At 40.1% G+C, this 66,171-nt stretch overlaps 2 protein-coding genes and 2 long non-coding RNA genes across 5 annotated transcripts; 3 read left to right on the top strand and 1 right to left on the bottom strand.

The window, feature by feature from the left end:
* Nucleotides 1-13,162: 13,162 nt before the first annotated feature.
* LOC140578730 (uncharacterized) lies at nucleotides 13,163-13,945 on the top strand. Its single transcript, XR_011983003.1, has 2 exons — nucleotides 13,163-13,400; nucleotides 13,500-13,945. It is a non-coding gene; the product is annotated as an uncharacterized lncRNA (long non-coding RNA).
* A 6,626-nt stretch (nucleotides 13,946-20,571) lies between these two features.
* On the top strand, nucleotides 20,572-22,264 carry LOC111839476 (uncharacterized). The gene is made up of 2 exons (XM_023803424.2): nucleotides 20,572-20,924; nucleotides 21,362-22,264. Exons 1-2 carry the CDS (start codon nucleotides 20,719-20,721, stop codon nucleotides 22,251-22,253), a joined length of 1,098 nt encoding a protein of 365 aa, XP_023659192.2. The 5' UTR covers nucleotides 20,572-20,718; the 3' UTR covers nucleotides 22,254-22,264.
* Nucleotides 22,265-22,341: 77 nt separating this feature from the next.
* On the bottom strand, nucleotides 22,342-25,675 carry LOC140592533 (uncharacterized). Of its 2 annotated transcripts, XM_072715939.1 has the most exons (5): nucleotides 25,430-25,675; nucleotides 25,007-25,062; nucleotides 24,398-24,592; nucleotides 24,230-24,309; nucleotides 22,342-23,636 (listed from the first exon to the last, which is right to left on the bottom strand). In XM_072715939.1, the coding sequence occupies exons 2-5, from the start codon at nucleotides 25,022-25,024 to the stop codon at nucleotides 22,676-22,678; spliced, it is 1,254 nt and encodes a 417-aa protein (XP_072572040.1). In that variant the 5' UTR covers nucleotides 25,025-25,062; nucleotides 25,430-25,675; the 3' UTR covers nucleotides 22,342-22,675. The 2 variants fall into 2 exon arrangements, with proteins under 2 accessions (XP_072572040.1, XP_072572041.1); XM_072715940.1 differs by lacking the exon at nucleotides 25,007-25,062.
* A 1,245-nt stretch (nucleotides 25,676-26,920) lies between these two features.
* LOC140578731 (uncharacterized) lies at nucleotides 26,921-31,128 on the top strand. The gene is made up of 3 exons (XR_011983007.1): nucleotides 26,921-27,028; nucleotides 30,302-30,386; nucleotides 30,802-31,128. It is a non-coding gene; the product is annotated as an uncharacterized lncRNA (long non-coding RNA).
* Nucleotides 31,129-66,171: the final 35,043 nt, after the last annotated feature.

Raw genomic sequence — 66,171 nt, 5'->3', positions numbered from 1 at the left:
AACTCAAAAAACTGGTTAGAGGGCCTTGCAATCCTTTGACTCAGGTGATGCGTATATTGTCAGAGATAGAAAATAGCAACTACAGTTGTGATGTTGAAGAGGAAATTCAAAAATTGGATAAAGAACATACAGATGGGCCAGTACCAGAGTGCTTCTCGCAACAAGCTCGTCAATTTAAAGTTCTTGCAATTGATGGTATAGTTGTGAAGCTCAATGAGAGAGATTCTTGTGTCAAAATCGACAATAAGTTGGTTTTAGTCCAAAACATTGTTGAGGACAAAGGTGCAGTATACCTTGTGGGCAATTAATATAAACAGGTGGAACACTTCTTTAAATATCCTATTGATTCAAAAGAATTGGGAATTTATGTGGTTTCCAACCTCTCCACAAATGTTAAGTGTTTCATGACTGGAAAGAAACTGCAGAAGTATGTGAGATTGCCATTCCGAAACAGATTTGTTGTTGTTGTTCCACTCTTGCATCAAGAGAAATAACTCTGAAGTTGCTTTTGTATAATACTTGGCTGAAGAATATAATTCTTGTCGTCTCTTTAGATGTTTCATATTGTTGTCTTTGACAAGACAAATGAGGTTGAAGTTGTGCCATCAGTCTGGATTAAAAATAGAGAGTGCATGTGGCCTCCAAATAAAGGTGATATAACAAAAACTGTAAAATCGCAGGAGACCCCTGTAGATGACTGTAAGGCCAGAATTATTTTCACATCATGTGAGTTATGTTTTGTCACAATTTCCTTCAAACTGAAGTAATAGTAATATTTAAAATCACTGTTTTACTTTTTACATTTCTTCTTCTTGTTGTGATGCTACTTTTCCAGATGACTACAAGGAAGCTAGACGTAAACTAGCTCTAGCTGTTGATCACACTGACGTTGATCAGACCAATGGAGGGAACTCACCGATTACATTTCAAAGAAAAAGAAAGTAGGGTTTTGGTTTGTTTGTTTACATTCATGTTTTGCACCACATTTACAAATAAAAGTATATCTTGAAATTGATAAATGTGTTAGATCCAAGAACATTCTTTTTCCTGGTGAAGACGATGATAATGAGATGGAAGAACACCTGAAAGAACCAAAGTCAAAAAAAGGGTAAGAAGCTTGTTTATGATGATAATGTATTTTATCACAGCAGATAAATGACTAAGACATTTTGAATGTTTTAGCAGAAAACAGTCCATACCTGATGCTCCAAAAATTGCTAGACAGCACAACAGATTATATCCAGGAAAGCCAAGCTGCCCTAAGCTCTGCCACAGTACTCCTGACCTCCCCAATGATGAGATGGAAGGCATTAAAGGAACAAAATCAAGAAAAAAGTAAGCATCACCCTTTTAAAATTACAGATCATTTGATCACAGCTGTTAAAGGACTAAGGTATTTTGTACTTTGCAGGAGGTATGCCTTACCTAATGCTCCAGCGATCACTAGGGAACAGATTTCTCCTGCAGTAGACAACCTCCACCCAAGTGGCCAAGGCAGTAGTGACCTTCGTCGACACAGCCAAAGCAGTCCTGACCTTCACTCACATGGCCATAGCAGTCCTGATGTTAGCCCACATGGCCAAAGCAGTCCTGACCTTCACCCAAGTTGCTACTACAGTCCTAAATTGTATGCAGATGGCCACAGCACTCCTGAGATCTACTCATGTAAAACTATGATTAATTGTTGTATGGGGCACACAGCATGGCTCCGTTTTATTTTATAGGTTTAATGGTATATAAAAGATATAATAAAAGTGTTACAGTGATCTGGATTTTGTTGGATTTGTAGCATATATATATATATATATATATATATATATATATATATATATATATATATATATACACATACACTCACCTAAAGGATTATTAGGAACACCTGTTCAATTTCTCATTAATGCAATTATCTAATCAACCAATCACATGGCAGTTGCTTCAATGCATTTAGGGGTGTGGTCCTGATCAAGACAATCTCTTGAACTCCAAACTGAATGTCAAAATGGGAAAGAAAGGTGATTTAAGCAATTTTGAGCGTGGCATGGTTGTTGGTACCAGACGGGCCGGTCTGAGTATTTCACAATCTGCTCAATTACTGGGATTATCACGCACAACCAAGAGAAAGAATGGTGTGCAAAGGGAAAAACATCCAGTATGCGGCAGTCCCGTGGGCGAAAATGCCTTGTTGATGCTAGAGGTCAGAGGAGAATGGGCCGACTGATTCAAGCTGATAGAAGAGCAACTTTGACTGAAATAACCACTCGTTACAACCGAGGTATGCAGCAAAGCATTTATGAAGCCACAACACGCACAACCTTAAGGCGGATGGGCTACAACAGCAGAAGACCCCACCGGGTACCACTCATCTCCACTACAAATAGGAAAAAGAGGCTACAATTTGCACGAGCTCACCAAAAATGGACAGTTGAAGACTGGAAAAATGTTGCCTGGTCTGATGAGTCTCGATTTCTGTTGAGACATTCAAATGGTAGAGTCAGAATTTGGCGTAAACAGAATGAGAACATGGATCCATCATGCCTTGTTACCACTGTGCAGGCTGCTGGTGGTGTAATGGTGTGGGGGATGTTTTCTTGGCACACTTTAGGCCCCTTAGTGCCAATTGGGCATCGTTTAAACGCCACGGCTTACCTGAGCATTGTTTCTGACCATGTTCATCCCTTTATGACCACCATGTACCCATCCTCTGATGGCTACTTCCAGCAAGATAATGCACCATGTCACAAAGCTCGAATCATTTCAAATTGGTTTCTTGAACATGACAATGAGTTCACTGTACTAAAATGGCCCCCACAGTCACCAGATCTCAACCCAATAGAGCATCTTTGGGATGTGGTGGAACAGGAGCTTCGTGCCCTGGATGTGCATCCCACAAATCTCCATCAACTGCAAGATGCTATCCTATCAATATGGGCCAACATTTCTAAAGAATGCTTTCAGCACCTTGTTGAATCAATGCCACATAGAATTAAGGCAGTTCTGAAGGCGAAAGGGGGTCAAACACCGTATTAGTATGGTGTTCCTAATAATCCTTTAGGTGAGTGTATAGCCAGTATTAAAACTATAGAAGTGTCGACGGTTTCTTGTGAGCACACAAGTTTCTTAAGTGTACACAAAAGTTGTTTTTTTTTTTTTTGAGAAAGTTGTTTGACCATTTTAATCTATAATAATCTTAGTATTTAGTGATTGCACTTAAATCTTATACCACTGCTTAAAACTAATTACTAAATGATTTCAGGTAAACACACTGGCTCTTAAAGGTGGGATGGATGTTCAGGAGTGTGTTTGGAGAATCATGCATGGACTGTTTACGAACTCCTTGGTGAGGAAAGTTAATATGAGAGGAGTGAATGGAAAGATTGGCTTCCTACACCTACAGATACGAGATGTTGTGATTGGTAAGTTGTCATTTATGCCCAATATATACTGTCATTCATACTTTTCTTATTCAAAGTTATTAGACGGGAAAAGACAAACCAGAATGTTTGTCCAAAGGTCCTGGGTTCAGTTTTTGCTGTATTTGTCCAATATTATATTGTATTTTATCCAATAGCCACATTACCTGTTGATGCAAAAGTTAATATCATGTGTGCTTGTGTTTTTCAGCGGCTGTGAGGCGTATCCGTATAACATCTGAGGCCACAGATAAAGAAATTGATGCCACCATTAAAAGATGGCTATATCTGGCCCCAGACAGAGATGGTGGCCAAAAAGAGAGGATGAAGAACAAAGTGCGTGAGGAGAGTATGACTGGTTAGGAATGGATGTTCAGAAGCTCTGTCCAGAGTCCAACTTGTTCAGCCAAGTTAATTACCAGATGATCTGGCCCTAAGTTGGTTGGTTGTCTGGTTTCCAGACAAGGGCCACACATGGGCCATAACTGGCCCAAGTCTCAGCCAAGTTAATTACTAGATGATCTGGCCCAACTTAGGGCCAGTTATGGCCCATGTGTGGCCCTTGTCTGGAAACCAGACCTGGCCCACACTAGGACCGTAATTCATTGCGGTATGTGGGCCAAGCAAAAGCAGGTTGTGTGGGCCGGAGCTGGGCCAGATAAAATTTGCTATGGGGGTTGTGGCTAGATGGCCTGGCTCAACCCATGATTCGTTCATTCTCAGAAACAGTAGTGTTGGAAACAAACTTGAAAATGAGGTTTTTCCCATTTTATAATTTGACCCAATACTATAAGCTTTGTCTGATTTAACCATTTGACAACTCCTTAGGGGACAATGGGTACCCACTGAAGTCGTGGCTTCTCAAGCCGCTCGCAAACCCACAGAATGAACAGGAGCGGCATTATAATGCTGCCCCCCATTCTCGGGCTCGGCCGGTGCTGGAGCGCACTGTAGGGCAGCTTAAAGGCTGCTGGCGCTGCCTGGACAAGACCGGTGGGGTGCTGCTATACATGCAATGCACAAAAAGTGTGTCGCATTGTACACGCATGTAGCGTGCTGCATAATCTGGCACAAAATCGCGGCTATCTGAAGAGCTTAGGCAAGATGACCCTAAGCCACCAAATTTTCCGCCAAATGGAACAGCGTTACAACTTCAGTATCACACAGCGTATCATTTAGATGTTTTAATTTATTGGCAACATCTTACAGCATTCACAATTTCTTTTTGTGACTGCAGCACAGCTTCAGTCAACACACGGCCGGATGGTCGCCCCCCGGTTTCTGAGTGTGTGCAGCCAGCGCCCAAAGATGTGCTCGGCACCGCAGCACCATCACCATCTGTTTCGTCCTCGGCACCGGGGGCACCTGCTGTATTATTGTCTGTAAGAATAAGCAAACAGAATAAACGAAAGTAACACCCTACGTGTTATTCATGAACATGCAAGTAATTCAAACAAGTATGGTACGAGAAAAACTCACCCACGCTGACATCGGCGTCCCCCTCCACCCTTTATAAGTGTCCCCAATCATCGCAGCAACTCGTCGCTCAAAGGGGGTGAGACCGGGAATTCCATGGCCTCTGTCTCTGCTGTTAAGACTCTTACGGTGAGCAGCCGCTCGTTTTTTCACATCAATTTTAATGTCCGACCACTTCTTTTTAATTTCGGCCACCGTGCGAATTTCGGAACCAACACTTTTAACTGACTCCGCCATGCTTTGCCACTCCATCAACTTTTGTTTATTGCTGATGACACTACTTAAACCACCAAATAATATCTCTTTTCTTTTCTCGATTTCTGTTAACATGACCTCCACTTCGCACTCGCTGAAATACTTATTTTTCCCATGTAGTTTATCCATTGTTGTTTAAGAAAAACATAGAACAAACCAGGTATTTATACATATTTACATATGCAAATATACATAATTATTGGCGGGTGGCTGTGGGCTCGTTCACGTACGTAAAATTTCACGCTCATTGGGATTTATAAAGGGAATGTCATTGTATGCATATCGTTATACATGAGGCCCCTGGTCCGGAGCAGACTTGTTCACTCGCCTAAGTTACCCTGAGAAAGACCTCGGTGTATATGTCGATGCTTCCATGTCCCAATCTCGCCAATGTGGGGAAGCAATTAAAAGGCCAATAACCCAGATAGCAAAATTCTTCTGGGCCAGATCTGGCCCACACTATTCATTTTCCTCTGGCCCAGATACCTCAAAGAATGACGGCCCTGTTTTCTGATTTGGGCCATAACAGGCCCAGGGACGGCCCAGACATGGATTTTCTGATTTGGGCCCTAACAGGTGCAGTGACGGCCCAGACATGGTTCTACCTGATTTGGGCCATAACAGGCCCAGTGACGGCCCAGACATGGTTCTACCTGATTTGGGCCATAACAGGCCCAGTGACATCATAAACCACAATGGCTACACAATTGTTATCAATAAAGTTTATTTTTACTTTCACAATAAACAACATATAAATGATTTTCAAAAAACTACTGATTTATATTTAATTACACTTTACTTTGTAACTTCAACAGACAGATGAGGCATTTAAAGCACTTTACAACATACAAAATATCTAAGAACATGGCCCTGTAAAACTGGTTAATAAAATGTGAAATTTGGGTGGTCAAAAACACACACTAAAAAATCCAAATACAAAACAAGCAAATACATTGCAAAAAATGTAACTAAGTGTCATTTGCCCTTTTTGCATGTTCCTTCATTCCTCTATCCTTGTCAGATACCAACTGAAGCCATCTTTGAATGTTTTTTTCTGCCTCCTGGTCCGTTGCACTCCTAGTTAAGGAATTTCGTCTTACAGCAGCTACAACACACAACACAAAACTATTAATGCCACCTGCTTCTAAGGCACAGAACATAAAGAATACCTTCAAGATCAAGACAGCACCCGACATTTATAGGATAAAACAATTTCAAAACACATACAGTAGTACACAAATAAGAAGATATGAATCATTATGTCCATGACAGAATATCATGAACAAGTAAACAATATTTAAACAGGGTTGTTAATTTCACCATTTTATTCACAACACAAGTCAAAGTTGTATGCATGTATGTATGCAATCTGAAATGTAATATCTGTTCTGATCTGACATAAAAAACACTCATTACTGAACTGTAACTGTCCAGAAGGCTGCTATATCCAATACTGCACAGAATATATGCCCCTGATTTTTCCATATGAATTTCATCCCTGTTTTTTTGCTGTGACTTTAATATGACACACAACTTGACCAACTTATGATCATGCATAACTGATAAATCTGTCGATTGATCAATTAGATGCATATACACTCACCTAAAGGATTATTAGGAACACCTGTTCAATTTCTCATTAATGCAATTATCTAATCAACCAATCACATGGCAGTTGCTTCAATGCATTTAGGGGTGTGGTCCTGGTCAAGACAATCTCCTGAACTCCAAACTGAATGTCAGAATGGGAAAGAAAGGTGATTTAAGCAATTTTGAGCGTGGCATGGTTGTTGGTGCCAGACGGGCCGGTCTGAGTATTTCACAATCTGCTCAGTTACTGGGATTTTCACGCACAACCATTTCTAGGGTTTACAAAGAATGGTGTGCAAAGGGAAAAACATCCAGTATGCGGCAGTCCTGTGGGCGAAAATGCCTTGTTGATGCTAGAGGTCAGAGGAGAATGGGCCGACTGATTCAAGCTGATAGAAGAGCAACTTTGACTGAAATAACCACTCGTTACAACCGAGGCATGCAGCAAAGCATTTGTGAAGCCACAACACGCACAACCTTGAGGCGGATGGGCTACAACAGCAGATGACCCCACCGGGTACCACTCATCTCCACTACAAATAGGAAAAAGAGGCTACAATTTGCACGAGCTCACCAAAATTGGACAGTTGAAGACTGGAAAAATGTTGCCTGGTCTGATGAGTCTCGATTTCTGTTGAGACATTCAAATGGTAGAGTCAGAATTTGGCGTAAACAGAATGAGAACATGGATCCATCATGCCTTGTTACCACTGTGCAGGCTGATGGTGGTGGTGTAATGGTGTGGGGGATGTTTTCTTGGCACACTTTAGGCCCCTTAGTGCCAATTGGGCATCGTTTAAATGCCACGGCCTACCTGAGCATTGTTTCTGACCATGTCCATCCCTTTATGACCACCATGTACCCATCCTCTGATGGCTACTTCCAGCAGGATAATGCACCATGTCACAAAGCTCGAATCATTTCAAATTGGTTTCTTGAACATGACAATGAGTTCACTGTACTAAAATGGCCCCCACAGTCACCAGATCTCAACCCAATAGAGCATCTTTGGGATGTGGTTGAACGGGAGCTTCGTGCCCTGGATGTGCATCCCACAAATCTCCATCAACTGCAAGATGCTATCCTATCAATATGGGCCAACATTTCTAAAGAATGCTTTCAGCACCTTGTTGAATCAATGCCACGTAGAATTAAGGCAGTTCTGAAGGCGAAAGGGGGTCAAACACTGTATTAGTATGGTGTTCCTAATAATCCTTTAGGTGAGTGTATCTTCTAGACCTGTATGCTTAACAAAGTCTAAATATTTTCCAATAGGAAGACAATGGAAAGAATTGAATAATTACTTTCTTATTTTGGGGGGGAGGGGGTAGTTTTAATGATGGAAAAATAGAGCTGCTGTTGGAAATTGTGTATAGTGTATACAGCCTGCAGATATTTCCCATGAAATAAATGTTTAAATCTGTAGCATTGGCAAAAGACTAGACTGCAGCTATATCTTCAGTCATGACATGACTTACATGACTATAACACTCACTTTTTATGAATTGCCCATCTCACAGACTGTTTTGGGTTCTTCAGATATTTAAATGCCAAAAGTACATCGTAATGTACCTGAACAATGGAAACATTACCAATAGACCGCATACATAAAATGATGTTCACTATATGTGTGTAATATAGCAACAAATATTGTGTTTAATTAGAAGGAACACAAATGCATTATGCTTCATCATTTTCAGTACTTCTCCAGTTATTTCTTTATATTTTAGACCTTTTGTAATAATTCAGAGTCCAATATTGTACCATGTATTATGCATAGTAGGCTGCGAATACTGTAATGGTCATTGCAAAGCAGTTTTATTTTGTTTAAATAAACTTCTTCTGAAAGCAGTGAAATTAAAAATGTCCTAAATCAGAGCATTAATTAATGACATTGCTACCTTCAGCAGAGCTCTGTCCCTGTTGCTATCATGATGATATAACAACAGCAATCAACAAACTGATACTGCAGACAAGTAACAGTGCAATGAGCTTAGAGTGGAGTAAGAGTGCCCACTAGTGTTTGTTTTTTAATACAGAGGTATTATTGAAAAGGTAATCTCTGGAAATGTTATGGTATGTGGTGTATGTTGTATCTTTTACAAGTAAAAGTATGTTTATATGTATGTGAATGTGCATGTTTGTATGTATATATACACATACACATACAGTATGTGTACTGTATGTATGCATGTCTACATTCACACACATCTGAAGGAGTGTCATCAAAATTCTGACATGACCTATTTATTTATTTGTTTGTGTGTTTCTTTGTTTGCTTGATTATGGATAGAGTGATAAGTTGTCCAGTTATAAGTAACTTTTGTCCTTCTTTCAGAAGCAGACAAGATATCTTGACAAAATAACTCTTGATGATGCTGGCTAGCCTTGGAGTTTCTAGCCATAAGCAAAGATCAGTTGTGTTGGATTGCCTGCTTCTCTTCTAATTGACAGTAGACCCTTTCAAGTGTCTGCATAGTTAGCAGTACATTTTGCCTAGAAAGGAAGCAGTCAGCTAGTGCTTCCGTCTGAGGCCTGATGTCTTTACCTGACTTGCTACTGTGGAAAGCCACAGATTGCAATTTCAATAATTGCAATGTGACATTTGCATTACAGTCAATGCTGATTGAGTGACTGCTCCCTGACACCTGATGGCTGGTGTGGCTCCGTGAATTTAATATCACATACTTTATACAAAAAAGTGTTGTGTATTCTGAAGAGCTACTGTATATATATAGGCATCCACTCCCCTTCAAATAAGCAATGGCTGTGTGAATCCTTCTGAAACCTTCTGCACCCTTCGAATTTATCTGGATTTCTGCCGGAATGGCTGCTACAGTGTGGTCTGATTTTCATAAGTCATAATAATAAATGCAGTATAAATAAAAAAAACGCACAAACGCATTTTCATATCTTTATAGATATGATTTCAAGGTCATTGATGGGTAGAGGGTATGTATGAACCTAGAGGATGATTATTTCTTGAAAAGAGCGTAATTGAAGCCAGGTATTTCATTCCATTTAGGTCTGGGTTTGATATGTCCTATTCTTCACAACAGAATCCTGTTGAATCTGGGGATTCTGTTATTTAAAGGTAAGTAGTTTTCCTTGCCTACAGTAAATGGTGTTCTACTGTTCTTTTATGGCATCACATATGAATCTAGCTACTAATGTAAAACTTTGCTTTCTTAAATCCCATATGTTGGGAGTACAGAGTCTTAGGGAAGGAGCTGGGGCTGGGGGAGGATTTTTTTCTCCCTCAAATTTCTTGACATAATATCTGTGATTGACTTGATTTATCAGCAACAGAGCTCCCACAGGTGCACAGCATGACAAGTTATTTGACATATTGGAGGGAATAATTTACCAAACAAAGAAAAAAAATGTACCAGAAATATAAGCAATATTAAAAATAAGGGAAATCTGAGTTTATTTACTTTTGTGTTTATACATCTTTTCTTACATAATGCAAACGACAAACCTTTACTTCTAACTGGATGGGATTTTTCCTGATGATGTTAAATTGATGAAACAATTTAACACTGTTTAACCTGAATTACCATCAATATTTCAAATACCCTTGATTGCTGTGCGCATGGTAATTTCTATGGAATTATGCATGGTTAAATGACACATGATAAAAATATCATGTTTTAATAGAGGCAATTGCAGTTGAAGAGAGAGAAGTCTAGAAGTCCTGCTTCTGTCAAGACAATGCTACACATGCCGCTGAATTTATGATGGTTATTTAATGGGTCATACTATTGTTTGTTGATGGTTTCCAACTGACTGAAAAATAGCTCAACAAGTAACGCATTTTTAAGTCAATTACTTTGTGTTATATTTAAGTTTCACTTTGCCATTTTTTTTAGAAAAGAAAACTATGTTATGCATGATGATGATGACGATTAGTATTATTATTAATAATGATAATAATAATGTAAACATTGCTAATACCTTTTCTAAGAAATGTGTTCCATTTTATGTTCTCTATCACAGTTGTATATCTAAGGTATGTACTGTACGGTCTTTCACCATAAGTAGACAAAGTGACCTTCTTAGTGACCTTCTCACGTGGTGACCCTTTTGTAGTGAACTTCTGACTATCTACTTACAATGCCACATGACATGATTTCTGGTTCCTTGTCTGTGGAGTCAGCTGACAGAATTATTCAAATACTGCTGCAATGACAGCAAGGGCTTTTGAACAAGAATTGCATGTAAGCAGGGGTGAAAGTAGTTTTCATTTCTTGCCGGTACTACAATCTTTTAATCACTTTATCGTTTTATATCTCTCTTCAGTCGCTCCTGAAAAAAAACTTTAATATTTAAGTGGGCTTACGTGACATGACAAAAATGTTTTACTTGCAATCACTAAAAAAATATATTTTTTAATAATATTCGGGTCGCGGTCGGTCAGGTCGTTTGAAATAAAGATGCCAATTAAACAATTGTATAATTTACACATTTTTTTTATAAAAGACAAAGACTTTATTGGCTGAATAACTGCGGAAGATGCAGCGCAAGCTCGAGACTTTAGAGAGGTGACGACTGGGGAGTTCCAAAAACGCACCGACAGAAAGAGCAAAGTAGACATTTGCAGAAATTATTAAAAGCTATTGATCATAGTGCTGGCTTTGTCAACCTTTTAAAAAACAATTGGTACCTTTTAGCCTTCTTTTTAAGCCCAGGCCCTACTGTAATAAAATTTGTAGTGTGAAATCCTCGTATAATGAATTCGAGCGTCCCTGCAGCGCACCCCTTCAAAGTAGCCTAATATGCGCGCATAGGAAACATTTAAGTCATGACAATAGTTTGTCTGACAGAAAACACCTGTGCAGCGCTCTGTGATGTCGGAATAAACACAAATCACCACAAAAGAGGAACACATTTTTATCGAGGGGATTCTTCACACCAAACGCCCTGCCAAAATCCGACAGAGCGCAAATAAAAGACCTGTCTGCAGCAGACGCGTGCAAGTGCACCACAGACTAATAGCTATTTCGAGTAGCTTAAACGCTATTCTCTTCATGGAATGCATGTCTCAAATTACATTTTGTGGGTAGATGTGTTTTCAACTTAAACTCATTGTAAATGTGTTTTTTAGACCGCATAGACCCTCTACTCTTACCAGTACTACGTACCGGCTGTAAATCTTATAACGGTACGTCGTACCAGAGCGTACCGGCTTACTTTCACCAAGGCATGTAAGTCATTCTGCTTTTAATTATGTATGTGAGTATGTTGTATAGTATTATTACTATAATGTATTACTTTTTTTTTTTTTAGTAATCTTTATCTTCTGTAGCCCGAGTGTTAAAATTGAATCAATGAATTAGGACATGTACTATAATAAGCTGCTTATCAATGTTCCTGCAACCTGCATGCAAGCTTTTGTTCTAAAAAGTGGACCCCAGTGAATTTAAAAGACATTTTAAAAAAACATAAACATAAAAATGCTTCTAATGATCAAGAGATTATCACAAGTGGTTAGAATTTAAATATAAAATAAAATATAAATTAAATTCTTAATGGTGTCTTACACAAAAATCCATCTTATGATTTGTACTTTCACTCATTATTTATACCGTATGCAGTATACAGTTGCCTATAAGATCACAGATATTACAAATAATAATAGAAATAATGCTGCTAAGTAAGAGACTGTACATCAGCAGTAAGAATTGCCTAATTAATGCTTACCTGTGAGAGATATAATCACTTGCATTAATGCTAAGTAAAGCAATTGTTTAGATAAATCGGTTGTGGCATTTTGGGGTTCACAGGTCTTAACAGTGTTTGTCTACTTTCTCTGCAAGCTTGTAGTCACTTTAAAAAATAACCTTGGGGGAAGAAAATCATTCAATGTATTGAATTCCCTTTTAAGAGATCTGTAAAGAGAAAGTGTAATGTGATTATCACAATTACTTTAAATGCACTCTAGGCATCCTTCTGCTGAGATGATATTTATATATGCCCATGATTTAAATTACATTCAGCTCTATTTTAAAAATCTCATGTGAAATAGATGAACAAACCTCAGATATGAATAAGGGTGGAATTCTTGGTCAGATTAATATTCATCATCTTGAGTCAGTACTTTGTAATCTACAGTAATTGTGGCTGTAAATCTGTAAGACTTGGCATAATGCAGCTTTGAACATCTGGATAGTTCAAAATTGGAGTGTTTTTGGCAAAAACATTCAACCCCTGTCAAGCTGTAATGGAGATAGCAGCTGACTAGCAGTCTTCATTTAGTTTTGCTACAAATTTACAGTTGGCTTAAAGTCAGGTCTCTGAGACTCTAATAGCCCTTTCACACCAGGGTCGGTGCCCACGGCGAGTCTAAATTCCAGTTGTTGCATTCACACCAAAAATAACAGTGGTGTGGGGGCAATATATACAGGCCGGAGCTCATTTTTCTGGCCCTGAAAGACTGCTGGAGCATGTGACATAGGTGGTATTAGAGTCGCCCGAGTGGAAAACAAAAGTTTACGAAGCAAGTAGGAGTGAATTTCAGAAGGCAAGGGATATCAGAATAGCGGAGCAAATAATGAACAAGATTTAAAAACTGAAAAAGTCGAAAAGAGAGCTAAATAAAAGTGGTGCTGGCTGCCTTAAAAACAAAATATCATGGATTCCATGTTTGGAAACAGACCTGCTAACCAGGTGACTGGAGCATTGATCTCCATGACCACTTTGGAGTTATTATTTTTATGTTTACTTGTAATGTTACTATGAACTTTAATTACATGTGGTGTATGCCAGATGCCTTCCAAGGATCCGTCAAAGAAAATAGCATATCGTTAAACATTCGGTTGTGTTTTGTGTGTTTGATGTATTTTGTGACTAGGGCTGCTTCATTTTTTAGCGTTTTTATTAAAGCCAATTTGTTTTTTGTGACTACAACTTAGCTAACTAATAAGTTACCATTAGAATTAGACTTTGGTGTACCAGCCAGTGATACAGAATGTGATACAGCTGTCTGCTTTGTTACAGCAATTAAAATAACACTCACAGGCCTTCTTGCTAGAAATGTCTGTAATTTAAGTGAAATTTACGTATCGGGTCTTTCGTGTGCTTGTTGTAACATAGGGGAAGTGAATGCAGAAGGACAGGAGCATCACTTTTTATATTTCTTTATCCAATGTGAAAGTTTTACTTATTTCTTGATTATTTGTATATTTGTGAAATAAAAGTTTACCAGAATGTTTTGTAATTTTCTTGTCTTCATTCTCCCTATCAAAGTAGTCCATTATTGCATATTGCACAGTATTTTCTTCAGCGTCCTATACTTATTTTATTTTCATTTTGTGCTGATTTGGCAAGAAATTGCTTTCGTTATAATATAAAGGTTAAAATGCATTGTAATGTCTTGTCATAGCAGCGCAAAGTAATGCATCTAGAGGTCATTGTTCTGCTGAAAGGTGAATCTGTGTCACAGTCATAGGACTTTGATTGAGAAAGGGTTTCCTCAAGAATTTTCATGTATTTAACGCTATCCACTTGATAAGCTTTTCACTGGGTGTTAAGGAAAATAATCCTTGTTTCATCACACCTCTACTGCCATGCACACTGAAGGGTAACAATACTTAGATGTTATGCTGTTGGGTGGATACTGCTTTTCAGTTTTTATTTGTTTTGGTTTTTTTTTTTCCTTTGGGAGATTTCTTTTTTTGGTTGGTTATTTAGGATTTTATGTGACAGTATGGGGTACAATTGCCCACAAGTGTCAGTACGCCAGTTGCTACCATTCAGTGAACATATAAGTTCAAGGATCTGGAAGGGATTAAGGACATATACCGAGGTACCACTGTATATCTTGATGAAGACTCTTCATTCATTTCTATGGGGAAAACTCAAATTTTCAACATGACAACCTTTTGGTTACATTTGATCCCCACAATGTAATTTAAATATAATCCACACACACATATGCATAAACAGCTGTAAACCGCTCTTGCTTGTATTAATTCTATTTATTGATGCATCACATGCTCAGACTGGGCAGGTGCCAAGGAAATCTGCATGTGCATTTCAGAGGGGCAAAGGTTTATGCAACTTTGAACAGGGGACGATAGTTGTCAACAAATGAATGCGTATGAGTGTTTCTGAGACAGCAGCAGGCTGTGTCACGGTTGTATCAACAATGGTCCACAACCCAAAAACAGGAAAAAAAATAAATCTGGCCATTCCGATTACTACGATGAGAGGCTGGCAGTATACACTCAGTATACTGCCAGCATCTTGTATACAGTATACACTAGCATCTTGCAGTTGATGGAGATTTGTGGGATGCACATCCAGGGCACGAAGCTCCCGTTCCACCACATCCCAAAGATGCTCTATTGGGTTGAGATCTGGTGACTGTGGGGGCCATTTTAGTACAGTGAACTCATTGTCATGTTCAAGAAACCAATTTGAAATGATTTGAGCTTTGTGACATGGTGCATTATCCTGCTGGAAGTAGCCATCAGAGGATGGGTACATGGTGGTCATAAAGGGATGGACATGGTCAGAAACAATGCTCAGGTAGGCCTTGGCATTTAAACGATGCCCAATTGGCACTAAGGGGCCTAAAGTGTGCCAAGAAAACATCCCCCACACCATTACACCACCACCACCAGCCTGCACAGTGGTAACAAGGCATGATGGATCCATGTTCTCATTCTGTTTACGCCAAATTCTGACTCTACCATTTGAATGTCTCAACAGAAATCGAGACTCATCAGACCAGGCAACATTTTTCCAGTCTTCAACTGTCCAATTTTAGTGAGCTCGTGCAAATTGTAGCCTCTTTTTCCTATTTGTAGTGGAGATGAGTGGTACCCGGTGGGGTCTTCTGCTGTTGTAGCCCATCCGCCTCAAGGTTGTGCGTGTTGTGGCTTCACAAATGCTTTGCTGCATACCTCGGTTGTAACGAGTGGTTATTTCAGTCAAAGTTGCTCTTCTATCAGCTTGAATCAGTCGGCCCATTCTCCTCTGACCTCTAGCATCAACAAGGTATTTTCGCCCACAGGACTGCCGCATACTGGATATTTTCCCTTTGCACACCATTCTTTGTAAACCCTAGAAATGGTTGTGCGTGAAAATCCCAGTAACTGAGCAGATTGTGAAATACTCAGACCGGCCCGTCTGGCACCAACAACCATGCCACGCTCAAAATTGCTTAAATCACCTTTCTTTCCCATTCTGACATTCAGTTTGGAGTTCAGGAGATTGTCTTGACCAGGACCACACCCCTAAACGCATTGAAGCAACTGCCATGTGATCGGTTGATTAGATAATTGCATTAATGAGAAACTGAACAGGAGTTCCTAATAATCCTTTAGGTGAGTGTATATGCATCAAACGATCATTCTTGAAATAATAGTCATTCAAGTAATAAACAAAGGATTTGCAAAATGACCATACAAATTACAGCTTCGGAAAAAAAATAAAACAAAAAAGTAACAACGGAAAAGATTTCCAAGATAGGTGTATGCAAATTTCAGTTCACGAGAAAATAATAAGGTAACAACAAAAATATTAGTGAAATACACCGCCCGGGTGATTATTGAAAAGATAAGGGGGGAAAAAAAAGGGAAAAATCTTATCTGAAAGTAGTCCGTATTTCAAATCCAGTGATGCTTTGGATCTATCGGGACTGGCTCGCCTTCCAATGGGGTACGATGTTCCAGGACAAAAAAAAAAAAAAAACCATATCAGTCAAAATCATTTTCATTCAGCTGAAATTACAAACATTTAAGGGATTATATACATAATTCCATTATTCAACATAATGCATTAAGCATTATAACCAATATCCAACAACTTCCATTTTACCCAAAACCCGCGCAACATTCTGTGGATAAAAAAAAACAAAGCATTAAGAAGTTTAAGCAACTTAAACAATTTAACTTTACTCCGACTGGCTTTCTTTTCCTTAAATATACCCATCTAAATATCTCAACTCAAAAGTAATATAATAATCATGTTCAAAATTAACTTTGCATAGACATGCTAATAGCTATGCCGTTTACCACTCACCGGAGTTATCAAAAAATGGAAAAGGGGGATTGAAACATAAGGTAAGTGTCACACCCTGCTCCGTTCGATCCTAATGTGTGCCACGCCCACCTCGTTACCTCGTGTTCAGCCCTGATTGTGATCGCCTGTGTCCTATTAAGTCTAGCTTGTCTTTTGTATTTAGTCCTCGTCTGAGGCAGTCTTCCCCAGACTTGTCATTGTATTGTCCGTGCCTGTTCTTCGTCTTTCGTACAAATAAACCCCTTTACCGGACTTCCTGGCTTCGCTCGCCTGCTTCCCGGCTCGCCTATTGCCTGAACGTGACAGTAAGCGATCTTCTAACCACAATGTAATCTTCGATTAAAATAAAGTTCTGATAAATCACTATGCTGGGTTCTCTTGCAAGGAGAAGTGCACGCCTGTGCCTCCACCATCCAAAACTAAAACAGAGAAGAGATTGTATTAAAAAACTCGCGTCGCTTTTTGATAAAACGGGATATGACATCAACCCACAGGCCATATTTTTTTCTCTCCGTACATGAAAATAATTAAAAAATAATAATAATGAAAAACTTTATTAAATAATTAAATTTATTTATGGAAGACTTCTCTCCATTTGTAACCGTGTTATTTATGGGGGTTACATTAATATATGAATCATTGGATTTTCATAAAATTATTGGTGTTACGATCCCCAGTCTAGGGTTGGGGATCGCCAGAAAGGTAAGGGAAAGGGAGAGGGGAAGACTAGATAACCAGGGAACGGGAAAAAGAAGCACTGGAAACAAAGGGATCTTTTTTCGTAGTTTTTTTATATTTTTTCACAGACACGTTAACAAACACGAGGTGCAACAAACTTCGGGAGTGACCCACTCCAAAATAACAACCAAAGCAGGTAACGCACACGTCGCAAACTAAGGTAACTCTAAGGGTAATGAAAACAAGAGGAAACGAAATGACACAGACTAAGTCTAACTCCCTAACCAAAACAACAGTAAACACCACGTTCGCAGAAACAAAAAGGCAGTCGCTCCTTACGCACCTAACAGACATGTACAGAAAACACACAGTCCAAAAGCACGGTATCTGAAGGGGCGAGCAAAGAGAGTAGTCAGGAGCCAAGCAAGAGTTCAATCCAGAAGACATGTGATTTTTTTCTATAATGTGATTTTTTACAATTTCTCAGCATTCTCAGCAGGTTTTTGAAAAGCATATGTTTAAAGTTGATTTTAACAAAAAATAGAATAATAACATTCTAAGAGGTCTCAGATTATTGGTGCTGAGTTTGTGCTGAATAAAAGCAAATGTAACACTTTGGGATAAATGTTTTTTAGATAGGTAAAATATTTTAAAATGTCAAGGCATGTCAGACTACCCCGAAAGTGGAAAAGAGGCCTCATACCCCAGGGGGTTAAGGCAGTTCTGAAGGCGAAAGGGGGTCAAACACCGTATTAGTATGGTGTTTCTAATAATCCTTTAGGTGAGTGTATATATATTGTATTTATAATATGTTACATTTTTTATATTGATTAAATGTGCATTTTTTAGTATAATAAGGATCTAATCCTGACTCGTCAAAAACTTAATCGATGTTGTATTGACCATGTCTTATTGTTCCCTCATCAATTTATCACCCAGGCCTACAAAACCCAACTCTACTTTTGAAATATGTTTTTTTCTTGCAGGTTGTCTTGCCAAAAATTGATAATGTCGTCACCTATCCAACTACAAGTTATCATGGAAGAGACTAAGGTTCACAAGTTAACCCTTCCAGATGGAATCCCTAACACTGTAGATGAGCTTTTGGTTGCTGCAAAAGATAATTTTCAACTCCAAGGAAATTTTACTGTTATGTACTTGGACCAAGATATTGATAATCAGTTCTTCAATCTAACTTCAACTGATGAGGTTAAGGACAGACACAATCAAATTAGTAAAAACAGAACCTTCTGTTATTCTTACATTAATCCCCATCCAGGATGGTGCATCTTCCTCGTCTCCAGTGTCACAGGATCAGTCTTGCCAGGATGACAGTTCCTCACTTAGTTCATCTGACACCATCATTTTACAAAAGTCCCCAGAGTATCGAACAGACCCATGACCTGCTAATTTTGTGATACTCAACTTTTTATTTAATGTTGAAATTCCCCTTCACGTAGGAAATAGGGCTTATGAAAGTGACGGCTCACTCCTCCAGAATCCAAGCTTGAACTGTGACATACTTGAAATACTAGCTGAAACAATATTCCACTATACAGTGGTCCCTCATTAATCGCGGGAGTTACGTTCTAAAAATAACCCGCAATAGGCGAAATCTGCAAAGTAGTCAGCTTTATTTTTTACAATTATTATAGATGTTTTAAGGCTGTAAACATCTATTCACAGCTGTATCTACCGCAGAGTGATGGATCTCATCAAGAGAGCATTCGGTAGGGTTGTGCACTGCCTCTGGCCACATTTTTTTCCAGCAGTCATTTAAAATTTCAGTTTTCATCTCCTGAATGGTGTATTCACGCCAGTAGTCCTTTAGTGAGAAATCTTGATCCGAGTCCATAGCCTCAACAAGATGTTGCAGGGTGTTGCACGTATAGAGAACCTTGAAAGCGCGGATGATGCCTTGGTCCATGGGCTGAATCAGCAATGTAGTGTTTGGCGGCAGAAATTCGATTTGCATGCCATCATACGATAAATCATCAGTGTGGCCTCCAGCGTTGTCTACGAGCAGAAGCACTTTAAAGTCTAGTCCTTTTCCTCTCAAATAATGCTTGACCTCTGGGATGAAACACTCTTTGAACCAATTCAGATTGAGCGCTTTTGTCATCCAAGCCCTTGCATTGTGCATCCAGTAAACGGGCAACGCATTCTTATTTTTGTTTTTTAGGGCTTTGTTTTTTGACCTATAAATAAGCCCAGGTTTTATCATAAAGCCCATGGCATTTCCACACATAACCAGAGTCACGCGATCTTTTTGGGCCTTGAATCCTGGGGCTTTGGCTTTGTCCTGCATTATAAAGGTGCGAGAGGGCATTCATTTCCAAAATAAGCATGTCTCATCCATATTAAAAACTTGTTCAGGCTAATATCTCCCTTCCTCGATGATCGCTTTAAATTTGTTGTTCGCGTATGCCTCTGCTCCAGCGGTATCCGCAGAGGCATCCTCTCCATGCAGTGAAACACTTTTAAGTCCAAAGCGTTTCTGAAATTTGTCAAACCAGCCCTTGCTGGCATTAAATGGGCTTGGTTCTGTGTGAAAAGCACTCGTCGATGGCCTGGGCTCCACATCATCCTTCTCCTCGCTGTCAGGGACGTCATCGCTGTCAGCAAAAGTCTCATAAAGCTCTTTAGCTTTTGTGCGGATAATGTTGGTATCCAGCGTAATGTTCTTTTTCCTGCAGTCACTGATCCACAAAGCTAAAGCGGACTCCATCCTTACAATCCGATTCGTGCACAATAGAACTTCCGGATAACTTCCGTGTGTTGAGTGTACGGTCGACAACTTCCGGTAGGCAGTGTTGTTGTGGAGATTTTCCGGAGGCGCCAGTTTCAAGTATCAGTTTTCAATACACGTTTCAATATGAGCGGATATCGGGAAAAGAAGAGGCGGTTGGCATATCAACGAGTAAAAAAGACCGCACTCCATTGTTGTGTACCCCTTTGTACGAATTCGTCGAGGTACAATAGTATTTTAAGCTTTCATAGCTTTCCCAAGGATGCGTCAGTGAGAGCCGAATGGAAGGTAAAAGTGCGGCGGGACGACTTCTCCCCAAACCAGACGAGTCGTGTTTGCGGCAGGCATTTTAAAAAGGACAATTTTATAAACAAACCAGGAAAATTGAAAAGGTTGAAGAAAGGGGCTGTTCCTGCCCTTTTTTCTTGGAACAATTTTCAAATACCGGCACTGAGGGCGAGTGTGTGGGAGCGGAGACCCAGAGCGGAGAGCCCCCCTCCTCCTGTCCATGACATCGACTCAGAGGAAGAGATGGAGGTGGCTACCTTGGCACCAGATCACGATTACTGTCTCAGTCGTACAACAGCAAGGGTCGCAGGTCAGTTGGCTGAGGAAAATGATGCACTTCGCGAGAAAGTAAAGGAGCTCGAACTACAAATACAGGCTCTCCAGCTGTCGAGTTGTTTTGGACTGAGGCGCTTTGCAGGATCGGACGAGGACATCCGATTTTATACCAGGTAAGTCATGATTAAGGTGTTTTAAATTGCAGAAAGCTGATGTACCATATTAACAGTGATGAACGAAAAATCATGCACGTCCTGTATTTTAGTGAAAGTAAAGATGGGCTACACATGGTAAAATGTTGCTCCACTAAAAGTCCACCTCACAAGAGTATTTTCCAACTTGGAATCCACCTTTGTGTTGGGATCAGGATTTTCCCTTTGAATAACCAATTTTAAAGATTTAATTCAATTTGTTAAGCAAAATCCCTTTGGATTACTTTTGAACAACTGGGCCCATGACTATGGGTTGATTCACTTCAGACAATCCCTTCAAGTCTTTTCTTCATGTAAAACAAATGTAGTAAGTCGAGTAAAAAGTAAGATGATTGACCATGTGTAACTGAATTAGTCTACCATGACTAACAATGTTATTTTTGTGTTTTGTTTAAAAGATTCCATTCTTATGACCACCTTATGGCATTCTGGAGGCTCATCGAGCCAGCAACATCAAGGATCATCCGTGTGACAAGAGAGGCATCTGTCTCTGAGGCAGAGAAGAGAATTTCGAACAGATCAACTAAGTTGCTGCCCATAGATGAGTTATTTCTTTTTCTAAAGTATCTATCAACTGGATGCACACAGAGAGAGCTTGGCCACCAATTTAACATCCATCGGACAACAGCCAGCAGGATCATCACAACCTGGGCAAACTTTCTTTACTGTGTACTGGGAGCTGTGTGTATCTGGATAAAACCTGAAGAAATCACAGCCAACCTACCTTCTGAGTTCAAGGACTATGCAGACACTCAGGTCATTGTTGACTGCACAGAGCTGCGGTGCCACACTCCATCCTCACTTGTGCTACAGAGTGAGGTGTACTCACACTACAAGTCACACTGTACCTTCAAGGCCATGATTGGCATGGCACCACATGGTCCTCTGACATTTGTTTCTGCGCTCTATGCGGGCTCCATCAGTGACCGTGAGCTCTTCAAACTGTCGGGCATCATACCTCTCCTGTCCCCTAACATGGCTGTGATGGTGGACAAGGGCTTTAGGGTGGACAACCTTGTGCCTGGAAAACTTCACAGGCCTGCCTTCCGCTTCAATAAGGAGCAAATGGCAGCACATGACGTCCTGGAGACCCAGTCAATTGCGCGGCTGCGTGTTCACATTGAAAGGCTGATAAGGCGAGTTAAGGAGAACAAACTTTTTGACACTGTAATCCCTTTGTCTATTTCTGGAAGCATAAACCAACTTTTCACTGTAGCATGCATCTTGAGCAACTACCAAAATGGACCTCTGGTCAAAGACTGGAGAGAACATAAGAGCCAGGTACTGTAGATATCTGACTGTTTGCTTCATGGCTGGCTGCTCCTCTTCCTCCTTCACTTTTTTTTTTAAACAAACATCACACTGATTCACACCACAATTTAATTTGCCTTACATCTACTGACATTTATTTAATTAATAAATTAATTGTTTGAAATATCAACTTGGTGTCTCTTCGTGTTGTTTAATTTCCCTCAAGTGGGCTTAACTCATTAAATATTAGTTTAAAATCTAGCAACACATCGGTGTGGGTTCACCTTTGCTGTGTACACTTTAAGTCAAGTGGTCAATGTTACAACGCTGTTTAGCTCATTTTCTGATTAGGAACTTAAATGAACTTAAAACAACCCACTTGAAGGCCTCACATTATAATGGAAAATCAACAAGAACAAGACAGGTCTTAGAGGCCATGGTTTACTGATAAATCATGTTTATTACAGCAGATATTTATGTAGGTATGTGTAAAAAAAAAAGAAGTCTACTCTCTCTCTTATTTCTTGCATCACACTACTGTCCCTGTATATTCTTTGAATTAGAGTGTCTTCCTCCGCAAACACCACAAAATCGCACCACTCCATTCCTGTTAGGAGCAGCTGACCCTGCACCTGCCAGTAGTAGCCATGACCCTCCTTCAATTCCAGGTTGCCGTCTTTCATTTTCAGATGTGGATAATCCACATAGCTCTTAATATTTGGACATTTTATTTCCACAAGGCCGAATTCAGGACTTTCTTTTGGGTCAAAGACAACCCCATCTGGGGATGTACCTAGCCATGGAGTGTCGGGGTGTATGATGAAGCCACAAGGGTAGTAGTTCACTCTCTTGAGCTTGCAGTACTCTTCGATGGCATCAGCTTCCATTTCAAGACCTCTCTTCATTGCTGCTGACTGACGGATCCCTTTCATCAGCCGGTCTGCCATCTTTTCTACGGTGCATGGTTTAGCATGGCATATTTCCCCAAAATGTGAGGAAGTGAGTCTGGGTTTTCGCAGTCTATGCCAGTCTGTTGATGTACTTTGACCCCTAGTTGCATCCTCTATTTTTCTAGCCATCTCCCAAGTAACCTCAAGTGACTTGAAGTGCAGCTGTTGATGCTCAGTGAAAACAAACATACTGCGTGATGTCTCCAGTCTGCAGCCAGCTAATGGTAAATCTGGGCGTGGTGGAGCATCATTATGAGCAACAGGGCGACTTCTTGCCTTGGGTTGTTGGTATGACAGGGGACTGCCTGCTTGTACCAAACCAAGTGCAGAGTCCACTAGTGGCACCTCACAGGAGATACCCATTGCACAAACAGGTGGTGCAGAAAGAGGGGTGAAGTCTTTGTAGACCTCGGACACTCTGAGAACGGACAGGTCCAGCAACTCTCCACTGACGGCTTTGTACAGTGTGGACCTATTTGAAACAAATTGAAACATCAGTAAAATTCATCACTTCATAAATACTCCTTGATTTGATTGAAAAAAAGTAGGCCTAACAAATGAATTAATAAAGTCAGGTCCATAAATATTGGGACATCAACACAATTCTAATCTTTTTGGCTCTATGCACTACCACAATGGATTTGAAATGAAATGAACAATATGTGCTTTAACTGCAGACTTTCTGCTTTAATTTGAGGGTATTTACATACAAGTGAACGTTTACATCAGGTGAATGGTGTAGGAATAAAAGAGTTTGTATATGTGCCTTCCACTTTTTAAGGGAACAAAAGTAGCGGAACGAATTGATTTATGATTTTTAATTTGTCCCATTACTTTTGGTCCCTTTAAAAAGTGGGAGGCACATATACAAACTGTTGTTATTCCTACACCATTCAGCTGATATGTAAATACCCTCAAATTAAAGTTGAAAGTCTGTAGTTAAAACACATCTTTTCGTTTTATTTCTATTTTGGTGGTGAATAGAGTCAAAAAGATTAGATTGTGTTAATGTCTCAATATTTAGGGACCTGGCTGTATGTTACTAACTACAAGCCAAATTCTCACCGTACTCCCTCGGCCATGGTCCTCTGCTTTGGTTTGGCAGACATCACAGCCATCTTTTCGACGGGACCTGGTTTAACACCCTGTGAATATAAGCCATAAGCAGTGAGAGAATGTGATGTGTGTGTAAATGTAGTATTTAATTTATTGTTATATTATTCAAAGACTTGCCATGGTTCTTGGTTTGTGCCACTGCTGTTCACTCTCCGTACAGCTCAGCACTGGTGGAACAACGTTTATGTCAAGCTGAGAATAATGTGCAGACTGGAAAAGTAGGGCCACACAGTGGTTACACAGCGCTGATCCAGCTACACATGTACAGCTGTGATGGGCCAGCTCTACAGGGATTGAATCCCTCAGCCCCACCTGTAACAAGATGTAAAAAATGTTAAAAAAAAAATTTAAGAGTAGCATATACTGTATTTATATGGACTACTCAAGTAGGCTACTATTCATTTTTGTACACTGTTAGTTAAAATAGTTAGTAAAAACGTAACTATTTTCTTGTAAACACTGTTAGTACAGGGGTTAATAATCTTTTTGGTTTGATGTTGTCAGTGGTGCAGTCTATTTGATTTGTAGGTACACTCAGTAACCTCACTCAAGTACCAAGATTACAGTATAAGCCTACCTACCTAGACTCAGCAGGTTTACATAAACTTTTACACATCTTATGTGTTTCACCTAACTGGGATGTTCAGCGTGCCTGGAAAAGCAGGCTATACTACACCACTGGTTGCTGTTAGTGAAAACATAGCAGTAACGTAGCACTTAGCGTACACTTGTCGTTTTTAACATGTATGGGGAACATGGCCAACCAAATGAACATGGTTAACCTAGAGCAAAGAACCAAAAGAACACGATTAACCCAGGAACATGGGTAACCATCTTAACGCTATCTTCACCCTACACTTCATACACTTAAACTGTGAGGTGGTTTTGATCTGTCCATTGAACATAACGCCCTCACACACACTACGCCTGACACTGGATCTTTCCTGGACACTGAGGGGAAAAACAAACCCAAATTAAAATATACACTAGTTGCTAATCATTCCAACATAATAAGGTATTTAAAAACACTAATAAAGTATGTCGTATTGTCACGATTTGATATTAGTAATATACTTAGCTGCTGTCTTACATTAACAGATGAGCTAGCTACTAACAGCTGAAGTAACGTTAGCTATCGCTGCTACTCACCTTCAAAGTTGTGGATGTAACTTGATATGTACAGTTTAAATCCTTTTTCGCGCTTGGAACCGGGTGCAGACGAACAGTGGTGGACAATCCTGTGGACGTCGTTCACGTCAATTTTCGGGAGGCCTTGTAGACACCGGGTGAAATACGCCATCTTCCGCAATCAAAATAACAATGCCACGAACCGGAAATGGCCGACCGCACACTCAAGGAGGCGGAAGTAGAACTCCTTAGTTACGTGCACATAGCCCATTGTCTTGTTGCGGACAGTTACAACCCTTTTTGCATCCTTGTTGAAACTTATTGTTGCTGTCGTCCTTATGTTATTTTCCTCCTTCTTTATGTAACGAACCGAAGATTAATTTATTCCGTAATAGCGCCCTACAGCCGCGTAACTTCTACCTTCCTTTAGCATGTCCAGAAGTCCAACTTTTTGTGCGATGGTTAGCATCTTCCTCTGCCTTTTGGGTGCTACTGCAGGTGCCTTTTATGGTGCAAAACGTTTCGTCGACATTGTTGGGTTTGTTGGGGAGAAAACTTACAAACATACAGTACAGCACTTCAGAGTCACACTGCTAGCGATCGAAAATTTATGTAAATTTGACAAGCTGAACGCATTCTGTACTGTACAGGAGACACGGCACGGAGGAGATTGGCTGTAGACCATTGTCAATCAATCAGGACCCAGAACACAATGCGCTAATCAGGACGCAGAACACAATGCGCTGTAAAAAAAAAAGCATGCAAAATTGCACTAAAAAAAATCTGCGAAACTGCGAGGCCGCGAAAGGTGAACTGCGTTATAGCAAGGGACCACTGTATTGCCAATCCTGCTGGTCCTCAGATTGAGGCAGTCATAGAAGCTCTGTTAAAAAAGCATCCATACTTAGGGGAACCTGCAACATTTCCAGGCACATATGGGTGGCAGCAGCATCTTAAATGGAAGTTGGCTAATTACCGTTGTAAAATGAGAAGGGATGGAGTACCTTGTCCTGAACATGATATCAACTCCTTAAAAAGAAAATCTCCTGGTGAGAGAAATCCTGCAAAAAACTGTAAGAGACCGAAGAAAGCAGAGGTTAACTATCTTCCCCCACATCCAAGTGGTGAAACTACTGACACACTGGAGATGGAGAGACAGGAGCTTCTTAACGACATAAAGAAGAACAAGCTTTTAAAGCGTTTTAATCTTTAAATCCTTAAAGTTGTAGGCCAGTAACAATAATTAGATTTTAGAATGATATACTATGAACTACTTTTATAAAAAATATATATACTGCAAATGCACTTCTTTCCCAGTTACAACTGTACATCAAATTACTCTTTTTAAGCTGAGCATTGTGAGAGAGAGAGACTGCATGTGTGTGCGTGATTGAGTGTGTGAGACTAAGTGAGTGTGTGAGAGAGAGAAAGTGATAAGTGTGTATTTGACCTGGTACTTAATTTTGTACTTTTGAATCTTTTGTCAATTCAGGTCAAGGAGGAATTCCCTGGAGCAGAGGTTCATGTTTAAACTACACACCAAAACTTACTGCCCTGACGAAGGCCAAGGGAGGTGTCATGGGGACCAAGCTGAGGCCGTTCCTGGATAAACTGAGCCAGGTGAGTTTGTTCTAAATTTGACTGTTTATATTTTTCTGAACAGAGAAGGACCTGTTGTCTCTCTCTCAAACACACTCTCAAGAGCCATGTTTGAAAATATGATGTGTGCAGGGGCAGGGAAGCTATAGAGCACAAAGATTCATGCTTTATATGCGGTATGTCCACATTAGTGTTGTTTTCGTCAACGAAATTTTTACATGACCTGTAGCCAGAGCCTTCCTCTACGTGGATGGTAACTAGCCTGGCAAGCCAGATCTACGCACAATGTTCCGAAAAACGCTCTTTCAATGTTTCAAACACTACCCCTTTAGACATATATCTAGTCATACAGTAATGAAAGCTTGAAAGTTTAGATCGCCAAGATTTAACCCCCTGGGACCGGCGATCCCGCCGGCGGGATCTGACAGAATTCTCGCGAGACCGTTTAAATAACTCCGCGAGTTTTTGTCATATACACATTTTAAAAATACCCTCAGAAACTTTGGACGGTCTACTTTTCAAATATATATAGGTAGAAACTAAATATATTTTTACAGCTTCGTGATACGAATAGAAAGAACAAGAGTGACTGACTTAAGCGTCTGCGTCTCGAAGCGGCTCTGATCGCCCACCCACTTGCAAATCGCGCTATTCGCATGATAATAACATGATAATCCGACAGTTAGTATTGGGTGAAGAAATATGTGAATACGCCCATTGTGACCGAAATAAACAAGAGCACATGTCTGGGTAGTGTTTACACTGATCGGCTACAATATAGCACACGGATACGTCTCTGCCGCTGAAGCTTTGCGCCAGTGTTGCCACTTTCAGCAGCGAAGCTCATACCTGTGTTCATAGCTCAGTGGGCTAAGCCTGTGTGCCTGCAATCACGTGGTCGCCGATTCAAACGCAGCGTATTTAGAACGTGAATAGCGATCTTCCGCTGAGAGCGGTCCTACACGCTCCCGACGCAAGTAAAACAAAGAAAGGTGACACGATTTGCTTTTTTGCCTATTTAACCTAATTTTAAAAACCTTAATACTTCTGACATTGGAAGTTTTGAAAAGAAGACAGATAACGGATTTAGTCAGTGTTTTTTTCATGATTCTACATAATGATTTCAGCGAGATATAAACTGAAATACACGAGAAAGATACGCGGTCGATGATGCCCTCGTCCCCAGAGCGTCAATTATAGTCACTGCATCATATTTATCGCTTTCTATATTTATATAGTCACAGTTTTTCATTTTTCATTCCATCTATCAATAAACTGTGAAAGGGATTTTATTGTTGCTACTTTTCTTGCGTTTCAAACTGCCTTTCCAAAGTGATGGGTGTGGGGTGCAGTGACATTCCAGACTGATGGGCCATTGACAGTATGCAAACTACTACAGGTGTGAGGACACCTATCTCATCAATATTCATTGTGAAGACCACTGACTTTGAGAAAAAGAGTGTCACTCCAAAGTTCTAACACTTTAGTAATCAAACCATATAAAATTTCTGAATGTCACTTTCACCTATGTGTAGCCAACCCCTGTGTCTATAAGTTTCAGAGCTCAAAAGTCTTACCTAGAAATGTCTATAATGTGATTTTTTACAATTTCTCAGCATGTCTGAAAATAGGTTTTTGAAAAGTATATGTTTAAAGTTGATTTTAACAAAAAATAGAATAATAACATTCTAAGAGGTCTCAGATTATTGGTGCTGAGTTTGTGCTGAATAAAAGCAAATGTATCACTTTGGGATAAGTGTTTTTTAGATAGGTGAAATATTTAAAAATGTCAAGGCATGTCAGACTACTTCGAAAGTGGAAAAAAGGCCTCAGGCCCCAGGGGGTTAAGACAACTGAGCTGTCGTTCTCAGTTTGCTACTTAGCTTTAGCTTGCTAAAATGCCTACAAAGCTTCAAAGTGTTCCCTTTACCCATGTATTCTTATCAGACATCTTATCAGAAAGGATGTTTTGTACAGATTGCCAAGTGTCCACGCTTATCAAATATAATTTTCTCCAAAACGTCTAAACAAACCAAACCGGAAGCGCTCAAAGCGCGACACGGTGCAAACGTCACTAAACAGCAGCAGTAAGGCAGCACAGAGCCGCCATAGGCAGAGCAGCAGTGGTTCCACGTAAGATGGAGCAGCAATCACCGCCGCACCACAGCACACGGGACCCTGTAGTAATAGAACAGTAAGGTAAGGGCTAATTAATTATAAGGTAACGCTATCTGCCCACCTACAAACCAGGCGAAACATTTAACTCACACCTTAGGAGCGTCAGGCGTCCTGTCGCAGCTTGTACCATTTACACCACCCAGGGGCTGAACACACCGGTGCAAGATGTCCTGACCACTAATCCCGGAACAGACTGGGAATCCAACAATTAAAATGACCGCCGAAAAGGAGCATAAAGCATCTGTGCTGGGGTAACCCTTATAGTCTGAGCGCCCTCTCCTATTGGCTACTCACCCCCCAGGACTTAATAACACACACCTTGTTGTTTTCTCCTCCTACTACATTAGATTTTCCAGAGGCTGCATCTGTCCTGACATTGTATCTATTCCTGTGCTAGATTCCAGGAACAGCTTCAGTGAAGATAGTCCCGCGCAAGAAGATGCATATTATTTAATTTATTTATTTTATTTAAATTTGTGTGTACTTCTAAGTTCAAACATGTTTGGTTGGCAAAATAAATGTTATAAATTCAAATCAGAGTGTCTTCCGTGTCTGGAATGGATGTAGAGTAGTCTATCAGGTAACAATAATATAATAATAAGAACCTTGTTTTAATTGTGAAATGCATTTGACTAAAAGAAAATTTTGTTTTTGTCTATTCTGCTAGGTACTTGTACTATATTGACTAGGTAAAATAGAATTGCATTAAATAAAGAGATTAAAATACAATTTTCATTGACTAAAACTAGACTAAAATGTCATCAGTTTTTGTTAACTAAAACTAGACTAAAATAGTCATGGATAATTCTGACTAAAATATGACTAAAATGCTCAGACTTTGAGTCGACTGAAACTTGACTAGACTAAAATGAGTATGGACGTGACTAAGACTAATAATAACTAAAATGACAGCTTGATGCAAAGACTAGACTAAAACTAAATTAAGACAGGCCGTCAAAAACAACTATAGTCCACATGCATAGCACAAGTCCTTGCACTCTGTAACTTTAGCTTTTCATGTGCAGAAATCACTGCTCTTTGCACATGTATGCTCTCAATTGACTGTTCATTGTATTTAAATAGTTGTTTAGTGTTGATATCATAATTTTTTCACAGAACCAAAGACTTGAGATGAGACGTGAAGCTGTTATCCATAGCCTCATCATGTACCTTGGGGAGAAAGAGGAGGAACTTCTTGAAGGTTGCCTAATAAATCTTAATTGTTTTATGATACAATTTCAAAACTTAATGTATTATAAATAAAGCAAGTTGGTTCTTAAGTAAGAAAGGAAAGAAGATGGAGGGATGGAACTATTCTGCTCAACCAAATAAAAAAATGGAAAAGCCAACAAATTGAAAAGAGATTTGTTAATGATTCACAAGCATAATGACAAAAAATAAACCTGCTCTGGGGTTACAAGGTCATAGGGTTTTCTGTCCCTGTAAAGTATGGAGGCTTTGGCTTCTCACAGCGGAGGCTGAAAGCAATATAAAAGCAACAGTCACTCATTTACTGTGGAATACAGACATCTTGCAACAAATGTTTTACTAATCCTGCTTCACTGTAAATACTCTTCACTCAATTTAATGTGAGCTGATCTTTGTTAAATGATCAGGAGGACAGCCGCAGTGATGCCACTCAACACGTCCTCAAGATCCTGGTTGTCCAGGTTGCTGATGGAGAGGAGCCAGTGGATGTATCCATCCCTTTTGAAGGCAAGGAGATGATGTCTGGATGTGGCAGTACTGCAAAAGCTTGCATGCTGCTTATGGGGTTAATTTATGCCCTCAACCTTGCATACCCCCCCCAAAACTGCACTACACTTTTAAGGTATTTCAGAAACTATTTCTGGAACTAGATGCAATGACGATGTCCCCAAAAGTACAAGAATTAAAGTTGAAATTGCTCTCTTAGAAGTTAAATTTTTGATCTAATTGTTGGCTTTGAAAACTATTTTCTTGTATGTAAGTTTAAATGTTAAATGATTACAGAAAGGTTTAAATGTTGCAATTGCACTGTAACCGAGAGTTTTAAGGTTTTAATTTTGGCTGTTGACATTTTGTGTAAAATAAGTCCTCAGAGAAGTTTTTTTTTTAATATTTACAATAGTTAGATTTTCCAGAGGCTGCATCTGTCCTGACATAGGATAGGCAGAAAACAATAGACAACAGGTGATGACAATCGGGAATTAACATGAGGCAACGAGGTGGGCGTGGCACACACGAGAATCGAACAAGCAGGTCATGACAGATTTATTATATTAAAGATTTACTTAATATTTTTATAGTAATGTTCTTGTTACGCCCCGCTCCGTCCGATCCTAATGTGTGCCACGCCCACCTCGTTACCTCGTGTTCATCCCTGGTTGTGATCACCGGTGTCCTGTTATGTCTGTCTAGTCTTTTGTATTTAGTCCATGTCTCAGTTAGTTTCCCCAGATCCGTCATTGTAGTGTCCGTTGATGTCCCTACCTGTCTGTCCTTTGTTCAATAAAACCCCATTTACCTGTGAGTACGGCTCGATTCGCCTGCTTTCCGGCTCGCCTGCCCTCGGAACGTGACAGTTCTTCTCTATAAATTGATTTTACTTGATTTTTAATTGATTTTAATTAATTGAAGTAAATAAAACTTGCTACTTGAGTATAATTATGTAACATTTATTTATCTTCATAAATGTTATGTTCAGTACTAGGTAAACTTACATTGATACTGGCATGTGAGTTGTACTTCATTTTATGAGGATTTTACTAAGTAAATCCTACAAGTATTTTTTTTCACTGTTGATTTTTGTGTTGGTCCTCACTTGCCCTTTGTTAGCCTTTGTTATCTGAGTGCATACTTGTGCCTGCCTTTGTCCTGTTCCTCAGTCAGTCATTGTACTCATGTTACCATCTGTGGTTGTTGCAGTTTGCCTTCCTAGTCCTGCCTCCAGTGTTTTGTTACTTATTTTTCTGGCGTGTCTTGAACCCCTTGTTAGCTTTTTAACTTAATTAAAAATGCAAACAATATGTATTGGAATCACCACTGTAAATATAAGTATCACAAATTGATTGGGATATTGGTGATATTACATCAGTTTCAGCTCATGTAATTTTACTCCTGAGGACTGAACAACCAAACATAGTTTCAGGTCCAAGTCAGTAGCTGATGCACAAGTCATTTCATAATGTTCTTCAATGTCAACATTGATATTTTATATTAGAAAAAGGAGTGGTTTTGGAGATCAAACATTACATAATTCATTAAATGTTTGGTGGGTTTGGCAAGCCTGGAACTTATAACAGTAAGCACATAGCAGGGTAAATCTTGGGCAAATGACTTGCAAACAGTAATTTTCTTAAACAGCATGTTTTAGAACTATGTGTGTGTGGGGGGGAGGGGTTGGAATACATAGTAGAATGTGCAAACTCTAAAGATCTGGGTCTAGAACAAAAACAAGATACTCTTAGGCCTACAGGAATCAATATATAAAAACTATATATTATATAGAGTGATGAGTGGTTCAGTCATTTTAGAGATAATAGCTCTTTTAAAATAAAAGTCGCTCTCTTTATTAGCAGCCACTATTAGTTTAATACTACCAGTGGCACAGACAGGGAAGCCAACAATTTACTCAACAATCACATGCTAATGAAACACGAACATTCCATGGCAAACGTTACACAGTTATGATATTTACTAATGACATAAATATGCAAATTCACATATTTGCTTGCACTATTTAAAAATTCAAGCGGTGTGATACAAAACTGCATAATTAGTCCTGCTGACCAACCCTACCATGTCAAATTATGTCATTTAATTGACAGGGGGTGGGATCAGAAGAAACTAAAAAGTTTGCCTTGAGGACCCTTCACAGGCCAAAAAGGTGATCACCGGTCATACGATGTCATGCTGATAAAACAATGTTGATTTTGTCAATGACATTTGAGGAGGCAGATTATTTATGGCATCTACTGTTGTGTATGTATAATAACATTTAAATTCCAGTCCTCGAATACAAAAAAAAAAGATTTTCTTACATTTGGACTAAGTCTATGTGTCACGCCCAGCTCCGTCCAATCCTCGTGTGTGCCACGCCCACCTCATTACCTCATGTTAATCCCTGATGGTACTCACCTGTTGCCTGTTCCTTTTGCCTAATCTTGTGTATTTAGTCCGTGTTTCAGTCAGTCTTCCCCAGATCAGTCATTGTGGTGTCATGTATTGTGGTAAAGTTCGTGGATGTCTGCCCTGGTGTCGACAATAAACCCGTTTACCTGTCAGTCTGGCTCAACTCGCCTGCTTCCTCGCTCGCCTGTCTGCACGGACGTGACACTATGGATGTAAATATGATTGGACGTGCTTAGGGTCCATGTGCAGGGTCGGGCTATTTATCTGCCATCCCAGGAGCACTTTGTGGGATTTGTCTTGATGTAATTAGGTTCATCTTTCATGTGCCATCACTGACTGATTAAACAAAAAAAAAGCAAATGAGTTAAAAATATTACATTCATATAAAGAAAATGTTGGTGATTGTATTGTAACTTGTATTGTAATTCTAGTAAGAATAATAATTTTCTTATATTACTTATTTTTGTATCTACCAAACTTTTAGTTGTACTGTTCCATTCAGAAGGTAAGTTTTAAATTTTGATGTTGATATAATGGCTGTACTTTGATAGGACAAAACTTGAAATGCCAAATAAAGGTGTTTATGAGTCCCACGCCAGTGGGACCAGGATGACCAATAAATCAACTGACTCTCTTATCCAGCCCTTCATCTGTCTGCTTGTCAACAACTGGGAAGGGACAAGGTGCTAGCTTCCTTGACTGCATGAATCCTGTGTGACAAAGTGAATATGTCAGCCACAGAGTTGCTTAAGACAAGGAGACTACAGTTAATCAATAATGTACAAGGTCAGAAAAGTGAAATGTACTTGGTCAGTGAGGTTTTTGAGGTCACGTTTGGCAAAATGAAAAAGTTTATCTTATAATTCATATTTGCAGCTTTTTAAGGACTTTTTCTACATGGGTGGCTTCAACAGGATGCTATTTCTATAGGATTATTGATGCCAACAATACTGAATGCTTTTTCACTTTTCCAGTCATTTCAAGAACATTTCAAGAACTATTCCAGAATAAATAGATATGAGAGCAATGTCACAATTCAAACGGCCAACAAGCCTCTTCTGGTCTCATATGAACCCAAATATATAGCACTGCCAGATAATATATATAATGCCAATATACACTCACCTAAAGGATTATTAGGAACACCTGTTCAATTTCTCATTAATGCAATTATCTAATCCACCAATCACATGGCAGTTGCTTCAATGCATTTAGGGGTGTGGTCCTGGTCAAGACAATCTCCTGAACTCCCAACTGAATGTCAGAATGGGAAAGAAAGGTGATTTAAGCAATTTTGAGCGTGGCATGGTTGTTGGTGCCAGACGGGCCGGTCTGAGTATTTCACAATCTGCTCAGTTACTGGGATTTTCTCGCACAACCATTTCTAGGGTTTACAAAGAATGTTGTGCAAAGGGAAAAACATCCAGTATGCGGCAGTCCTGTGGGCGAAAATGCCTTGTTGATGCTAGAGGTCAGAGGAGAATGGGCCGACTTATTCAAGCTGATAGAAGAGCAACTTTGACTGAAATAACCACTCGTTACAACCGAGCAGTGGTGGAAGAAGTACTGAAGCTTAGTACTTAAGTAAAAGTACAAATATCCTGCAAAATATGTACTCAAGTAAAAGTAGAAGTGCTACATCAACAATCTTACTTAAGTGAAAGTACTAAGTAATTACTTTTAAATTTACTTTAAAGTATTTTTTTTTAAGTAAAAGTACTCACACAATGGTTTGTCTCAACGTCTCAGGTGTGCCATTTTGTAAAAGAATAGTAGATATACTAACTTACGCCTCTACCGATGTCATTGCTCGTAATAATTACTAGCAACTATACAGTATATGTGTATTGGAAAGTTGGGTGTGCTTATTGCAATACTCTGCAATACTGTGTGTACCCTAACTTAGAATTATGTGGATGACAAGTTATCTAATATGTATTACCCACTAATATACCATTAAGATAAACCAATCAGGACATGATACATCTTTAAATCGTTTATGTACTTGCAAAACTATTCAACACATCTGTTAAGAGCAGTAAAAGGGAAACACACCAGTAACCAAACACTAGTGGTGGGGTGGCGTCATGTTGAACGTCTCGTCTTCTTGAAATCCAGCCAGTCTACCAGCTCCTGCTGCTAATTGACGCGCGCTCTGCCATCATTGGAGCTAATAAAGCCACCTGATTGGTAGGAAATGGCAAACAACGCCAGAACGCAATAGGCTAACTATTTTTTCATGCAAGATTTTGAGGAAATTGCGTTCAGAAAATGTAACGACTAACGGCATAAATTGTAGAAATGTAGTGGAGTAGAAAGTACAGATAATTGCCGCAAAATGTAATGGAGTAAAATAAAAAGTATGCATTATTATTTTTACTTAAGTAAAGTACAGATACATAAAAATGTACTTAAGTACAGTAACGAAGTATAAATACTTTGTTACATTCCACCACTGCAACCGAGGTATGCAGCAAAACATTTGTGAAGCCACAACACGCACAACCTTGAGGCAGATGGGCTACAACAGCAGAAGACCCCACCGGGAACCACTCATCTCCACTACAAATAGGAAAAAGAGGCTACAATTTGCACGAGCTCACCAAAATTGGACAGTTGAAGACTGGAAAAATGTTGCCTGGTCTGATGAGTCTCGATTTCTGTTGAGACATTCAAATGGTAGAGTCAGAATTTGGCATAAACAGAATGAGAACATGGATCCATCATGCCTTGTTACCACTGTGCAGGCTGGTGGTGGTGGTGTAATGGTGTGGGGGATGTTTTCTTGGCACACTTTAGGCCCCTTAGTGCCAATTGGGCATCGTTTAAATGCCACGGCCTACCTGAGCATTGTTTCTGACCATGTCCATCCCTTTATGACCACCATGTACCCATCCTCTGATGGCTACTTTCAGCAGGATAATGCACCATGTCACAAAGCTCGAATCATTTCAAATTGCTGTAAAGCGCTTTGGGACAATTTAATGTTGTGATAATGCGCTATACAAAAATAAATTTGTTGTTGTTGTTTCTTGAACATGACAATGAGTTCACTGTACTAAAATGGCCCCCACAGTCACCAGATCTCAACCCAATAGAGCATCTTTGGGATGTGGTGGAATGGGAGCTTCGTGCCCTGGATGTGCATCCCACAAATCTCCATCAACTGCAAGATGCTATCCTATCAATATGGGCCAACATTTCTAAAGAATGCTTTCAGCACCTTGTTGAATCAATGCCACGTAGAATTAAGGCAGTTCTGAAGGCGAAAGGGGGTCAAACACCGTATTAGTATGGTGTTCCTAATAATCCTTTAGGTGAGTGTACATTCAATTAAGTTCCTAACATTTATTTTGTAAGTTACAGAAAGAGTAGGATCAAAGCAGGACAATCTTTATGGTCTTTAGTGCCAGACAGTAGTTTTTGACACCATCATGTCACATCCCCACATCCTATACGTATTTTTTTTAATGAGGAATACACAAGGGATGTATCAAGTTGAAAATCCAACAGACACATTCTGATGCACATCCAACCCAAACATTTCATAAGATAGAGCTATAGCTATGGCTGGGCCTGGAAATGGTGAGCATCGCTTCCAACTCCTCATGCAGGTGGTGACCCGGTTCTGGACAAGACATCACATGAAAGGGTGAAGAGCCACTCATAGAGCTATATTTTGCCTCCTTTCACTTTACTTTGGGGCAGTGCAGAGCAGAGGAAGCATAGATAAAAATATGTGTTTCTTCCTTCCTCATGATTAGTCGTCAACTACTTTTGGAATACCCTGTCTGAAGCTGGCACCAAATCCTACCTCTTCTTACTTCCACAACTTTAGTGCAGGACTTTCGTTGCTTCAGCAGTAATTATGGCTTCCAACACTGTGAGAATCAGACATATTCTTTTTCATCCAAACTTACATTGGATCAGTGCCTCATGGGAACAGGAGGGAATGCATTTACATGTTGAGAAAACAGATTTGAACAATTATTTTTTTAGCATAATAATAATAACAATAATAATAATAATAGCCTTTTGTTAGTTTCATAAAGCAGAAATGAAAGCAAAAACTAGAAAACATAATTCAGCTCCCACTTTTGACTGGTTGCCTGTTCACATTAACATTTCTTCAAGGAGAAGAATGAGTTTGTGTCATCTTGATTTCTTTCAGCAAAGGTAATGTGCTTGCTCCCTAATCTGATAATCGTCGCAATATCCATCTGTTGTCTGGTGATTCTGTCAATTGAGATTGTCAGTCTGGCTTAACGGTGCAGTGGAGATGACTTAGATCTATCAATGAGAAGAGAAATCATGACAGATTAGGCTTGGAACACTTATCTGCGAAGCTTTAAAATTGGCCATCTGGGATTAGTGTTATCTCTCAGATTTAGGATCAGCACTATTTCCAGTCAGTTTGTAATTACACCGATATACTTCAGGCTGGTTTTATGAAGTGAAGGTGGCAATCTTCTTTTTAATAGCAGAACAATAAATACAGAAGTCAGAGGAAGTAATTGTCTAAGGATAACTCATCACTGAAACAGAATCCAGAATTTGCAGTGTATTCTGTCAATGTCCACAATATGCTGGATTTCCTTGAAAGTTTTTGAAAATAATATACAGAACATGAAGACTTACAAATTTTTTGGTGTTTTAAAAAATGGGAATTAATTATTCATTCCAGGACATTACAAGAGAATTGTAAAAAAAAGGCAAATTTTATGATAATCTGATCCAGTGAATGGGATTGATTATTATCGCTGTGATGTATGAGTAACATAGTGATGTTGTATTAGTAAGATTAATTGCAGTTGTTTTACTACGTCTGATTAATGTGGCCTGAAAACACTAGGGATTTTATGTGGTCCTTTTTCTTGGCAGAAGTGGTTCAGTTTAAGGCCACAATGTTAAACTGCTGAGAGATTAAAATGGGAGATGTGAATGCTTGGCCAAATGTTTTATTATCTTGGTTTTTTGACAAAACAAAATTAAGGTATCCTTTACATTAAATGCCTTTATGATGAATTCATAGAACATTCAGTGCACCTTCATAATGCATTCATTGAACATTCATGAGCAGTGAGTTTACTTAATCATCCTAACAGTGTTATAACGCGAGTCCGGGTGATCTGGCAAACAGGCAATAGAGCCGTGAATACGAGTGAACAGGATTTATTCTGGGTAACAAGGCAGACAGGGGAGCTCACAGCAAACAACGTCAATGACAGACCTAGAGAAACAGACTTGAACGCGGACTAAATACACAAGACAAGCAATAAATAACAGGCAACAGGTGATCACAATCGGGGTAACACACATAGGTAATGAGGGGGCGTGGCACACACGAGGATCGTACGAGCAGGTCATGACACATAGCTTAATAGCTTTAGTATACATTAATAACAAATATTATATAATAACAAAAATTATAATCATATGGTCATAATATGTTTATGTATAATAAAGCTGTTAAGAAATGTTAGGATGTTATGTTATACCTACATGCTGCTTGTAAATGTTCAATGAATGCATGTGAATGCATTGTGAGGGTGCACTGAATGTTCTATGTATGCATTACAAAGGTATTCTTTTAAGGTGCAGTTAATGTAAAGCTTAATACTTAATAGTTAAAAATGTAACTATTAACAATAAAGAATAAATTGTGCAAACAAACTGATTGATCCATGACACACGATCATTGACTATCATGAAAAGTCAAGTCCTTTGAATTAATCATGTAAAACCAAGTTTCAGGTGTAAAAAAATCCAAGCTGGGCAAAGATTTTTATTTATTTATTTATTTTACTGCTGGCCACAGCAGTGTTGGCAAAACTATTTCAATGACTGCTAGTTTGTGCCGGATAATAGATCACTCTGAGTGCTGCAAATGACAGAAGAAACAGCTCTAAAGAATAGATAGTTCAATATACAAAATGGAGGACAATACATTCTCTTATCAACACTTGCGGCCTGCTTTATGTTTTAATGATTTTCTCAAGATCTCAGAATAGAAATTCTCATTTTATTGTATATCTTTGCATCCATCATTCTTGATTTGGAGGTCACTGGTATGTTTGGACCATGTTGGTCTTAATAGAAAACAAATCTATTCCTTTATTTACTGCATACTATAACTGTGTATGTTATAGTAAAGTTACAAAATATTGTGGTAGAAAAATTATAAATCAAGCACTTAGAATAAAAGTCTGGACCTCTTAGTTTGGCGAGTAAAGAAAATCTCTTTTATTCCAGCAAGTTCAGCAAAGCGCTCCCATCACACTCTGGCCCTTGGTACCAAGTCACCCCCGGCACACAGAGCAACCAGTAGATAAACCATAACTCCCAGGACTTCTAAGTCCTGTGGCCTGTACTACGAAGCGGGGTTACTGGCTTATCAGGGTAACTTGTCGGATTTAAGGTACCACAGTTTAAATGGACTTCATATTCGCTCACTTACATTTTGCCCAGACTACCTTAAATCCAACAAGTTACCCCGATAAGCCAGTAACCCCGCTTCGTAGTACAGGCCACTGATTAGTCATGAAACATCAACAAACTAAGCTGGGTCTGAATATAGATCACTGTTTTCCAAGTATAGTATGAAAACTTCTATCCAGATACAGGCTGAATCATGTGTGATTGAACAGACTATCGATTTTCCTTGTAATGTACATATGGATATTTTATACTATAGTATTGGACCTTTTGCTGTAATATAGAAGATACCTATGGAAATAATAATAATAAAATAATGCATACAATATAATTTTTATTATATATAATCTGGCATTATATCTGCCATTATATATACACTCACCTAAAGGATTATTAGGAACACCTGTTCAATTTCTCATTAATGCAATTATCTAAACAACCAATCACATGGCAGTTGCTTCAATGCATTTAGGGGTGTGGTCCTGGTCAAGACAATCTCCTGAACTCCAAACTCAATGTCAGAATGGGAAAGAAAGGTGATTTAAGCAATTTTGAGCATGGCATGGTTGTTGGTGCCAGACGGGCCGGTCTGAGTATTTCACAATCTGCTCAGTTACTGGGATTTTCACGCACAACCATTTCTAGGGTTTACAAAGAATGGTGTGCAAAGGGAAAAACATCCAGTATGCGGCAGTCCTGTGGGCGAAAAATGCCTTGTTGATGCTAGAGGTCAGAGGAGAATGGCACGACTGATTCAAGCTGATAGAAGAGCAACTTTGACTGAAATAACCACTCGTTACAACCGAAGTACGCAGCAAAGCATTTGTGAAGCCACAACACGCACAACCTTGAGGCGGATGGGCTACAACAGCAGAAGACCCCACCGGGTACCACTCATCTCCACTACAAATAGGAAAAAGAGGCTACAATTTGCACGAGCTCACCACAAATTGGACAGTTGAAGACTGGCAAAATGTTGCCTGGTCTGATGAGTCTCGATTTCTGTTGAGACATTCAAATGGTAGAGTCAGAATTTGGCGTAAACAGAATGAGAACATGGATCCATCATGCCTTGTTACCACTGTGCAGGCTGGTGGTGGTGGTGTAATGGTGTGGGGGATGTTTTCTTGGCACACTTTAGGCCCCTTAGTGCCAATTGGGCATCGTTTAAGTGCCACGGCCTACATTGTACAGCATTGTTTCTGACCATGTCCATCCCTTTATGACCACCATGTACCCATCCTCTGATGGCTACTTCCAGCAGGATAATGCACCATGTCACAAAGCTCGAATCATTTCAAATTGCTGTAAAGCGCTTTGGGACAATGTAATGTTGTGATAATGCGCTATACAAAAATAAATTTGTTGTTGTTGTTGTTGTTTCTTGAACATGACAATGAGTTCACTGTACTAAAATGGCCCCCACAGTCACCAGATCTCAACCCAATAGAGCATCTTTGGGATGTGGTGGAACGGGAGCTTCGTGCCCTGGACGTGCATCCCACAAATCTCCATCAACTGCAAGATGCTATCCTATCAATATGGGCCAACATTTCTAAAGAATGCTTTCAGCACCTTGTTGAATCAATGCCACGTAGAATTAAGACAGTTCTGAAGGCGAAAGGGGGTCAAACACCGTATTAGTATGGTGTTCCTAATATAATCCTTTAGGTGAGTGTACATTAATAACAAACATTACACGATTATACAATTATAATGTTTGTTATTATTATATAATGTTTGTTATTAATGTATATTACAGCTGTTAAGGGATGTTAGGATGCTAAGGCATACATACATGACATTAAGAATGTTAATACATACATGATGTTTATGAATACTTAATGAATACATTATGCAGGTGTACTGAACGTCTTATGAATGCAATATAAAAACCTTATGAAGCTGCAGTTAATGTAAATCATTACCATTTGTTCACACGCACGACTCACTTTGAAAATGCTTGAGCCCACCCTATCATTTAATTTATTAATACACACTTTTTTAGTGTTCTTCAATGATTTTTCGTTGATGATATTAATGATTGTTTTCATAAAATTGTTAACCTGATCCAATGAAATAAGTTGCTATCTGACATTTTAAGTCACTTTCATTTGCTTTCCACTGTCAAGATATTATTGCCACATTGACAGGAAGGATGGACAAAGAAAATGTGGCACTTTACTTTGCTGCTAACAACCAGGGAAAAGGCCGTGGCTGTAATGGGATCCTTGATTGAGGGCACCATATGGCTCAGAGACTCATGCCTTCCAGATTTGTGTTTACTTTAGCTTACTCTGATGCAGTTTGAGTCAGAGGGGAAGGGGAGGGAACGCAAAGTCAGCAGGTTCCATGGAGCTCATCAAAGCTGTGGCTCTGCGAAGGGCAGTAGGTGAGTAAAGGACACTGAGACGTGATCTGAAGCAAGATGGGTAACTCCAGAGGATGAGCCTCACACAAGACAAATCACCCATGCTCCCGATAATCAGGGTGACGCCAGTGAGCATTGATGAGACTGAAGTCAGGCACGGAGTAATTTCCCAGTGAGAAAAGAGGTGGAAATGGATTAGAATCTCAATAGTAGAAGAGTATAAGTTCTTTTGCTTGTATTTGTTGATTTGTTGACAGGTTTTGAAATTAAGTTAAATTGATGAAAAACACAGTACTGTACAGAGGAAGCCCTCTTTTAATTTGGATATATTTTCAATTGTTTCCCAGTTAATAATGACTAGTTTTATTTAATATGAAAGCATATAAAACAAATACAGAGCTATTGAGACTTGATTTCTTATAACTGATGTAGTTCTGTAACTAGTACACTCCTCATTACTAAGCAGAACAAATAAATGAATCAAACTGAATTAATAAATTACCAAGAAACATTTTGATATGCATAGGTTTGCTATATCAGAACATAAACTGTACTGATGATTTATCATTTTTAAACAGACTTTCAATGCAAACACAGACTAATATATTTTAATGCACACTATGTACATTAAGTACAAAAATAAAGTTTATTATCATATAATGTTTGTTATTAATGTATATTAAAACTGTTAAGATATGTTAGGATGTTGTGGTATATTTACTTGCTGCTTATGAGTGTTCTATGAATGCATTATGAAGGTGTAATGAATGTTCTACGAATGCATTATAACGGCATTATGAAGGTGCATTTTTTTAAATTACATTCACTTGTTAATTCTCATTTCTATGCTCTTAACCACACATGTCATTATGATTTCTTTGTTTGTTTTCATTGGATATTTTTCTTCTGAATTCTACCACCGATAAATGTAACCTTTCCAAAGGTGAACTTATTTTACTCCTGTTCATTTATCTTTCTGACCTCTAAAACTCTCAGGTGGTTATAGCCCTCTCCTCTCTTTACCATGAGGTAATGCTTACTGTTTCAATCATTTCTTCACATCCATGTGCTATTCATTGAATATGACAATACAGCAAACAAACAGCTGCTGACCAATCACATTATCTTTTTATACTAGCTTTTTCACATAGTGGAAGGAACCAAAAGCTGAATGAAAATCATTTAATTTTATTGCTTGACGATTGGCTCTATAATTTCACAATAACTCTGTTTATATCCATTTTTAGTACTTTGGAATCCCAGGCTGACATTCTATTCCCTCACAGAAGAAACTGTGACCTTGCACTGATCCAAAGCCTGTAACATATACAACACACAGGGCTGCCAAAGTAGTCTTGTACCTTGATGGATCAGTAAGTGAAGTCTCTCCAAAATTAATTGGTCTCCACAGGCAGCACACGTTAAACTGAGACCCTTCCGGTTGGAGATCTGAGACTTTACCTTCCCAAACATAGGCTTTTAGCAGATTGAATATTAAGTGAATTTATTGTCTACTTTTGTTAAATGCAGACTGTGAGCCTTTTCAGTAGTAACACTGGCCATTTTGAAGGGCACACTTTTGTATAAGGTATACCTTTGTATATGTGAATTTATTTAGGAATTATTATCCGTAAACCTTAATTTATATCAAGTATTTTCTAAAGCTTTCTTTGAACATTGTAATAGAACAACCATGATCATTGTAACTTTAATGTGTTTATTCCACTATACTGTCTCATCATCCACTTCCACTTGTGTTTTCTTACAGCTAACACTAACATGATTATTTGTGATTGGCCATAGGCCAATTCATTCATAGTGACCACTGGTATACACTGGGAACCTGCATTTTGAACCAAAATGTATCCGAACCGTGACAGAGAATACTTATAATGAAGGAGACCATGTAGTTCCTCAAAGACAATACTCCCAAATTCAATCTTTTGTGTACTTATTATTGCCGTCACAGACATAAGACCCTTAACATAATGTTCATTCCATTTACCTGCAGCATAGATAGGTTACAGCATTGTATGTGTCCCTGAAGTTCACTGTTTGACACTGGAATTAAAAAGCAGGCATTTTAATTAAGTCCCTTGTTGGTAATACTGACACATCCCTCATGATACTCTGAGTTGTGTGAGAGATCTTGGCAGCAGTCAATTTTCTCTGCCTTCCAAGGAAAATCTAAAGCAGCATATCTCAGGTCATTTATCATATAAATCTGTGTGTTCAAGCATACAAGCAGCTGTGATGGAGATACCACACTTCCTGAGGAGCTAAATGAGTTCTACGCCCGATTTGATGCACTGAACAACACACAAGCGACGAAAACCACACCCCCAACCACCGACCAGATCATCTATCTGCCTGCAGCTGACGTGAGGAGAACTTTCATCAAGGTCAACCCACGAAAAGCTGCTGGACCAGACAACATCCCAGGTTGTGTGCTGAGAGACTGCGCTGATCAGCTGGCAGATGTCTTCATGGACATTTTCAACTCATCGCTGAGCCAGATGATCATCCCAGCGTGTTTCAAGTCCACCACCATCATCCCAGTGACAAAGAAATCCTCAGTATCCTGCCTGAACGACTACCGTCCCATCGCCCTGACTCCCATCATCATAAAGTGCTTCAAGAAACTCATCATGGCACATGTAAAGAGCAACCTCCCCTGCTCACTGGACCCGCTGCAGTTTGTGTATCGACAAAACAGGTCGACCGAGGATGCCATTTCCACTGCACTTCACCTCTCCCTTACCCACTTGAACAAGAAAGACACTTATGTCAGAATGCTGTTCATAGATTTCAGTTCAGCATTCAACACCATCATCTCCCAAAAACTGTCTGAGAAACTGAGCGAGTTGGGACTGAACACCTCCCTCTGCAACTGGATACTGGATTTCCAGTCAGAGAGGCCTCAGTCCGTCTGAATCGGTGACAACATCTCCAGCACCATCAGACTGAGCACAGGAGCTCCACAGGGCTGTGTTCTCAGCCCACTGTTGTTCACTCTCCTGACACATGACTGCACTGCCCTGCACAGCTCTAACCACATTATCAAGTTCGTCGATGACACGACCATGGTGGGGCTCATCAGCAGCAATGACAAGTCGGCGTACAGAGATGAGGTTCAGCTGCTGGCGTTCTGGTGTTGTGAGAACAACCTATCACTGAATGTAGACAAAACCAAGGAGATGATCGTCGACTTCAGGAAGAGTCGCCCACCCAAACACCACTCAGCATCCACGGCACCACAGTAAAGACTGTAAACAGCACCAAGTTCCTGGGAGTTCACATCTCAGATGACCTCACCTGGACCACCAACACGTATTTTGATTGTTCATAGTTGTGTCAAATGCCATAGGGGGCATCTTGTTTAAGGCTCTTAACACAAATGCGTTTTAAGCATTTAATGTAGAAAATCATGTTCCTTTTAATTAAATGATGCAGTGAAACTTGTATTTATAGCATATAGCCATAAAATTCATTTAATTCCTTTCCAGCAACTATTATCATAATTAGAATTACAGTTATCTAAACCTCACATTAAGTGGGAAAGACCATCCTATCCTGGGTGTGACCCTAGAAGGGAAGGAACACGACGACTTATTTAGAGCCCACCTGGTCATTTGGGTGAGCACGATCTTCCTGTATTTCTTCCTACAGTCCAAAATCAGCAAACAGTAAGTACTGAGTTCCTGCGACCATGGTAGTATAAAGACACTAGCTGCTGAACCACCATCTGCTGGCCTTGTAATATTGTTTATCGTAAATGTATTTAAAGATACAATCCAGATAAAGTCCAGAATTACTAAATTCTCAACAATAAAATGGATGTTCCAGAGCACAATAGATGCCACTCAGCCTTGATTTCACTTGAATTTCTACCTTCCCTTCCATTGGTGTGACTTTGAAGGATGAGTGCCAGAAGAATATGGTGTCAACAGAGCAGCAAAACAGAAACAGTTTGTTAAGATTTGACCAAAACACCTGGTGAACCAGTTGAACTGCCCACTTTCTATAAGAAAAGCAGGCAAGGGCCCATACATTGACAATGGGGGTAATCTTGATATGCCTGGGAATATCATAACACACACTAAGTCAACCCTTTGTACTGAAATGGAACATACCTTGAGAAATACAACCTCAATGCTTCACATGACAGCTTGTGTTAATGTTATAAATTATTTTTATATAAGTGATTTCCACTTATCTAAGCATTTCCAACTCTTAAATACATCATGTCAATCTACTTCCAAATAACCCACTATTTCATACCTATTATTTTCTTGCTCTGTCCTGGATCCCCTTTACAGTGAATTTAAAATCATAACTTTAAACTTTGAGCTGTAGGATAAAATATCTTCACATACTATCATCATCATCACAGTTCTGACTTCAAACACATGTGGGCCGTGTAAGGAAAGTTAAGACTCCATCAAAATAGGATGTGTCAATAGAGTGTTTACCTCTCAAGCTGGTTCACAAGAACAGAGCTGAAAGGATTTACCCACCTAAATTATCATCTCCTATTCATCTCACGGATTGATTAGGATTAGTGTGTAGCTGTGTCACTCCTTTGCATTACTGATGTGTGCTGAGGTTTTGGCCATTGAGCTGAAACCCCCTTTTAATTGAAATGGTTTTGAACAAAGAAGGATTTTATCGACCATGGAATATGCCCAGGCCAATTAAAACAATGCTCACCCCTCTGCCTATTTAATAAATGAATGCCCAATTTTGAAGTGTGTAGAGGGAATATAAATGAAATGTAAGATAAATAGAGTTTAGTATGCATTACATGTGAAATAGATCCATTTTGACTAAACTCTACAAGTTTAGTTCTATGTGCTTAAACAATTTGTTTAATATTGGGTCATTTAATTTGGATCACCATCAACTGAAGCGGATCTAATTATTTCATAGTGTAAGGGAGAATTGATGTAAGAGCCAATTACCTCAAGCTGTGTCCCCCTAAGGAAATATCAAGTTAAGCTCCTGAGGATATGTTAAGCGCAGTTGAAAACTTCAGGCTCATCTAGTGCAAGCCAACTAAATTTTGTATGATATTTCTATATGAAGTATATTTACATAGTTTTACTTCTAAACACAGTACTTATAGAAATACATTAGTAGATCTCTTTGAAAGAAGGAATTTCAATCTCTGGTCCCAAAGATGTTGTATTCTTAATAAAAAAATGTTTCAATCTTTTTTCTCTTATGTGAAAAACTATTTGCTTTTTCCTCAATTAAAAACAAATAATTTTCCAACTCTGCAATTACAGCAGCTATGCACGTCATATTAATGGTAATGCCAAAACATAATATGATATATAATGTGCTCCTATTGATTTCTTATCAAGAACATTTAGTATTATCATGAGCTGGTGTGGCCTGTAATTATTAAAATTTTCTGTATGAAATGTACTCAAATGCATTTGGTTGATGTGTACATAGAGTCACCTTTAACAAATGCCACTAAATGATGGGTGAAAGGTGGGCATAGGGTGAGTGAGTTGACCTGAGTCTCATGACCTGGAGTGTCACTCTGATTCAGGTTAGATATGCTCCTTGATGCCTGATGCTAATGGCCTGTTTAGTGCTTAGTTTTATTTCATAGTGTCATTGAAACAGGTTATTTCTTCATTTCATTTGTTTTTGTTAACCCCATTTCAGGCCACTCCACTGTAGCCCTCAAGTGAAAAATCTTTTCCCCAATAAAAAAATCAATTCCTTCTCCCATCACTGGGTCACCTGCTTCCATTTACTGGGTCAATTACATTAAATGCTTAATGGGTTAGTAGTTCAGAAGCATTATTTTTAAATACCGACCTTGATTTTTCCCAAGCTAACTGCCGGCTAGTAAGAATTTCTGATTATCTGAGTCTACTAGCACTTACTAATATTGGAACCATTCTGATGTGGGAGAAAGTTTTTACACTCAATGATTCATCTCAGCTGTGTAGAGCATAACTGAGCTCACGGGTCAATCAGATCGCTGCATATTGCAGGTTTTCAGCAGGAGTGGTGCTTAGGTGTCCTTTATAGCTCCACACCAATTAATGACTACAGAGGAAGATAGACTCATGACACTGTGAACAGAAGGAGCCTGCATTGGCAGGTTATGCAATTTACAAGAACATGATGCTGAACATCTAGTATTTATGATATTTTACTGGCCTGATCCTGATTTATTTATAGTTTGCAATCTATCCATGCAGAGCGTGAATTATAATGTGACTTCTAAGGCTGCTAGAATTTCTAGGTCTGTTGTCTGGAAATGAAGTTTCATGCTGATCTTGTTTAAAAGTGGGCATTGCACTGTTGTGCTGACAAACACATCTCCTGTAGCCAGCAGTTTAATGAATTACATCTTTAATGCAATGGTTGTTATACTACTGTGGGTTATTTTAATGGCTGGGTTATGCACACTTCACACCAATTACCTCTCTGTTTCACTGTGTTATATCTGTTAATTTTATTTGAGTTTATTGATCTACCTTCTGTATGGAGCAGAATGCTAGTTTAAATTTGTGGATTTAATCCAGAATGCATTTTTATCTCATTATTTAGACTTCTTTGGAGGCTATGCTTATTTATTATTGCTGAAAAATAGAAGACATGCCACAAGATTACTTACTTTTTAGTGTAATGCCAGCAAATGACATTCTGCTATTAGACATATACAAATGATATTTTTAAAATGCAAAATTATATTTTTTACTACCTGGTCATGCCAAAAGATTTGCTCATATTTATTTTCCCACCCAACTATCGTGCATACAATGATCCTGAATTCTATTCCAGGAATGGCAGAGCATGAGGCAGGGGACACCCTGGACAGGATGCCAGTTTATCACATCGCTGTCACATCTACAATCACCCTCTCGGGCAATTTAGGCATTACAGTGTAGCTAACCATATGTTTTTTGGGATGTGACAAGAAAATCATGTAGCCATAGATGTAGGGCTGCAACTAACGATTATTTTGGTAATCGATTAATCTGTCGATTACTTTTTCGATTAATCGATTAATCGGATGGGGGGGGCAAAAAACAATTTGATTTCCAGCAATTTTTAATAACCCAGTCTGTCTTTGTACAAAAGTTGTTTCCAGCAACTCACATAAAAAACAAATGTATGCTACATTAAGAGTAAACAAAAAAAATTAATAATTTGTAGCAGCTGAATCAACGTAATGAAATACACAAAATCTTGTTTTATAAAGTGCAAACAGCATGGTGCTTTAGATAATGTATTCAGTACTCCAGTTTTTTAATGTAAAAACACAGACTACCACTGCTGCTACTAAGAATATTATTAAATAATTGTCTAATGTTATTTAATGTTGATACACATATATGACAGGGGGAGAGAGCACGCCAGCGAGTCTGTCTGCATTTATTACGGACAAATAAAGTAAACATTTATTGCGAAGAAAATGCCTTTTCCGCATCTTACGCTAAAAATTACTGAGCAACGCAAATAAGACGATTGGTGACGAAAAACCCGTGAACGGCAGGCGGCAAATTTTGTTTTAAAACGTGTCCGGTTGTTTCAGCATACTACAGTGATGAACTGTAAATAAGATAAATAACATAAGGCTATTTAGTTTGTTTAATAAAAGGACAAGATATAAACCTGTTCTATCGGAAAGGTAGCCTTAAATGACTTCTGTTGCGATCTGGAGCTATATAGAAAATGAAATTAAATAAAATTAACTTAGGGCGCCCACCTAATAGAATGGTAGGGTAAACACGTTGTGGTATATGTAGCCGCATTTCTAGCCCCATAATAGCTGATTGTGTTGACAACCACAACTTCCCCTGCGTTCATTTAAACACATGTGCGTGTGTGAAGGGACGGGGCGGGTAATGCGGCCGGCAGTAACGCCATTGGTTGCAGTTATTAGTTATTCAATTCGACAGTAAACGGCTCATTAATAAGAATATTCTCAGAGTTATGGTCTCGAAATAAAATCCTGAGTCCATGACAAGAACGAGTACAAATACGGCTGATTGAAAGACAAGATCGAGACCTTCAAAAACTGGTCTTGAGTACTACAACATTTGATATTACTATAAACTTCTATCGTGAAGAAATGAAGCAGTGGTGTAGTGGTAACAAGAAATTTAAGGTGGGTAAACTATATATATGCACAGCAGTAAAAACGGTGGGTAACTATATCATTAACATTAGTGATCTTAAAAAAGGTGAGTAAAAGCTGTTTTGTAAATTTAAAAGGTGCGTAAATGGCGTTTATGTGCATTTACTTTTTTCTTTTATGGCGGTCGGCATCCAGCTTAATGGTACTTTACTGCCACCGCGGCTTTGGTTAGCTTACTGCTCCCAAATTAGGAGGTCGCCACTGTACTTATGTGTATAACAACGTATACCCAACTAATCGATTATTAAATTAGTTGGCAACTATTTTAATAATCGATTTTAATCGATTAAATCGATTAGTTGTTGCAGCCCTACATAGATGACATGAAAATATGCTGATCCAGTGGTGGGACCTTGGAGATATGAGGCTGCAGAGCCACCATGTATGTCTGCCATTAATTTATAGGCATCACCTCATCATTAATTAATTCATATATTCCTAAATAGTTTATATTTCATTTGCAATACTGACAGATGTAATGCAAAATTATACTTCAAAATCTTTTATATTCAAGATAGTAAAATATGTACGCCCAGGTATTAAAGGGTGCATGATCCCAATATAATTATATCTCTACTGACTGTTTGCATCATTCCTGACAATATTTTATATGTCTTGGATCATCCCTGGAAAGCCCCAAAGACATTATAACCCTGAATGCAATACCAAATTAGCTCCCTGTCTATCATAAGACACCCAGGGATCTTTGCTAACAAGGAAACAGAAGCAGATATGACAATGCGCAGAGAATAAACTGATGCTGAGCATTAACTATTAAATAACAGGTACCAATTGGGACTGGTGCAGATATGCACACTTAACACTCAGGAACAAAGCACAGAACAATATCAAATTCAGTAAACACAGCATAAATGTTAACCTGGATATACACAGCTAACAACAGGTTTTCATATAACTATAGACTGATGCACTGAACTGTCAATGACCTCCAAAAGACAAAAAAAAAAACTTTTTTCTTTTTTGACAGCTAGCAATCATATGGTGATATTACCTAGAGCTTTCTAGAATAAAATAATATGTAGAACAGAGATAAAGTGACCAATACATATATGACAAACTCCATGATAAGCTTGAATTCCCACAGAACATCCATGCAATTGAAACACAACGGCCTTTGGCAGCTCCAGTGGGACATGGGAATAGAGTTTGCAAAGTAAAAGCAATCTATTCCTTCAACCTGTTTCCCTGTAAAGGCCCTTGCCAGTCCCCTTCCTAATAACGTCCCTCTGCTGGGTCTCTCCTCGTGCAGACACATCAAATTATTCCCCCACATCTCAACCCCACGAGATGCCTGCCCATTTCAGCCCTTGAAAAGTCTAGGAAAAGAAAAAAAATCCCCAGGGTCGTTATTTGTCAATTAACCCTGTAGGCAGCATAATGGGGTTCTAGTGTGTGCCTGGACAACGGGAAGCTGGGATCTTTCAGGCAAAGAGTATTTTTTTTTTTATGGAACAGTTTGTTTATATTTATCTTCAGTAGTTTAGTGGTGTTTGGGAAGGCAGCTGCAATAATAATTAATATTAATTTAATCCTACAATAAAGGAGAAACACAGCCCTTAAATTTCAAGTTGTGAAATTACTGAAATATTAGCTGGATATCATCATCATCTTCATTATGTATAATATGTAGAATATATCGTGAAACTATAGCTACTCACATCCACACACACACACACACACACACACACCTGCACACTGTCACACTCGCAAGCAGAGAAGCAGGCGAGCGGAGCCGTGAAGATGGAGACGAGGGAACAGGACCTGAAAGACAAAAATGCAAGACATCAACGGGGAACCAGAAACAGAACCGACACGCAGAACAAGCAGAGGGGCAGAAACCAAGACAAAACCTGACAAAGGACGGGGAACGCGGACAGACAGACCAGGAAGGGAGACACAGGGGAAACACCCACAGGCGGAACAAAAGGGCCAGGAGTGAACAGAGGCACAACAGGAGGAGAAGGAGCAGGAACAGGAGGAACAGAGGGACGAGGAGCAGACCAGGGAGACCAGACAGGAAGGGACAGAGGACAAAGGGGAGCCCGAGGGAGCCCAGACGGGTGACGGGCGGCGGCCGGAGGGGCCGCAGGCGAGAGGGAGGCAGGAGGCACAGGGGACCACATAGAGGCCAAGGGAACGGGTGGAGGGAGTGACGGAGGGAACACCAGCGCAGGCAGGCAGGAGGGGGAAGCCGCGGCAGGCGAAGGCGTAGCTGGAGCCGGGGAAGGCGCCATCCGACGCCAAGCCGAAGCAGGGGGGCCCAGAGGCGGCCGACACGGAGCTGGAGGCGGGACCGAGGACCAGCACTGGGGGGGGACCCGGAGGTGACCACTGAGCCGGCGCCGCAGGACCCGCAGGCAGCCACCGAGCCACGGCACACACGGGCAAGCCAGGGGGTAGGGCTGGCGGGACCCGGGCCCAACGTTTGTGTCCCATCCCCTTACGGGACACAGAAAGGCGGGGTCCTGGGGGGTGTCGGCCTCGCAGGGGCAAGGGTGATGGAGTCACAAGGGAGGTCCCCGAGGGGTTCCACTCAAGCTCCTCTTCCTCCAAGGAGAAAGGAGCGGGGGTCTGATTGTCTGGGACCTCCTCAGGGACTGGGACCAGTGCTGGGGGGACAGGAGTCATGGCCTCCAGTGAGGTAGCAGGCGGTGCAGCCGGAGCCGCGGGCGTGCCATGCTGGACTGGCGGGACGGGCGCGCCGGGTGGCCTCAGGCAGGGCCGCGGGCAGGGCGGCGACAGCAGCAGGCGGGAGGCCTGGAGCAGGCAGGTCTGGAGCAGGCGTTGCCCCTTCAAGGGCCTTGGAGACCCGGGGAACAGCGTCCCTTACCGCCCGTATCCCTCCTTAGCCCAGGAGTTCTGCCCAATAGTTATAAGCCTCCAAGGGAGACGGCTGCTCGTCGGCGGGGCTGGCAGCGGGAGCGACCTCCCGGATAATCGGGAAGTCCCCGTGCCCACTGGCAGGGATGAAAGCGGGGTGAAGAGAGTAAGCCCCCACGAAGATCGTCGGGGCTTCTTCCCCATCTTTTCCCCTGTGCTTCTTCTTTCGCCGGCCGGGACAGGTAGGTGGAGGCGGGGTTGCCTCTGAGAAGGAGAGCGGCGACTGCCGCTTCTCCTTCCATTCGCGGACGAGCTGCTGCAAAAGCACGCGCACTTCCGCCATTGCGTGCGCTTCTGTACATGCGGTTACCTCCTGTAGTAGGTCCAGCTTTTTTCTGCCAGGGCGAGTAAGTAAGCCGGGATCCTCTCGGATCTCCGCCAGCTCTCGCAAGTAACCCACCTCGTGCAGTAGGACGAGCCATAGGTCCTCGTCCTGCCGCGGTGAGTCTTTGGGGAGATCTGTCATTCTGTTACACTCACAAGCTTGCAAGCAGAGAAGCAGGCGAGCGGAGCCGTGAAGACGGACAAACAGGGTTTATTGGCAACAGAGGGCAGACAGGCACGAACATCCGGACAATACAATGACAGATCTACAAGAAAGTGGGAGACGCGGACTAATATACACCAGACAAGTCAAAAGGAACAGGAAACAGGTGATGACAATCAGGGATTAACATGTAACGAGGTGGGCATGGCACACAATAGGATTGGACGGAGCTGGGCGTGACACACACACACAGGTTTGTAATTATATCTTGGGGGACTCTCCATTCATTTCTATGGGGAAACCTCTTCCAACATGACAACCTTAACTCCTACCCAGCCCTAACCTTAACTATGAGTAACCAAACAAAATACAATACTTTGGCTTTTATTTTATTGCATTCATAGATCCTGAAAATACCCCACAATGTAAAAATAACAGGTTTTTATCACATTTTGGGGCTCTTTCAGACAGGAAGTTCACAGTTGTAGATGTGGAATGAATGCTGACCCACTGGCAGCTTACTGTTACTGAAATTTTGGCAGTGGATTAATTTGTCGTAAACATTAGGGATACCATCCTTCAAGTTTACAATTGAAAGCTGTTTACAAACAAAATATAATGTGACTTCTCTGGCAGACACAGGCTTTGAAAGAAATGACAGCCAGCTTCAGGGAAAAAAACACCTGTTTATTTGTTTATTTGAATGTCTCTGGGGGTTCTGTATATTCCTAAGGGCAACGTGAATCCCTTGAAGATACATGTTTACATATCCAATAATGAAATAGTTCACCAGCATTAAACAAGATATAATTTCTGATGGTGTAAAAAAACCGATACCTTCACAAAGGAGGTCTTGCCTAACATATTTATATGCATGGTGATCTAAAGTTGATCTGCAGAGCTGCAAGAGAGCTTATGTAACATTGTACGGTGTGCTCCAATGACCCCTGGGCAAGCTCAGTACATCTCTTGGGTTCCCCTGTCACAACAGTTCTTGTCATCTTCTGACTAATTGCATCCTAGGTTTTTGTTTGACATGTTCCGTCAGGAATATTAAATAACTGCCTTAGTGCATTTTAACAAAACATGAGGACAATAGCAAGTGACTGATAAAATGTTCTCTTTTTTGAATATATAAAAATTAGACTGGAGAGAAAGTGATGAAAAAAATTATTTATTATCAATCATCGATAATATTATATATTGTTAAAACATGCAGTATGTAAGGGATAAACCATGACAAGGTGTGTGGTTATGCCAATATAATCAGCAACAACTTGGGTGTAATTATTACCCCCCACTTCCACTCTTTGTCTCTAAACTGCGACATTATCTAGTGACTATCTAGTTTTTGCAATGCCCAATTTAGCTTGTTTTGTGGCTTAAAAATGATAATACATTTTGATCACTGGACCCTTTTGGAGGTACAAACACTGCTGTTAGCATATTTTGAGAGGCAGGTGATTTGCTATACATGTTAATGTACAGGAAGGCATATATTTTGGCTGGCAGCCAGTATGAAACATTCAAGAAAATGATTTAAAATTGATATAACATTTGTCACACCCGGCTCGTCCGATCCTTGTGTGTGCCACGCCCCCCTCGTTACCTCGTGTTACTTCCTGATTGGGATCACCTGTTGCTTGTTCAGTTCAGCCTGTCTTGAGTATTTAGTCCGTGTCTCAGGCAGTATTCCCCAGTTCTGTCATTGTATTGTTGTAATGTTTGGTGTTCGTCGCCAGTCTTCTCTTAATAAAACCCATCTACCTGTCGGTCCGGCTCAGCTCGCCTGCTCTGCGAACGTGACAACATTTATATAATTTTAACATTTTTGACTAGTTTTTCCATTGAAATTAACAAAGTTTTATCATGCTGAATGTAAAAAGAGCAGCTTCCTTTGTTATGGTTTAAGTCAGAGGTAGGGAACCCGTTCCATGGAGGGCTGGTGTTTGTGCAGGATTTTGAGATGCCATCTCAATCAGCCAATAACAGTGGGTCTCCAGGATTGGAGTTGAGAACCACTGTTTCATCCCAAAAACCCGCACCTGGTTCAAGTGGTGTTCTTGTTAACCTGTGACAAGCACATAAAGTGCCAGTGTTTATTGTATACTTGCAGATGTGTAGTGGTGCCATATTCATCAATTTTGGAAAAATGTAATTAATTTTAAATATTCAGAATTGTACATGCATATACTTCAGATTATTTAATATATACTTCAAGAGCAATGTTTTTTCATAAAGGATTCAATTTTATATTCATAGGCTGCTACATCACCTTTACAACTGCATGCATGTTTGCCATATTTTACAAATGTGCAGGACAAGTCCCCTTCATCACTAGCATATGTGTTGTATTCATTTTATTTGGCACTCCAAAGCTTAATAAATCTGCTTCTGTATGCTGCAAAAATAACTGAATACATGTTGCCTGAACAAGGATGTCACCAGTTGACAGGTTTCTTGAAAGTCCAATGTTCATGAGGGTTATGTTACCATAGACCGTGAACAGACAGGCACTTGCGCTTTGAAAACCAGGGAAACTTATACTGATATGTATAAAATGCATTAGTAAGAAGTCACTCACGGTAAATGTATTTGGAATGTTGAGTGAAATTAGTGCACATTAATATACACTCACCTAAAGGATTATTAGGAACACCTGTTCAATTTCTCATTAATGCAATTATCTAATCAACCAATCACATGGCAGTTGCTTCAATGTATTTAGGGGTGTGGTCCTCGTCAAGACAATCTCCTGAACTCCAAACTGAATGTCAGAATGGGAAAGAAAGGTGATTTAAGCAATTTTGAGCGTGGCATGGTTGTTGGTGCCAGACGGGCCAGTCTGAGTATTTCACAATCTGCTCAGTTACTGGGATTTTCACGCACAACCATTTCTAGGGTTTACAAAGAATGGTGTGCAAAGGGAAAAACAGAAGAGCAACTTTGACTGAAATAACCACTCGTTACAACCGAGGTATGCAGCAAAGCATTTGTGAAGCCACAACACGCACAGCCTTGAGGCGGATGGGCTACAACAGCAGAAGACCCCACCGGGTACCACTCATCTCCACTACAAATAGGAAAAAGAGGCTACAATTTGCACGAGCTCACCAAAATTGGACAGTTGAAGACTGGAAAAATGTTGCCTGGTCTGATGAGTCTCGATTTCTGTTGAGACATTCAAATGGTAGAGTCAGAATTTGGCGTAAACAGAATGAGTACATGGATCCATCATGCCTTGTTACCACTGTGCAGGCTGGTGGTGGTGGTGTAATGGTGAGGGGGATGTTTTCTTGGCACACTTCAGGCCCCTTAGTGCCAATTGGGCATCGTTTAAATGCCACGGCCTACCTGAGCATTGTTTCTGACCATGTCCATCCCTTTATGACCACCATGTACCCATCCTCTGATGGCAACTTCCAGCAAGATAATGCACCATGTCACAAAGCTCGAATCATTTCAAATTGGTTTCTTGAACATGACAATGAGTTCACTGTACTAAAATGGCCCCCATAGTCACCAGATCTCAACCCAATAGAGCATCTTTGGGATGTGGTGGAACGGGAGCTTCGTGCCCTGGATGTGCATCCCACAAATCTCCATCAACTGCAAGATGCTATCCTATCAATATGGGCCAAGATTTCTAAAGAATGCTTTCAGCACCTTGTTGAATCAATGCCACGTACAATTAAGGCAGTTCTGAAGGCGAAAGGGGGTCAAACACCGTATTAGTATGGTGTTCCTAATAATCCTTTAGGTGAGTGTACAAAAAGAAATCCCAAATCAAACTGGTAGGAAACAGTGTCTCACTACTGAAATGGCTGCAAATTTTATTGACCTCTTATGTTGACACTCCTGCAGATATTTTACCCTCCTCTTGTGATTTTATTGTGGAGAGTTTTAACAGGACACTAAGCTGTCAGGTAGGGCGCAGACGGAAAAGTAAGGAGGACGCGGAAGCGGATCTGCCCAAGGGGAAAAGTTTTATTGTCCAAAAGTTATGGGAAAAAACTGGCAGGGATATGGCGATCGGCGTCTGAATCTTGGGAATAGGCAGGACTCGGAATCCAGAGACAGGCAGGAGGTCAGGCGATCGGCGTCGGTATCCAGGGGAGTAGACAGGACTCGAAATCCGGGGACAGGCAGGAGGTCAGGCGATCGGCGTCGGTATCCAGGGGAGTAGACAGGGCTCGAAATCCGGGGACAGGCAGGAGGTCAGGCGATCGGCGTCGGTAGTAGGAGGGCTAGGCGAAGAATCGGTGGTCGAGAAAACAGAACAGAAGTCAGGGATACAGGCAGGCAGAGGTACAGACAGGCAGGGAATAACGCTCGAAATTCGCAACCAAGGCAGAAGATCTCGCGTTTGGCTGACGAGCCAAAAGTGAATAAAAAGCCTCTTAATCGCTCCGATTGGTATCAGCTGGAGGAGGAGGGCATACGGTAACCGGTCTTGCCGGTTCACGGGATCGGTGTGGGAGAAGCGCTCCGGCCGCTTGCTTGATTCCGTCTAGGGAAATCCTGGGGGCGTGGCGGGAGAACCCTGCGTGATGTCATAGGAGCTTCCCCAGAGCGATCCATGACATAAGGTCAACCCTAAACGAGGTTTCCCCACTAAAAGTTAAAAAGATTAGAGTAAATCCGACACCCCCATGAAGAAATTAAGAAATTAAATAGTTTAAAAGAAAATGTCAAATAGCAGAAAGAAGATGGAGAAAGAATAAATTAACAGTCAATTGCCAAATTTACCATGAACTGCTGAGAATTTACAATAGGCAATTAAACGAGTCAGATAAGCACACTTCTCAAAATTGATGTGACCACCAGAACAATCCTAAAATCCTCTTTTTAACCACTGACCGTGTCACAGTCTAGGAAGGATGGAGGTGAAGGCAGGCATCGGGGAAATCGGAACAGGTTTTATTCGACAAAACACAATACAAAAGGGCAAAGAAACCAGACCAAGTAAAGTAAGTAAAAAACATGGGAGTCATCTTTTACTGAGATCTCAGTTTTGTGCATCACATTAAAAGCATAACTAAGAGTGCATTATGTCATTTTAAGAACATTGCCAGAGTGTGTCTGTTTTTCTCTCAAGTCAACACAGAGACACTATAGTACATACTTTTATTACTTGCAGGATTGACTACTTTAATGCTTTACTTTCCGGTCTCCCTAAGAAGAATATATCTCAACCACAATTACTTCAAAACCTAGCCACACATGCATTAACTAAGACCAGAAAGAGAGCACACATTACACCAATTTTCAAGTCTGTGCACTACCGTTCTGTTTCAAAATTGATTCTTTTACTGGTTTACAAAGCTTGGACCTACCTATTTATCAGATTTGCTTTTATCCTATGAGCCCTCTAAAAAATCTCAGGTCTTCAGGTAGCGGTGAAGCATCCTTTTGCTACTATGGTCTGTGGAACAGCCTTCCTGAAGACCTGAGGGCATCAGAGAATGTTCATATTTTTAAAAGACTCAAGACATACCTTTTAAATCTGGCTTTTGCTTGAGTTCTGTTGCTTTACCAGAACTTTATTTATTTATCTGTCTGCTTATCTATATATGTGGATTTGATTTATTACTCATCTGTCTGCTTATTTATATATTTGTCCATTTTATTATTTGGTATGTCCTCTTTTATAATTTTTAAATAAAATTTTATTTTATACTTTCAATCATCTTTCTTTTAATACCTTTCTTATTTATATTAATCCCAGAACATCTCATCTCTGTTTATCTCTATTTTATTATTATTTATTATTCTATCCCTAATGTTCTATCTCTGTTTTATCCTCCTTTTACATCCCACCATTTATACTCTTATTTTGCAGTTGCTTGTACTTTTCTCCTCCTTTATGTCTTTATCATATTTATTTACCTATCATTTACCTTTATCTTTTGTAAGTCACCATTCATAATTTACTCACTATATTTTCACATGCCTCTGGCATTTCTGTCGTGACCTGCTCGTCCGATCCTACTATGTGCCACGCCCCCCTCGTTACCTCGTTTTAATTCCCGATTGTGATCGCCTGTTGACTGTTATTTTCGGCTTGTCCTGTGTATTTAGTCCGCATCTGAGTCCGTTTTCCCCAGATCTGTCATTGACGTTGTCGCGTGTGGTTCCTCTGTTGTCTGTAATAAACCCCCGTAGCCTATTCCTTTCCTCATGCAAATTTCTGCGATCCATCATGTTTCCTCAGTTCCTCTTTTTATTTTTATGTTTTTTATTGTTGTCTATTTTTTTATTATTTATTTACTTATTTATTCATAATTGTCTTTCGTCTTTTGTTCCTTTATTTTACATAGTTTGTGTGAGGGTGGCAGTAGGAGTGAGTTGATATAGTTTTTTTTTTTATGTAAAGCACTTTTTGTTGAATTGTGTTTGTAGGAAAAGTGCTATAACAATAAAGTCTGATTGATTGAACACTAACATGACATCTCTGGAATACAGTTGCACATCACTCTATCATACACACTGTCTTTAAGCAATAGTTAGTATTCCAAAAATACAGTTCACAGCATGCATCTAAACTGAAGAAGCCTGCATTTCTCAGTCGTGTGGCATTGAAATCACAGCATGATGGAAAACTGCTGAAGCATGTGTAGTGGTGGCCTGAGAGCGCGGTGGGTTGGGAAACAATGTATGTAAAACTGCATCTGTTATGCTACAGAAATCCCCAAGTGCGATGCATAAAGGACGTGTTGTCGGCCGCAAAATTTAAGGGCACTGCGTCCAGTGCAGTCCTCATTTAGACACCCACTGTGTAACATGAAGCTTCTTTGCATTTAAATGTCATATTTTTTTTCAAAACAAGCATAGTCAATTAAATCAATACCCACCACACACCACTAAAAATAAGTAGTACAATACACTGTCATGACCTGCTCGTCCGATCCTCCTGTGTGCCACGTTACCTCGTGTCACTTTCCGACTGTAATCATCTGATGTCTGTTATGTTCAGCCTGTCCTGTGTATTTAGTCCACGTCTGAGTTAGTTTCCCCAGATCCGTCATTGATGTGCGTCGTTGTCTGCTTTGTTCTTGAGAATAAAACCCTGTCGCTTTTGGATTCTCGTCTGCCTGCTTTGTATTTCGCCGCCTCCTGCCTGCTCGCCGGACAGCGGTTATAACATACACATTGGGTGCAGTGTGGCTGAATTGTGGGTCATCAGAAGTTGGTAGATGGAAATTAAAAAAGTTGGAAGATGGAGATTAAAAAAAGAAATAAAATTTTTATTATTTTAGTAGAAGGTCTGAAAGAACATAACGAACAAGATTTGAACGGGACATTTTGTCTGTAACATTTTTACCAATTTTGAAATTAGTTTTTTTTTTCCTTTCCTTCAAATTCATCCTCAAACCCTTCTAGCCATTAATCACGGTTAGCTTGATCTTTCTGCTTCATTTTATTCCCTAATCAGGCCTTGCAATTTTCCATCTTCAAATAATCCCTCCCACCTACACTTAAGCGAATGGGAATGATTCTCAGTGGGGGGATGTCTATCTCCAGGCCACACACTTCCCATGGCAGATAAAATTAATCCATGATTGCACAGTAAGAATTGTTTCCTTGCCTTCCGGGAAGCTTGGGGAGTAAAAGAACCAAGAACCCAGTGGGGAAGGTTCTCTCAAAGCTGTCACAGCACCAGCATTCACATTTTGTAAGTGTCCCCAAACAGGATTCATATAACTTCATTAAGCCATTCATGACTCCCCTCCCCACCAGAATGATTATCAACAGCTAAACAGGTAGAACTGAAAGTTTAGTTTTAATAAAGACAAAAATGTGAAATACTAATTTAAACTATATCATATTCACAATTACATGACCCTAGATTGGATATGAAGTTATGGAAAATGGATAGATGGATTTTCACTGTGCTGCTGTTTTCAGGTGTGTGTGAAGGGAAACTTGATGGATGTTGGCCTAAGTCCCAGTAGGCCCAGTAGCAAAGCATCAGGTCTCAAAGAAGTATACAGCCAAAAATAAGTGGAATTGGAAGTTTTCTACAGTATGCACACTGGCAAATCAATTATATAGTTCATTATTTTAATTAAGGATCAAGAAGCAGGAATCTAATGATAAAGAACCAATAATAATTCAGAAGCTGCCCTTAAAAGACATGCATTTTAAATAAGCAGAACTTGCTAGCTGTCTTTCTTTGCACTGAAAAAGGTCATGCACTACACTATCATTCATTAAATTCAGAAAAAAACCCAGTATGGTGGCAGCTGTATTCTAAGTCATTGAAACATTTGAAATCAGCTGGTAAATATAAGATATACACAATAGATCTGTGAAGATTGTTGTAGCAGATAAAGACCCACAACATCTTCACCATTACACATTTCACAAGCTTTAACCAATCACATTTCTATACAAATATTAGTGTGCATTTTTATCTATATTAATAGATTCATTCACTCCCCAAGGGGAAAATAAATAAACAAAAAACATAAAAGTTAGTAGTATGCCTTTAAAAGTTACTGTCAAGGTTAAAACAATAATGAACGCATTATAGAGTGATATGTATGAAGATTAGGGTGGCCCTTATTATATAGTGAAAAAAATAAAAGTTTGAATTTTATTACTCTGACCCTCTAGAATCTTTCCTTTTATGTTGAAAATAATTCCTCTAAATTTTTTTTACATTTGAACAAATTCTACAGGTTGCTCAAAGGCCAGGAACATAAGGCTGGCCAATCACGCAATAATTCTACAGATACAAAAACCAATAGCTATGAGAAATTGAGAAACATGAATCATATTTATTTTAAACTAATAAGTGACAAATCACAATTAGTCTCTGTTAATACATAGTGTAAATTGGAGAAATTATATATTATAATGTGCAATTGGCAAAGTTCAAGTCTTCATTAGTGCACTCTTCGTGGCATTTGGGTACTGCTTCCGATGATCCGCTATCACTTGTAGCAGGTACTGCAGCTGCTCTTCATTCTTTGTTGATTTGTTGAAATCTTGCACCAAGGCTACTGCTCTTTCTGCATGATCATTCACTACAGAGAGCAGCAGCTTTTTTTGCTCCATCCTGGAAATCATCTCTTTCTAGCCATGTAGATGGTGGAGTCCTCAAGAAAACTTTCGAAACTTGTCCTAAAACTTGCTTCTTAGAAGGCAACTTTGCACCTGTGATATCTGCTTCAGGCGATAGCAGGTACAGTATGACTTTTGACGTTTGGATTTCTTTGCTTTCATTGCCTGTTTGCCAATTGTCATCAAAGCTGAATTAGCTGATGTCTGGTTCCTAAATTTGATCAATACTCTCACTTGCACTGTACAGTGTACATGTATAAATACAACATTAAATAGGTCTTTTGATACAGTCAGTAGACTCAGTACTAATTTATGTAAGCCTTGTTTGTTCACTGTGGCTTTGGTTGATGATGAATATACTCAGACAAGGCCCAACAGAGATCATCAATAAAGTAGGCCTATACTATGGTACCCTACATGAAATATATGAATACTGAACAGACCAGAAGTGTAATTCCCACTATAATACTGTACAGTATATTGTCATTATTGTGACTATAGTGGTTAACACGGCCTATTTGTCATATAGCACTGATTAACTGACCATTGAGCAACCTGTTACAATTGGTATATTGCCCTCAAACTTTACCAGAATTTTTTTTATTATTATTTGGAAACATATAACAGGGTCAGAGGAAGAGTTTTCAATACTTCAAAAATAAGGGCCACCCTAATGAAGATTGGCTTTGAAGTCTGCTGTGTCATGTGCCATTCATTTAAATGGGAGCAAAATAAGTAAAAATCCCTCCAAGAATAGGTCAGTATAACAGTTGCTGATGACAGCTGGCTGACACTGACTTAAATTACTCTTTTTCCTGAAGAAGCAACGGTAAATTGCATAGTAAATTGCCATTTTTCAGAGGTGAAATTTAAGCACTTTGAAAATCCGTGACAACAATAAGGTGAAAAAAAGACCAATTTGTAAGGAAAAGCTATACTATATTGCCAAACGTATTGGGACACCCCTCCAAATTATTGAATTTAGGTGTTCTAATCACTTCCATAATCAAGCACCTAGGCATGCAGACTGAATTCATGTTCCCAAATTTGTGGATGGCCCCTTCCTGTTCCAGTATGACTGCACAGCAGTGCATAAAGCAAGGTCCATAAGGACATGGATGAGCTAGTCTTGTTAGAGGAACTTGACTGGCCTGCACACAGCCCTGACCTCAACCCGAAAGATCACCTTTGGGATGAATTAGAGGGGAGACTGAGAGCCAGGCCTTCTTGTCCAACATCAGTGCCTGACTTCACAAATGCTTTCCTGGAAGAATGGTCAAAAATTCCCATAAACATACTACTAAACCTTGTGGACAGCCTTCCCAGAAGAGCTGAAGCTGTTATAGCTGCAAAGGGTGGGTTACCTCCATATTAAAGCCTATACACTCACCTAAACGATTATTAGGAACACCATACTAATACGGTGTTTGACCCCCTTTCGCCTTCAGAACTGCCTTAATTGTACGTGGCATTGATTCAACAAGGTGCTGAAAGCATTCTTTAGAAATGTTGGCCCATATTGATAGTGTTAACCATTCCTCGCCGTCAGTCCCCTGACCGTGGTCGGGAGACGCGAGGGGAGATGCTTCCTCCAGGGCCGAAGTTTATCCTCCTTCGGGGTTAACTCCCTTCACTTTTGTGGAGTAGTGAGGCAGGCAGAAATCAGCCGAGACACCGGAGAGTACTGAGGAGACGGAACTTTTAATGGCAGTACCACACACTTCCAGTTACACAGCTCGGACCCCCGCCCGCTAGAACGCTGCTTCTTTTTCCCTTTTTGGTTCCGCCCCTTTCCTCTCGCGCATGCTCACACACATCAGATACACTCCTCTCTGCACCCAGCCACACACAAGATGGCAACTCCCGCAACACTACCCCCACTCTGGATGGCAATTAAACAATAATTCCACTCCAGCATCGTAAGGCATAAAACCGGAACACAATCCCCTTTACCACTTGGTGCCCACAGGAGATAAAAGTGTTAGCCCTTACCACATATAAGATGAGGTATAGTATCAACCAATGCACTTCAGTGGCAAAACGTTGGCTCGAGCAAGGTGTACATACATGTGCAAAACAAAGCACTTCAAGTATTATTAGGTAGGAAAGAAATAACACAATTGCAGCTATCACATGGCGACAGGGAATAACTAACTTATCCTAGCATCTAGAAAGGCACACATACAAATGGATAGGCGCATGTAGACAACCCCACAGGTCCTTCAGGTACCTTACTCCCCTTATTATTATTTTCAAAACGTAAACACTGGAACAATGAACAATATAACTCTCTTACACCATCGTAGCTAACAGTGTTAGAGGCTGAAACAATTTGAACTTGAACTGAATCTTCAGTCCTACTTGGAACGGTCCATGGTAGGTAAACCAAGCTAAGTGGTCCACACCCCATATCGGTAAGGTGCTCTGCGCCGACGAGTCGGTCGCTGAAACTGCTGGCCCAGATGGTCCGGGTCACTCATCACACCCCCACTATTCTCAGAGTCCACACGGGAAGGGGACGATGGGACCACCACAACTGGAGCGGGATCAGCTGCAACAGAGATAGACGACTGAGAGGAACTGGGGCCATTGCCAGTTGCAGTAGAGAACAGACTGTGCAGACCCAAATCATGGTCTGCTGGGTCATCCTCTAAAGCTGGTGGTGGGACCTCCGTAGGTGACCACCGATGAGCTTGATCAAGGACCCAGGCATTGTCCAAGGCCTCGCGGCAGCGATAATGCTTTAGCTGGTCATGGTGGACAACTTTCACTTTAGACCCTGGGTTCTTCTGGATCCGATAAACTAGGTCATCCAGTTGCCCCAGGACAAAGAATGGTCCCTCATACGATGGGAGGAACTTTTTGACCTTATTCTTGATGTGACGCGTTCCTTTGATGAGATACCACACAGGATCTCCAGTCTTGTATTGGGTGTGGCAACAGTTCTTGTCATATTGCCTTTTTGCGCGCGTGACTGACTCGCGCAGGGTTTCCCTGGCAATGAGGTGGGCCAGCTCCAGCCGCTCACGCATTTGCTGCACATACTCTGGAGCTGAGGGTTGGTTGTCCGGATCAGGAGGTAGACCTGCGACAAGGTCCACTGGCTCACTCAGTTCTCGGCCAAACATCATGAAGTTCGGGGTGAAACCTGAAGCACTGTGCTTGGTCGCCCTGTAAGCCATAACAGCGTACGGGATCATCAGGTCCCAGTCCCAATGGCAACGCTCTGCTGTGGAGGCCAGGATCTTTTGGAGAGTGGCATTAAAACGTTCAACCTGGCCATCTGACTGGGGTCGGAACGACGTTGTACGAGTCTTGTCTATGCCAAACAAACGGCACACCCCTTGGAACACATCAGATTCAAAATTGCGTCCCTGGTCACTGTGCAGTGTTTGAGGTATCCCGTAGCGGCACACCCACTCAGATGCAACAACCTCGGC

The sequence above is a fragment of the Paramormyrops kingsleyae genome, chromosome 1 (assembly GCF_048594095.1).
Source record: "Paramormyrops kingsleyae isolate MSU_618 chromosome 1, PKINGS_0.4, whole genome shotgun sequence".
Classification (NCBI taxonomy): domain Eukaryota; kingdom Metazoa; phylum Chordata; class Actinopteri; order Osteoglossiformes; family Mormyridae; genus Paramormyrops; species Paramormyrops kingsleyae.
The sequence above is the reverse complement of the archived record's forward strand: the minus strand, read 5'-3'. Positions and strand labels throughout refer to the sequence as shown.

Excerpts from the sequence above, each read along its gene's own strand:
- LOC111839476 (XM_023803424.2), top strand. The coding sequence starts at position 20,719 with ATGGAGGTGGCTACCTTGGCACCAGATCACGATTACTGTCTCAGTCGT. Across the intron at positions 20,925-21,361 it reads GACATCCGATTTTATACCAG|ATTCCATTCTTATGACCACC; the intron begins GTAAGTCATGAT and ends TTTGTTTAAAAG.
- LOC140592533 (XM_072715939.1), bottom strand. Across the intron at positions 24,310-24,397 it reads GGCACAAACCAAGAACCATG|GGTGTTAAACCAGGTCCCGT; the intron begins GCAAGTCTTTGA and ends TTATATTCACAG. Across the intron at positions 23,637-24,229 it reads ACCATGGCCGAGGGAGTACG|GTCCACACTGTACAAAGCCG; the intron begins GTGAGAATTTGG and ends TGTTTCAAATAG.